Here is a 72,089-nt window from a genome sequence, read left to right as displayed (position 1 = left end):
GTCCGAGGCAAAGCTTTAAGAATAAAAGACATATTTTCAACAGTGCTCCCTTTGAATCCCCGTTTGCAGGTTCGAATTTTGTTAGCCGGACAAACGTTTCGTCTACAAAAGATACTTGGGTGTCGCTCGGATCATAACTGTTTGAATAACACATCAAATAAATTGTTAAATCTCCGGATAAATATTTGAAAGAAGAAGCGGATAACACCAAAAAGACAAAAAACATTCAAACTCATAATTAACAGACAAACGAGGTTAGGGGGAGGGTTGGAATCCCGCTAACATATTTAACCCCGCCACATTATTTATGTATGTGCCTGTTCCAAGTCAGGAGCCTGTAATTCAGTGGTTATCGTTTGTTTATGTGTTGCATATTTGTTTTTCGTTCATTTTTTTTATATAAATAAGGACGTTAGTTTTCTCGTTTGAATTATTCACATTATCATATCGGGGCCTTTTATAGCTGACTATGCGATATGGGCTTTGCTCATTGTTGAAAGCCATACGGTGACCTATAGTTATTAATTTATTGTCATGTTGGTCTCTTGTGGACAGTTGTCTCATTGGCAAGCATACCACATCTTCCTTTTTATATATACAAGAAACCACGAAAGGACAAGCAGTTTGTTTACAAAACACTTCTTATTTATTCAATTAATTAACAAAATCAATTGTAATATTTATATTTATATCTTATTACATCTTTATGACTTGATTGATCTTTCAATTATTACTTTATTTTCTAATAACGTGTATCCAATACTGTGTATATAATTTCACATGTTCATTATGAAAAATAAAACCATTACAAAAAAAAGTCTTTTGTGTAGAGGTGTCTCATTGGTAATCACACCATATATTCATATAATTTTCGTCGGTGATACGATTAATTCGGTGGTGCTACATTTGAAGACAAGAGGACGAGATTGTGTTTACGATAATCAGAATAAATAATAGATAGTTTTAAATGTATTAGGGTCTGTATAAACTCTTCAGCTACTTTGAATTTATAAACGAAGTATCATAATGTAGAAATAACATAGTCCACTGAACAGTTTTTTAGTAGTATACCTTTATAAAAAAGATCGTTTCTAAATTTGAAATTGAAGCTATTTAAATGAACAGCTCAGATTTCGTTCGACTCTGTGTTTAATATTACGCAGATTGTATTAATTTGGTCTCTTAAAGCTCAATTTCACGTTAATAATGGGTTTTAAACCATTTTTGAACAGAAGACTATGTATAAAGTGTCATTGTTTACACCTTTGTACTAACATATTCTCTTTCTGCGCCACTTCACATAAATAATTGGTATACAATGTCTGTGTTATTTGGTTTCTTGTGGAGAGGTATCTCATGATTGGCAATCATACCTCATCTTGGTATTTTTATAAACGTCCTTTTTTGAAAAGCTTATCTGTAAAATATCTATTCATATGTTTTTATTTTAGTCATTCTTTATCTTATGAATTTTAAACGAGCACGGATTTACAAATCAGTTACTCTGTTTTAAAAATTATATATGTATTAATGACATAAACTACGCATTACACATCTTTTATTACATTGACCTTAACATAAATTAATTATAAAATGTAAGGAAATACGTTATTTTTCTATTCTGTTTAGCAGACTTGACCCTTCTCGTCAAAGAAATAAATATAATGGATGAATTTGTAAAAGGAAAACCAAAATATTGAAAGCATCGTCTTCGTAGTATCATAAAAATACGTCAAATTGGGGTTTTAAATAATAGTTTTTTGGAAACTACTGAATTTCTATTTTTGTCAAAACTATTTTCCAATCGTTTCATTTTACAACACGTCTTTCGAGTAAATATAATAGAAAGTTTTAAATTTTAAAAGTTTGATAATTAGTTGAACTATTTTTTTCTGGATTGCAAGCGCAGTGGTATTAAGCTTTAAATTCAGCAGAAATATTGGTTACTTAATTAGACAGTTGTGTAAATGGCATGCCGCCAACTTTCAACTAAACATTAGGAGACAACATACGTTACAGACATACAAACCTGGGTGGATTTTAATCGTTCTGGTCTTTAGACGCTCTCTCATTTTGGTCAATTGAAAAATGAAAGTCGAATAATTAAAGTGCTGAATCCATCTAACATATACATATCAATAATGTACAAATAACACATATGAAGAATATGACGTAGATAATTGAACATTTAGGCACAAAAGCTTATTAGTAGAGAGATATATCTATGCGTGTACACTTTTATTTAATACCAAGGTTGTTTATAAATTAAGCGTTCAAGCCATTTAAATGATAAGCTATGATTTCAAAACGAGGTAAAATGTATTTGATTTTTTAAAAATGGTGTTTTTGTGTAGGCCGGTTTTTTAAATAACTTATTCTCGTTCAGCTCCATTTCACGTTTTTAATTAGTTTAAAACCAGTTTTGAAAAGCTTATTAGTACAATTACTATTTATATGCATTTAGTCATTCTACATCTAATGGTTATAAAACAAACACGGATTTCGAGTATAATACATTCACATACAGTATTTTCAATAGAAAATAATTAGTTGGATATGCAAATTTTTTAAACCTGGTTGACATTGCCATTATAATATCAACATTTATTTCGATATATCGAAATGAGAATAAAGTAAGTTATTTTTTATTTCTTATCAATATGCCAAACAATTATTTATAGAATGGTATGACAGTCGTGGTTTTTATTTTGACCATGGCTTAACAAATAAGTTATTCTATTTTAAACCTTAAATTTTATTTTCTTACATAGTCTACACATTGAATATTGTTTTAATTACATTGACTTGAGAACTGAAAACTGTATCTCTAATAGCTTTTTAAGGTATCCTTGTGTGGATTTGGCTATTATTGTTAGGTCACATAGCTCTTCAAACGTTTAAGTTTTTGTACATCCTTGTTTCTCAAATATTCGGCTTTTGACGTATCTGATGAAGATAACTCTAGAAAAGCTTCTCGAACTCATAAAGTGCATAACGTGTTGTTTTCATTCTTTTCATTTGAGTTTAAGATACATTTTCATAAGTGATATATGTAACAAAAATAGAGAGTCATGTTTTATATTCAAGCTCATGAGTAAATACAAAAAAACGACGATAGGACAAACCTTAAGATTTATGTACCCTTCTGTAGCCATTTTTGTACGAACTTTTCAAACTTCAATTGTATCAAAACTACAGATATAATGAATAATAGAGATAGGCCATTTTGTACATATTCCAAGGGGTAACTTGATGCAAGGTATTAGGTTTTGCTGTTCCGTTGTATTTAATAGAAAAAGAGGACTTTGGGACAAATAAATCAAGATTTTTATAGAAAATCCACAGCCTTTATCCTTGTACTCTCATATTTGGCAATTTGATGACTGATAGATGTAGGATTATTGCATGCAGTGCTAGCATTTATTTCCTTAAAACAAGTTTATACATGTAGTTTTTGGTTAAAACAAATATAAATATGACCAAAGTCAAGTACACCTTTTAGGGTGCGCTCGACTTTAGTGACTCAGCACGAGGTGTTTTGGAATTTACAGGTTGCTTAGAACTTTTTGTAAAAAGTAAACACTAGCACATCATAGAAAATCAAGTGAGTAATTTATGTTTCAAATTTTATAACAAAAATCTCTGTATTAAAGGCTGTGGATTTTCTATAAAAATCTTTGATTTATTTGCCACAAAGTCCTCTTTTTCTATCAAATGCAATGAAACAGTAAAAAATAATGCTTTGCATCAAGTTTCCCCTTGGAATATGTACTAAATGGCCTATCGCTATTATTCATTATATCTGTAGTTTTGATACAATTGAGGTTTGAAAAATTCGTACAAAGATGGCTACAGAAGGGTACATAAACCTTAAATGACAATCAATATTATGGAGTAAAGACTAAGTAATACAAACCATCCCAAATGAGAAGTTAGCTCAGATCCCGCGGAAGGGCACGAATATTCTGTTTCTTTCATTGCACGAGACATGTTGCTAATACAATAACACATTCGATGATGTTACATTTGAGGAAAACGGAACGGGCTTGTTGTCACGACAATCTAAACAATATACGCGGTCATATGTGACACAAATATTCCGTTACGGTCAATCAGTTGTCAATAAACGTGACAACATTTTTTCTTTACCGCTTGGAACCTTTGATTCAATATATTCCTTGTTGAATTTGCACTTGGCGATACCTGATTTCGGAAATCACAATTTTTCATTGTAATAAATGTAAAGATATTTTTGAAGAGGATCGGAAAAGGAAGCACGGCTACATTTATTGCCGTAGTATTATAATGTTTGATTCACATAGACAATTGAACATTGAGACATTAAAGCAATTTCAGTAATGACACATTTCTACGCGTGTACACTTAAATAAAAATAAAGGTCGCATTTAAACTTTATATCTGAGTCATTTAAACAAATACTGCTGATTTTAACATTAAATATAATCATTCCATTGTGTAAATAGTGACTTTGAATAAGTCTTTATATTGACTGGTTCTCGTTCAGCACCATTTTTAACGTCAATAATTGGTTTAAAACTCATTTTGAAAAGCTTTTCAGTACATAATCTATTGATATGATTTTTTTCATTCTACCTTTTATGGGTATGAAACGAAACAGATTTATATATCATACACATACAGTATTTTTAAAAAGAAAATTATCAGAAGGGTACGAACACGTTTGAAACCTTGCTGATATTGCCATTATAGGAGAACATTTGTGTTTTAGTATATTGAAATATTAACAAGGTAATATACTATATTGTGGTAATCTATATGTAAAACCATTATTTACAGAATCACTTTACTTATATATTCTCTCGAATGTCGTTCTAATCTTACCATGACTTTGAAAAAAAAGCTATTCTTTTTCACACACTTAGTATCCTTTGGTGACAGACTACACATTACAATTTGTTTCATCATTTAAGATATCAGATCAGACTAGACTACTCTCATGGGAAGGATACAAAACTTGTATCACATAAATTGTGGTTCACTTGTAAATACCAATACTGTTAATTCATATTGTAAATGTTTAGTTATTTTGGAGGTACCATAATTATTTATGAAAGTTCATTACACCCGTCATTTTGATCACAAAGTAACAAGTTCGATGATATCACATTTAAGGAAAAGAGAAAGGGCTCATGACAATTTAACATTATACGTAGTCATCTGTGTAAGAATATTTAATGTCACAATTAAGGGCACTTGGTGGGTAGTATCCACACATACGATGTACATACAAAACAATATACTATGATTTCGTAAAATATTTTCACATCGCAATGCTATACTGGGTTTAAATACTCAATTTTCAATTGTCTATGTAATTCAAATATTATACACAACGCCAATAAATGTAACCGTGCTTACCTTTCCGACCCAAGTACGTTTATTGACAACTTTGAATATAAAAATAAGAAAGTCAATGTTAAAACATTTGATATGCATTCCCAAATGTTTTGTATTTGGTATATTTACACATTGATATTCTTATGTATATGATCAAATGAACTAAGATGAGTTACAGGACGGGTGGGAAATCTTAAAATCTAAAACCAAATTTTTTTTTTTAAACCACTTTTTCATAGTTCAGATTTCTAAAATAAAATAGGGGGGACTCTGGTTTTGTACGGTAGAAAGCGTTTTTTTAAATGACATACATGTCTTACCTTTCTTTTAGATAGGGTAGATTTTTGTCAAGGGCAATAATAGTGTTCGAAATCACACACAGAATATAACGTTACTGTAACACGACATATTCTTATATTTTTACGTCTTATGCTTATGACGTTACATGTACCTTCAGTCTTCAGTCTTTAAAACAAATTTAGATAGTTTACATGTCTTTGTTTACATACATGCAGTTTAATCACAACCACTATACGATACATAGATTTCAGCTAGATCATATATGCACCTACTTCTTTGTAATATCAAGTACTTCAGATAGACATACAACCATGGTGCTCTTAGCGACAGTCTCTGTACACCCCCTGATTCCTTCTGCCTTGCACAGAGTAATGTATTGCTCACAGGTGGTATATTGAGAGCTGTGAGGAATGTGTTGACTTGTCTTCCTTCAATACCATAATGTACCATAGCTGAAATTAAAAAGAGAAAATTTAACATTGAAAGTATTAATTTGTAATAGCAGCATAGAAAATAAACAATTCTGAATATTGATAAATTACAAAGCATGTTTAATTTCACAAATTCTAATCAATATTATGTATTATGTATTACTATAACAGGGGAAGTTACATTTTGGGACAAAAATATAGTGTAAAATTGAATGTAAGTTCTTTATACATGTACTGCAATAATAACTCAATTGAATTATTCATTATAATTAAAATCTTGCATAATTTTTTGAATTAACAGTCAGTTACGGATCAAGAAATTGTCAGGGGGGGCACTGACTGCCATAAGATGGGCCCCCTCCAGTCATGCCCCAGTGATTCTCTATATAATCAACCAATTTTTTCAAAAAAAGGGGGGCCGGGCCATTTGCCCCTGTCTAAATCAGCATCTGACAGTTAAGTAGGCATAACAATATTCAATATAAACATTATGTACGTATCCCAAGTCACGATCACCCTGTAATTTAAGTGGTTGTCATCAGATACTGCATGTATATTTGTGTGCCTCTAGACATTTTTACAAAGGGGAATAATAATTTGCTCTAGTTATCATTTGCAAAATTGTGTTTAGACTCTAGACACAGTCATTGTTCACTAAAATTACCTGTAGCTAATTTGATGTTGACATCCCATATCTTGTTATGTATTTTCCCAGTTGCAACATTGTTTATGTGAAAACATCTGGTATTATAACATGGTATCTAAAATGTTAAGAAAAAATATTCTTATAAATTCATTACAATTTAATGTAATGTACTTACTACATGCAGTGTGTTTTCTACATTCAACAGTAATTTTAACGACAAGAAGCGACAAGAAGCTATTTAGCGACAAGAAAACATATTTTTCTTAAATTAAATATATAAAAAAAATGCATTTAGTCTTTTGTAATACACGGGCAGGAATGAATTGATAATTTTTATTATTATATTGATCGATGAAGAAATTAAACATTTGTGAGGAAGGGATTGTGTAGTTTTTATTATTATATTTATAGATGAAGAAATTAAACATTTGTTAGATAGGGATTATGTAGTTTTTATTATTATATTGATTGATGAAGAAATTAAACATTTGTAAGAGCAAAGGAAATGCACACGCTATAAAATGAAAATAAAAACAAAGAAAGGTTTTTCACCTTTCCTTTGAAGGATTTATTGAAACAAATACATGAAATATTATTTCCTTTCTAACAATATTTTCCTGATAGGACCAACGTAAGCTGTGGCTTCATCTTAAGGTAATACACAATGTAGACCAACAAATGAGATTAACGAGGCGCGTGTCCCTTGTTTTATTGCTACAATAACATCCAATTAACACATCCAACTTTGTATACGCGTCAGACTATACAATTACACGCGCTAGAACATACAATCATTGTAAATAGTGAACACCTGTTGAATCTCAAGATTGTCGTTAATTTTCTTTAATCTTCAATCAATATGCATAAACATGATAAATATCGTTGTATGCAGCAATACCCTAAATAAAATGATGAAAAATATTCACATTTAATTATGTTTTCCTATTGTTTGATTTCCGTTCTTTGTATTTCACAATTTGTGTATATATTTTCTGGACAATAATGCACAAATCATGCATTTTGCAAGTTTATCAATACAATACAATACACTATTTTTATTGTCAATCAAGGACGCCCTAAGAGGGTAGTATAATTACAAACAATGTATTACAATGAGTATTATTAATTCTTAATGATAAATAATGAAAAAATATAGAATAGAGAAATAAACAGAAAAGCAAAATGAAAACCGCTAATCTATTTATCTATGTTTCAATTATTTTTCTATCAATATTAACTTTCTTGTCGTTGAAATTGTTTTCTTTTGTATACTCTTTTAATATTTATTTGGAATAAGTAATTTTAATAAAAAGGAAATGTTTTCTTGTCGCTAAATAGTTTCTTGTCGCTAATATTATTCTTCTTGTCGCTTCTTGACGCTTCCTGTCGCTTAAATTCTTCTTGTCGCTAATTAGTGAGACCGTACTATTGGGAGTGAAATGATTGTTATTACATTTTACGTGTAAGCTTTAGAGAATTAAGCGATTGACTAAGAGTCATTTTATTTCTATTACCTGACCTCAGCCCCCATGAGCTGTGTTGTCCATTTTCAATTAAGCACTATCTTTAATAGTTTAAATGTATCTTTAACCCAAATGATTTTTTTGATGTTACAAGTCTTTTTTGTACATCAATATATAAGTATACTAAAAATTTAGTGACTGCAAAAAAAGATTAATAGTTTTCCAAATTATTACCACCAGCTTTATTTCACCCTGTCAATGTCCATTATTAGAACATACTCACCCCTTCTCGTCCAATGAAAAGTCAGCTTTTCCCCTTCTAATTTTCATAGTACATGGTTTTCCATGCACTATGAAATGCTATACATGAATGACTTTTCATTGTCAGTTAATTATGAAAGTGAACTCTTAATACCTGCACTAACAAAGTATACTCCATGAGGCATTTTCCTGGGAAAAAATGTCTACTGATTAAAGGTGATAGAGCAAAGATTAAAACAAAACATTTTTAATTTTGCAAATTTTCATACATTTTCTAATGTTACACATACATGTATATAGAATTATAAACAAAAATAATTGGGGTAACTTCAGGATAAAGGTAAAATAGTATTTATTTACTTTATATACCTGACATTTGAGGGATTTTGCTTTCTTTCAAGAAAACAATGTCAGACTGCTGATAAATACAGCAAAGGATTTTTTTCAAAGAAACACATGTACAATACATGTAAATTTATCAATAAAAAGTAAGCATTTAATGTTGAATGGTCCGAAATCAAATATTTATATGGAGAGTTTTATATTTATAAAAAAAAATCAAATTTCAAAAAGGGAATTTTTATAATATTATGTTGCTTTTTAAAAGAAGAAAAAATCTCAAGATAAATAAGTATATTAAACTTTGCCTTAAGCAGAAGAAAAACAATTTATCCATTTGGTCCTGACAAACTATGTCAGAGCTATTTCATTCCATCCATTGTAATGATGATTACCTATGTTTTACATTTAGTTCATTATAAAAAGTGAACTCTTATTCAGGTTTGACTATTACAATGGGAAAGGATCATTTTGTAAGGTCACTCGAAAGTATGAATATGTTCTAAATTGGTCAGACAATACTTGGTCATGTTTTATGAAGATTTAAGCCCTCGGCTTCGCCTTGGGCTTAAATCTTCATAAAACATGACCAAGTATAGTCTAACCTATAATTCAAGTTGGTTTATAATGCAGATTAGTTATGTATTAAGTAAAAAACAAAAAAAGTGTAATAATCCTCTGTTTGGTAGAGTTGTTGATATATAACAAATATTAAATCCTGATGCAGTCCATTTGATAAATTGAATAGATACGTTATTTAAGTCACAGACCCAACATTTATAGAAGGTCACTTAAAAAGATGAGATTCCACCATAACCAAGAATTAGGAGGCTACCATTTGATTTTTAGGCGGATGGGGACTAGGATAAAATTAAAAAAGGCAAGACAAGTGTCTTGATTAAAAAATTCAGAATGAACACGAATGAACAACTGGGAAAAAAAGGAAGGATGAAAATCTATAAAAAAAAGAGTAGGATATGAACAAATGAAAAAAAATCCAAGATCATGAGAATGGATTTGTAAAAAATAACAAGGCAAGTCAGAGATTACAATTAAAAATATGCAGGGCATTATAATTCATACTTCTCATAAAAATCAAATGGAAGCTTCCTTCTTGTCCAAAAAAGAGGGGGTTGCAATGCTGAAAAATTCCAAAGATAAGCGGTTCAACATTAAAAAAAAAAATTGGGCAGCATGACCACTAGAAAAACATATTTCTCATGTAATTTATTTTTGACTAAATGAAAATATGGAAACAATTAATGTACATTCAAACGATCATATTTATCTTCTGCGAAAAATGACTTTTTTAACCATTTTGCGACATCGATGTCAATTGCAATTTATCTCCCGTTGACCACTTCCAAATTACGTTAAAATCGTCAGAAGAGTACATCGAACCTTTAGCACATGTAACGTCGGAAATAGCATTTTAACGGATTTTTCGACGTTTTCAGACGTTTAGACAAATTGGCTACCGTTTTGTAATGTGTGGAAGCATTTTATTCCCTTAAGGTGGTACCTAACACTACAGGGAGATAACTCTGTAAAGTCAGCTAAACGTTTAACTACGTTGTGTTGTTAAGGGAATGTCAAGCTTCTCAATGATCAAAATTGGTGTTTTACAAAATGCTATATAACCAGTGTATTTTTTCTGACAAAACGCTTGGTTCAAAATTTTTGAAATTTATATATTTTTGTTAAAGGGTCAAAGTGAATACATTGTCCAAATTTTATGAAAATTGAACGAGCCAAATTAATTTTAGTGAAAGTGTTGGGTACCACCTTAAGACCTAAATATTTAGTAAATAAGAAAAGAATCTTGGCATTTTGTACTCTTCGTGTATCTAACTTTTGTTTTGATCAATTATAAATAGCTTATTGAAATATCAGTTAAAAAATACGCGCGTAAACTGCTTTGAAAAATGAAATATCAACTTAGACAAAATGGCTACCGCTTGAAAAACGACTGTGTAGAGAAGATTTTATAGAATCTGCAATATTTGAACTTACGAACAATGAGGCAAATATTTGTTCTTTTTGTAGATGTTATCATTGTCTTACTCTTTTTATACATTTTCTGCTATATCGACTTATAAAATTCACTTTCAGTCGTTGAGTTAACGAAAAGCGTCGTTGGACATTCTTCTTATTCCAGCTAAATATGCAGCCACCAAGTCAAATGATTTTTTTCAGAATAACTGCTTCAACGTCACAAAGAACCGACACATGTCGTCGTTGCTGGCAAGTTTCAGGAACATCAGAGAATAAGAAATAGGATCACTATACATAAAAAATAAAACAGTTTTTCATAAATGTAACGTTGGACATCCGTTTTTTTTCACATCGCTTTGTTGTTTTAATCCTCAAATATACTAGATATTACTTAGTATATGATCAAGAGCTATAAAAACATAATTAAAACATATATTTAATTTGTTTTAATAGTGGTTCGTGTTTGCTAACATTTTTTTTTTTTGTTTTGCAGAGAAAATTTTGAAGATTCTCTTTAAAATCCTAGGGGTTGTAGGAACAGCGTGCGTAACGTTATTCCGTTCAAATGAAGGAAGCTTTGTGTTTTATTTCGTTATAGGCTGTTTTAAAATTCAAAGAAAATTATTTGTATGATTACTATGATTTTTTTCCAACTTTGCCCGGCAAACAAGAACATCATCATATATACGGTGTGAAATCTTTACCTAAGGTTTGAATGAAAACACCACTTTATATTTTCAGTATGTTGATCTATATTGTTCATAGCTAGATAATAAGGAGTAGAAGTGTCATCCAGGCTGAGAAAAAACTTTGTAAGTTTTTGTGTTGCAATTATTTGTAGCACAGATATATAATTATATACATCATGCTAATCAGCATAATCGGTTTCCGAGGCATTTTACTGGTAGTTTCTGTACATATGAATTTCTTGTATGATATGTATCTGCTTGCAGATTATTAGTATAAAGTTGATTCAATAGCTTACCTTACGATATCATCGGACAAAAATTCACATGATTTACAACTAGATCTGGACAAACTTGGAATATGGGAATCAAAATAGAAAATGTAATTCCACCCTGACAAATACAATGTTCCCATCATCAGCAGGAAAAACAAGACAATTGCAACTTCATACAGTCTACATGGTAAAATTCTTGAGTCAGTCAGCAGTGCAAAATATCTAGGCTGCACATTTACACCCGAACTCAGATGGAATGACCACGCCAATAACATATGCAATAAGGCAAATAGAACAATTGGTTTCCTAAAAAGAAATTTAAATATAGGATCAACCACAGTGAAGGAGAATGCCTATAAAACATTGGTACGTCCAATTGTAGAATATGCCAGTCCAGTATGGGATCCATACCTTAAGACAGAGACTGACAGACTTGACATGGTACAAAGAAGAGGATCTCGCTACGTATCTAACAAACATCATAACCACTCCAGCGTTAACCTGGTGCTACAACATCTGAAATGGACATCCCTAGAACAAAGAAGGAAAGAAGCGAGACTCACAAAGCTATCCAAAATAGAAAAACAACAAAGTGGCCATGTCAAAGGAAGTTGTCTAATGCCACCGAAAAGAATGACACGAAACATGCATGATAAATCCTTCCAAGTACAATCAGCATCCTGTGATTACCGAAACACTCATTCTTCCCAAGAACCATCCGGGATTGGAACGCTCTTCCTCCTGGGGTCGTATCAGCAACGTCAGTCGAGGCCTTTACAGCCTCGATGACAAAGCTGAATTGAATTTCAAAATTTTTGGGGGGAGGGCGTGGTCGAATATGCGCACCAAACCATGGTAGAATAATCAGTCCGTTGATTGTGGCCATTACCTGGCAGAAACATTTACATACGGAAGTTATGTCAAACACCAGGACTCAAGGCATCAACATATAGAAATCAAACTGTGGAATCAAGTGGAAACCAACTGGTAGGAATTGACTAAATTGTAATAGTGACTCACACAGTCACAGATCTCAATGCACAGGAAATGAAAAATATGACAACACTCAAAAAAGTACTTCTACTTGTGTACAGACATACATATTCAATTGTAAAAGTTTTAAAGCATGACATTCCTTTGTTATGTTCCCATAGACATGTTAAAATGTACTAAATAAACAAACACATGAATTTTATCAAAAGAGTCCTCTAAGTTTGGGCATTGTATTGTCAAAAACTGCCCATATTTATATAGCAGAAGCATTCAACTTTCTAGTAAATAGCTAAAAGATTACATTTTCACAATTTTGTAAAACTGCTTTATTAAGGGACCAAAAAGGGGTCTTACTGAACCTACTCCTTTTTACACAATGTTCATAACCACAAAAGGAAGGCTGGGATTGATTTTTGGAGGTTATGGTCTAAAAGCTTAAGAAATTAGGCGCCCAAAGGGGCCCAAAACAAAGCATTTATCTAGTTTCAGGACAATAAGTTGTTTATAAGTATTTCAATTGTTCTGAAATTGTACCACAATGTTCAATACCATAAGAAGAAGGTTGGGATTTATTTAAGGGTTAGGGGGCAAACAGTCTAGGAGTAAAGAGCCACAGAGGGGCCAAAAACAAGCATTTTTTCTAGTATTTTCGGACAATAACTTGTGTGTAACTGTATGGATCTCTCTGAGATTGAACCACAAGGTTCCATTTAACAAAGGGAAAGTTGGGATTGAGTTTGGGTATAATATCCCGAAACATGTAGGAAAAAGGGGCCTAAAAGAAGTTTACAGACAATAACTTATGTTTAAGTGTATGGATCTATCTTAAACTATACTACAAGGTTTCTTACTTCAACGCAAAGGCTGGAATTGAGTTTTTGGGGTTCATGCTCCATGGGGGTTTCAATAAGTTGGGCCTAAAAAGGGGCCCAAATAAGCATTTTTTATGTTTCCAGTCAATAACTTGTGTTTAAGTGTATAAGTCTCTCTGAAATTATATCACAAGTTTCCATACTACAAAGGGATGGTTATGGGTGTTATGGCTAAAATCATTTAGCAAATAGGGCAAACAAGGGGAAAAACAAGGGTTTTTCTGGTTAATGGACAATTTAGACAATTTAAAAGCAGTGAAAGGGAGGTAATCGAATTCCATTTAAAGAATACTGTTATATACATGTTTGATTACCTCCCTTACACTGCTTGAAAATTATGAATTAAGAAATGATGATTGTTTTCAGATGATTAGCTGTAATTTTTCTTAGAAGTTACTCTTAATTAATATTTATTTTAACCATGACTATGTCATGTTATATTTTGATATTTTATGATGGATTTATGAGTAGTTATTGTTGCAAATTCTATTAGAAAATTTGAATTGAGATTATTTTTGGAACAAGGGAAAGGGGGAGGTGAACAAAAATTGGAAAAGGGAGGGGTACAATTTTTCTCATTTCAGATTTCAGAAATTAAAAAGAAAATGTCTTCAAATATATTTTTTTTGAAGGGATTAATATTCAACAGCGTAGTGAATTGCTCAAAAGCAAAACAATGTAAGCAATTATAGGCAACAAATATTCTGTTGAAGAAATTGCATTTGCCTCATATGGGGGGGGGAGAGCTAATTGAGCTTTGCTTATTACTTGACATCTGTCGTGGTCTATTACTTTTTACAAAAACTTCTCCTCTGAAACAAAGTTGTCAAATTTACTTAAACTTGGCCACAATCATCACTGAGTTATCAAATTTTAAACAGCTGCCAACTGACATTGCTAAAAATAGAACATAGCCCTGGATTAAATGCAAATTTTGTCAATTACATCATGTACCTTGGAAACCTTTAGAAATGGAGAATACCGGTATCTTACATTGGATCGTCTGAACACGCATGACATATTTACCACTGGACGTTAAGCAACCATCGATCATCATTATCATCAATCAATCATCTTCTTACATTGGCAAACATGTTTAGAATGTTGAGATCTGTACCAAATGCAAATTGACATCAAAATTGTCAAAGAAATATTAATAGGAGTTATTTCCCTTAAATGATGAATTTACCTTTAATTTGTTTGGCTTGCCTTGACGGAGTCAACGGAGTCAAAAAGTGAGACATAAGTTTGCTTAATTAATGATTTATTGGAACAACTCGTTAGTGGTATGTAAATGTTATTTGGTATCCAGTGATATGAGCATTGACACCCCCTTTAGTCAGCAAGTCTATTCACTTTTAAACTTTTGCTTAGTTTACATGTACCGGTATAATTTTGTGATTAAGTCATTTTATGGGGAACCACTGGACTAATGGTAGGTCAATGATATTTGGTATGCAGTTGTATTAGCATTTGAACATCTAATTTCTGTATAGATTATTTGTACCTGCCCCCGTTAAAGTTTAAGTATTGCTATTCTATTTTCAACATTTATATTTTGCTATCAACATAACAAAAAGGCAAGACTTACATTAGTATCTCTGTGTTTGTGAAATGTTTATTTTCATTTTTGCCTAAAACTCATGATGAATAGAGAGAAAATTTTGATAAGCAAAAATGATCTGACAGCAAGACAAGATCACCAAATAGGTTTACACATGGCTGAAATCATTTGACGACACATTATTACAGTAAACATGGTTAATGCTCTTCAATAATAATTTTACAAATTGTTTTTTGTGTTTTTATTGAAAAGCTTATAAGATTTATAAAATAGATACATGAGGTTAGCAAAATGATCAGCAATACAAGATCTAAAAATGAGTCAAAATGGGATAAACAGTCTGATGGCTCCAACATCTGCATCTTTCAAGTAATAAGTAGTTATTATACGCCGTCAAAATTCTGACGGAACGTATTATGGTATACAAATGCCCGGCATCCGTCTGTTTGTTTGTCTGTCTGTCTGTCTATATGTATGTCCGGCATAACATGTCGCACCATAACTTGAGATCGACTTATCCAAATTTCATGAAACTTAACATTGTTGTTACTTATGACATGTTTGATGGTCAAACGATCTGTATACTTTTTTTTTGTGAAAATAAGATTAAAACTTTCTGAGTTACAGGACTTTGTAACTAAAACAGGGGTGTGTTATTTTCACATGTCGCGCCGTATCTAAAAACAAATCATGATTATTGCTTTAAACTTAAAACACTTCTTAGTTATATTTATCCAAAGATCTGTATACCTTTTGGTGATGATTCAAAGTTTTACTTTAGAGTTATTGAGTTTTTTGTGAAAAAAGGAGGATATCACATGTCCCGCCGTATCTCAGAAAGTATTTATGATTATTGCACTTTACACACAAGACGACGGGCATATCATATGCTAATGGCGCAGCTGTTTATTTAGCTGTACATATAAGTTTGACAACTAATTTTAGTCTGCCCTCTCGTCTTGTTCCAGGGACTGAGTTAACCATGTTAACTAGCAATTTAAAATGTTAATTTTTCTGCTTAAATCAGTTTGATTTATATAAGAACTACTTGCATGATTTGTGATATGTGCATTAATTACTACCTGATATCATAAGCGGTAAAACAGAAATTCCCTTCATGCCCTTTATCACAGCACAGTACAACCTACCACTAACAATATTTCTAACTTTTTTTGGCAGGCACCTGAATATGTGACATGGATAAAGTTGTGAAGGCAAGACTTTAATATATATGCTGTTTCTTATGGCGACGATGGCTCCAACAATGTATTAGTGTGTGATTAGGAGTAAGTTTCAGAGTAACCATTATCGTCATTGGCACATCCCAATTTTATTTTAATATTTGGCCTGGACCCTAAGTCATGGTCTATTGACTTCGAGCAATTTACTTAGTTTGCATGTTAAAAGTGTTGATTTAATCATTAACTGTTAAAGGGAAACTCCCCATGGTCATAATGGTAAGTCAAAAATATTTATAATCATCTTCCCTTTGCCTATATCACTCTGCTCATTCCATCCAATTCTTGTTTCATAGCTTTGACACATGATCAGACATTATCAGTAATGTCACAATGTCAGAGAAGAAGTTAATGCAGGTGTCATATCATATTAAAAGAATTAAAAGGTGTGGTCTGATTGCCACTGAGACAACTTTCCACCAGAGACCAAATGACTTAGAAGCTAGAATCTATTTATGTAGGTCACCATTCAGTCTTCAACAATGAGAAAAACATTTGATGTTTGGTTTATAATCTTAAGATCTACCAAATATAATTATATGAGTTATTATCTATTAAAAGAAAATTTTCATGAACTTTAAAGTTCATCGACTGCAAAAATTGTCTTATATTGGTATCATGTCGTCGTCGTGGCCCGAAGAAATTTAGTTTTCGCACAATAATTTTGATATCAATAAATAGAAATCTATGAAATTTAAACACAAGGTCTATTACCATTGATTACAACAAATGAAAGGTTGGGATTGATTTTTATGTTATGGTCCAGACAGTTTAGGAACTAGGGGCCAAAAAGGGACCCAAATAAGCATTTTATTTAGTTTCCAGACAATAACTTGTGGAATGGTGTATGGATCTCTGAAATTATACTACAAGTTTCCATATCACAAAGGGATGGTAAAAATTGGCTTTGAGGGGTAATGGCTCAAACCGTTTAGGAATTAGGGGTAAAAAAGGGGTTAAACAAGGGTGTCCTCACTGTCCTGGTTAATGGACAATTACTAAAGTACAAGACATAATTTAAAAGCAGTGTAATTTTATATTAGCCATGATTATGAATGTCATTTTCTATTTTAAGACTTTTATGGTGTATTTAAATGGGTTATTATTGCAAACTCCATTGGAAATTTGAATTGAGATTATGACCATAACTTAAGGGAAATATTATTTTTTTGGAAAAAAGGTGGGGGACAATTTGTTCTCAAGATTTCAGAAATTAAAAAGAAAATTTCTTCTATTAATATTTTTTTTTTGCAGAAAAAAGAGAAAAGGGGGGGGGGGGCAATTTGCAACAGCAAAGTGTTTTGCACAAAAGCAAAAAAATGATTATAAATTCAAATCACATAACCAATTCAAGTTCTTTAAATGCAGTTATTCTGTGTCAGAAACCTATTGTGTGTCAAATACTTAATAACAATCCAAATGCAGACCTGTATCAAGTATGAATACTGTGTCCATTTTTGCCACAACTGTTCAGGGTTGGACCTCTGTCGTCATATCCAGCTGCACTTGGGGAAGCAATTTATTAGATATTACCATGTATCTACTTTTTAATAAACAAAATGCACATACACATGATAAAGGAGATTTAAAAAATCAGTACAAATATTATACTGGTCAACAAGCATCCAATTGACCTGTTCAGACTTTTTGTTTCATTTTACCGTATAAACCGGTAAATAAGTCGCAGGTAACATATACCAGATATCATAGTATTTTCTTCATAACACTCAAGATTTAAGCAAACTTGAATGTCATGTATTAGTGTCACATAGCAAATAACAATGATTTAGAAATTGTAGTAAAGATCTTTTGCTTAATAGAATTCTGTTTAAAATTAGCAAAGGAACAAAGGAGACTTAAATATTGGATCTCTTTCTGTAGAGGAAGAAAACTATGCATGCTTTATAATGTTAGAATGAGTAAAATATAGCTGAACAATCAATTGTTATTCATACTGCCCTGAAAATAATAATTTTCATGAACTTGAAGTCTTTTATTGGGTTTTGAAAAATTACTTACTTTGTTATACATGTTATATATGCAAAATACATTAAAATATCAGTATATACAGGAATTATACCAGAAAGCATCCAATTGACCAGTTTATGCAGACATTAAAATTAATGTATAACTTATTTTTCAGTAAATACATGGTAAATAAACCAGATTTCCAAGTGGTTTTCTTTATCAGAGGGGCAACAACCAAGATTAAATCCAACTTGAATGTCATCAATTATTGTCATATAGTGAATAACTATGATTTGACAATTAGAATAAATATATTTGCTTTAGAGAATTCTGTCTAAAATTAGTAAAGGAATAAAGAAGTCTCAACTATGGCATCTCTTTCTGTAGAAGAAGAAAACTATGTTCGAATGAGTTTGTTATTAACTGGAATTTCTCCTCGTGCAGCAAGAACTTTCTTTGATAGTGAATTTGCTCCAGCATGTTTAGAAGCGACATTAAAAAAGGAGTATAACAAATTGCTTGACTTAAAAAAGAAGCATAGAATCAACCAATCACAGTGGAACCTTCTGTGTCCTAGATTTCCCGGTGAGTACAGAAATTTTTATTTCATAATACAATGTTTCCCTTTCCTAGATTCCCAAAAGTATACACAAAACTGTGCTTTACATGATGTTTATATATATTGTTCATAGCCAAACCTTCTGTTCCAAAATATTTGTTATTGCAGATAATTTAAATATCCTTTTTCTAGTATCAGTTTTTATATACGCCCAATTTCAATACACATTTTGGTATACCGTTGTCTTTCCATGTAAGTCTGTACATGTATGTCCTTCCTTTCATCCGTCCATTCTTACATCCCGATATTGGTTTGAGTACTCTAACTTTAGTAAGCCTGAACCAAATGTTATGAAATTTCATACAAAATGCTTATTACCACAACAAAATAGCTCAAGTTTTATTTGAGCTGGCATCCCTTTTATAGTTCTAGATGTATGCCCCTTTACCCTCTCTAACCTTTATAGTTTGCCTCAACCAAATGCTATTAAAATTATGCACAAAGCTTAGAACAACAAAATACAAATCAGATTGAATTTTGGTGGCATCACTCTTACTATTTATTTAGAGTTATTGCTGAATTTTGGGTATCTGTTCTCTAACTTTAGTTTGTCTCAACAAAATGGCAGACAATTTAGACACAATGCTTATAAGTTATAAACACAAAGCATGTTTGAATTTTGGTGGTGTCACTTTTACATTTCTAGAGTTAACGTTATGTTTAAGTTGACGAAAAGATATATGAGTAAACAAAATAGAAGTTTTTTTGAAAAAGTTTTATTCTGGAGTGATGAATTTTACATCCCAAATAGGGCAAAATTTTACGAAATCGTACAGATTTCAACCAAATAAACACATCTATGGAAACAAAGTGTGCAGGCCTAGGGGTTGACAAACTAAATATTGTGCAAGATATGTAAAATGTTCTCTACATGTTTCCAATCCGATGCAAGAAAGTAATGGTAATTAATCAATTTTCATTGAATTTTCGTCTATAAAATTCAAAATGAGTGCTATTAATATGCACGTGACGTCATGAACAAAGTCAAGTATGTAAAATTTCAGCAACCAAAAATTTGAAATTGTCATCGTACAAGCTATGATTTATTTTTGCATTGGTCAATTAAGCCTGATTTTAAATTTTTGCCAGAAATTGGGGCCATTTTAGGACTTTATCCAACATACTCCTTTTGCTGTATCTCTAAGCTTTTCAAATGAAAGTATGATTAAAATGAAAATATAGTTTTTTATGCCCCGCCATACCCCCCCCCCCCCCTGCTGAATTTCATTTCTGTTTTCTAACTTACATGTAAGTAAGCCTCAACCAAATCTGATGAAACTTATACACAATGCTTATTACAACAAAATACATATCAAGTTTGAATTTTGGTGGTGTCACTTTTACCATTCTAGAGTTATGATTTGATGATTTTTTTCATTTCTGTTCTCTGACTTACCTTAATCTCAACCAAATGTTATGAAACTTATACACAATGCCTATTACCACAAAATACAGATCAAGTTCTAATTTTGGGAGTGTCACTTTTATTGTTCAAGAATTATGCTCTTTATAAATGGAAAAAATTGCTAGATTTTCGTTTCTATTCTCATGGTTCTCTAACTTAAGCTTTCCTCAACCAAATTTTTTGAAACTTAAACATAATTCTTATTTCCACAAAACTCAGATCAAGTTCAAATTTTGATAGAGTCACTTTTACCATTCTTCGGTTATGTCCCTTTATAACTTTATATGATATGCAAGCAAGGGAATCATCTTTTTTCTGTGGACACATTCCCCATTTGTTTCACAATTGTCTGTAATAACATTATTTATAGCTAGAACCTATAAATCTCCCTCCCCCTCCTCCTTAACTGAATATGATACGAAAAGTGAAACAAAAATTGTGTTAGCTCATCAATTGCAAGCATCATGAAACCATGTTGCCATATTCCATAATAAGCAATAACATTTCTATGATAAAAAAAAATGGCAAAGAATCTAAAAGAAATAGTAGCAGCTTTGTTCATATTTTTGTTCCTGGCTTTTACAGAGGGTAAACATGTTTGTGAGCATGGTGAGCCCCAGTTACCCGCCTCTGACTAGTGGTATTACATTGTACTTTTCAGCTCACCTGGCCCGAAAGGACCAAGTGAGCTTTTCACATCACTTGGCTTCCGTCGTAGTCGTCGTTAACTTTTACAGAAATCTTCTCCTCTGAAACTACTGGGCCAAATTTAAAGAATTTTGTCCCCAGTCATCATTGGGGTATGTAGTTTTAAAAATGTGTCTGGTGACCAAGATAGCCGTTAGGGCTAAAAATAGAACATAGGGGTAAAATGTAGAATTTTGCTTGTATCTCTGAAACCAAAGGCATTTAAAGCAAATCTGACACGAGATAAATAGTTTATCAGGTCAATATTTATCTATTAGCCCTGCAATTTTCAGACGAATAGGACAACCTGCTGTTGGGTTGCTGCCCCTGAATTGGTAATTTATAGGAAATTTTACCGTTTTTGGTTATTATCTTGAATACTATTATAGATCATTGTAGATAGAAGTAAACTGTAAACAGCAATAATGTTCAGCAAAGTAAGATTTACAAATAAGTCAGCATGACCAAAATGGTCAGTTGACCCCTTAAGGAGTTTGAGCCCTTTATAATCAATTTTTAACAATTTTTCGTAAATTTTGTAAATTTTTACACAACATTTTCCGCTGTAACTCCTGGGCTAAGTTCATTATAGATAGAGATAATTGTAAACAGCAAGAATTTCAGTAAAGTAAGATCTACAAACACATCACCATCATGGAAACAAAATTTTGTGATAAATCCATCTGTGTCCTTTGTTCAATATGCACATAGACCAAGGTGAGCGGCACAGGCTCTTTAGAGCCTCTAGTTTTTCAAAACTGCTAAATTTATGTTTCTTTTGAATCACTTATTTACAACTGTAATCAATGACCATGATGGACTCACCATACAATTTTTAGGTAAAAATATTTCCAAGTATTGATTTGGCTAAAAATGTATTAATAAACAAACTTGCTATTTGCTTTTACTTTTAATCTTTATTATATAATGTATTTTCTAGATGTTCCAGATTCTAAAACATTTGACGTAACTTTGATGATACTGTTACTGAGGAATTTGACTCCGATCACCCTTCCTCTTTGTGGATTTGACCATTTACCTTCTGCAATAGAAACCACACCAGCTGCAGACTTAGCAAGGATCAAACACTACAGGAATCACCTGGCTCATCTGGATGATGGCAAACTAGACAAAGGGTTCTTCGATACTGCATGGAATGATATTACGTGTGTACGTATCTATATCTATAACTAATTGTAGGTCATCTGTCGGTAGATATTTGAAACCAAATTACAAGAAACCAAATAGAACTAATTTGCCTTAAACACACTTATGCTATTTATTTTATAGAAAACATATGATTTTAATTTTTGTGGCGCCTGCGACTTTGGTCGCGGAAAATGAGACACAAGGACTGCTTTTGATAGATCATTAATATTTCATTTAAAGTTGCCTTACTACATTTACTATCAGTACATATCAGTTAAACCAAGGCAGGAATATGGCCATTGATATATTATAGTTTGCTTCTGTGTGAGTTACATTTTAACGTTGTGTTTTCGTTGTGTCGTTTGTTTTCTCTTATTTTTTAGCATGTTAAGTGTGAATTCGCCTTACTATAAGACGTGTCACGGTACTTATCTATCCCAAATTCATGTATTTGGTTTTGATGTTAAATTTGTTATTCTCATAGGATTTTGTCTAATGCTTTATGTGTTACATATTTGTTTTTCGTTCATTTTTTTTAATAATGAGGCCGTTAGTTTTCTCGTTTGAATTGTTTTACATTGTCTTATCGGGGTCTTTTATAGCTGACAATGTGGTATGTACTTGACATATAGTTGTTAATGTCTGTGTCATTTTGATCTTTTGTGGATAGTTGTCTCATTGGCAATCACACCACATCTTCTTTTTTATATTAGTCTGTTTCTGTGTGTGTTAAATTTTAATGTTGTGTCGTTATTCTCCTTTTATATTTAATGCGTTTACCTCAGTTTTAGTTTGTTACCCCGATTTTGTTTTGAACAGCGGTATACTACTGTTGCCTTTATTTATCTGTACGTCTCAGTTTGTTTACCATTTTCATACCCTGTCCGACAGGCGAGACATATCTCTGTGTCCATAATTTATTATATATTTTGTCTCACCTGCAACCGAATTTGCAGAATGCAAGACAAACGGATGCATATTTTGGTGCATTCGCATTTGCCACAACAGCAGCTGGCTTATTAACCAATTATAAAAAATGTAAAATTTTATGTCAATATCTTGCTTATTATGAGGAAAAAGATAGACATGCTGTCAAACCAAGATAAGTCAATGTGACAAAAAAAAACCATTTGACTCATCTGATATAAATAAGAAGATATGGTATGATTGCCAATGAGACAACTCTCCACAAGAGACCAAATGAAACAGAAATTAAAAACTATAGGTCACTGTACGGCATTCATCAATGAGTAAAACCCAAACCGCACATTAAGCTATTAAAGACCCAGAAATGACAATGAAAACAATTCAACATGTTAAAATGAGAAACCTAAAGGCCTTATTTATGTATGAAAAAATTAACAAAATACAATAGTTATCTACCTCATGCAAAGTGCTGATTCCTTGCCCGGATTTGGCTATACTTTTGGGACCTTTTGGATTGTAGCTCTTCATCTTTCATATAAGCTTTGGATTTCAAATATTTTGGCCACGAGCATCACTGAAGAGACATGTATTGTCGAAATTCGCATCTGGTGCAAGACAATTGGTATCGTTTCGTCTACATAAGACTCATCAGTTTACTGGGCTGGTGATACCCTCGGAGAAGAAACGTCCACCATCAGAGGCATCGACCAAGTGGTGTAAATAGTTATCAAAGGTACCAGGATTATAATTTAGTACGCCAGACTGGCTTTTCGTCTACATAAGACTCATCAGTGACGCTAATATCAAAATAGTTATAACCCAAACAAATACAAAGTTGATGCGCATTGAGGATCCATAATTCCAAAAAATTGTGCCAAATACGGCTAAGGAAATCTATGCCTGGGATAAGAAAATCCTTAGTTTTTCGAAAAATTCAAAGTTTTGTAAACAGGAAATTTATAAAAATGACCACATTATTGATATTCATGTCAACACCGAAGGGCTGACTACTGGGCTGGTGATACCCTCGGGGAAGAAACGTCCACCAGCAGAGGCATAGACCCAGTGGTGAAAATAGTTATCAAAGGTACCAGGATTATAATTTAGTACGCCAGACGCGCGTTTCGTCTACATAAGACTCATCAGTGACGCTCATATCAAAATGATTATAACCAAAACAAATACAAAGTTGATGAGCATTGAGGATCCAAAATTCCAAAAAGTTGTGCCAAATACGGTTATAAGGTAATCTATGCCTGGGATAAGAAAATCCTTAAGTTTTTCGAAAAATAAGATATAAGATATACCATATATAACTTGTTTGTTATTGTTTCGCAGTAATGCAAGATTTTTTTTTATGCAAACCTATTTTTGAACTCTGCAAGTTTTATTGTAGTCATTTACAGTAACAAGTATCATCCTTTATTTTGCAGGCTGTTGATAGATTGGGTGGGCAGCAAATGAAGCAGGAGTGTGATCATCTTAAAACCAAACCTTTAGATCAAACCAATCAAGAAATAATGATGGACATCAAACATTCCAATAATGAAATCCGGGAACTAAAAGAATCATTTAAAAGTTTGATAATATCGCATGAATTACTGCAAAAACACCATGCTGAAGTGAAGAAATCCCATGAGATATTACAGGATGACCATAGGAAAGTAACACAAGAAATGGAAACAATAAAAACTTCACAGAAGGATACTGTACCATGGAATATAAGAGGTAAACGTTTTGAAGGGACTGGGGGTACATCTCAATATATTAAGTGGGTTTTTTGGTTGGTAAGAGGTAGAAACCTTTGGTTTTTTAAATTAATCATAATGTAAAAAAACGCAATTTAGTTTATATTGCGTCAGCTTTTTGAGACTGTTTATACCTTTATGGTTGAGGCTATGGGTTGTTTTTTTTTTTAAAGTTTGTTTCCAGTTTTATGAGAAAAATTTAAATAGTTTTTTTTTTTCACCCTCAGCTGCCACTATATGTAGTGCTAAGATTAAAAGAAAAAAATGCTTTCGACTTTTTGCCTTTTTGCCTTTTTTTTTCGGCAGAGGCAGAAACAAAGAAAATCAAATGGTTGCCGCGTAATGTTAACATAATTTGTCACCCTCTGGTTGTTCAGTTAAATTTTCAGATATATATAAAAATAAGGAGATGTGATATGTTTAATAATGAGACATATATCCTTAGAGCCCAAATAGGTGACTGTCATGACTGTAAGTAACTATAGGTCACTATAGGGCCTCCAGCAATAAGCCAAACATACATACAGTAAGCTTTATATAAGGCCCTGACTCTTCAAAATTGTAAGATTCATACATACATGAAATCTAGATACCTGCTGTATGCAAAAACAATTAACAAAAAATAAATATGTCAGACAAGCTTTCAACATAGTAAAGATCCCTTAAACATGGAGATTATTTTTAAGTATGTTACTTTTGTTAACAAGTGTTATGTCACAACCTAACCTTCAACAATTTTGTAATATTACAAAGTAAGCACAAACTGTAAACAAATATTGAAAATGAATTGATTCATTGTATTGGTATTATTCACAAATACAAATTGGCAGAAGACACAGTATTTATTACTAATCTGAGAGCAGTCAAAATTTATGAAAGCCCTCTCAACGACCTAAAAATGATGCTTCCTAGACATATTACACAGACGAAAGCTTATTATAGTTATTGACTGGATATATGACCATACAGGATTTTAATTGGATAGTAATACAATTGAGAATGGAAATGGGGAACGTGTCAAAGAGACGACATTGACCATAGAACAGACAACAGCAGAAGGTTACCAATAGGTCTTTAATGCAGCGAGAAACTCCCACACCTAGATCGTCCTTCAGCTGCTCCCTTAACAAATATCTATACTAGTTCAGTGATAATGGACGTCATACTTAACTCCGAATTATACCGAAGAAACTAAAATTAAAAATGATACAAGACTAACAAAGCCCATATTGTCCTGACTTGGGACAGGTGGAAAAACGCATATTTTTACATGTTTTAATATATTGATAACAACACAAATGAAGTACTGAATAATACAATATTAAAATATCTTAATCGTGTCAGTTAATCAACAGCCTGTCAGAAAAAGTTGATTCAAATGGCTAAAAAACACAAAAGACACAATGTACAGATCTGAATGTACTTGCAGTTACTTAATGCTAGTTCGAAACCAATAACATCTTATACAAAAAAAATGTTTCTAAGACAAATGAAACAATCAGTATTCTACCAAAATCCTTACAAGGCATACATGTCCTTTAGACAGCCTTCTCATAACCTTGACCTCAGTTCATGGATCAGTAATCCAAATAAGCTTTGTTGATAAGCTCTGATACTTAGACACAAAAAATAATCAGCGAATTATGATTTTGTATGTAATAATAATATAGTAATACAACAACGATATTTGATTTTGAATAAAATAAGAAATATGTAAGTTGTTAATTATATTGATATCTTAGTTCTGATGAAGGAAAATTCAGAACAGCCATATATTTGTATGACCATGTTTCCGTCGTTGTCGTCAGAAGCCATGTAGCTTCCTGACAATATTTGAAGTCTTATTGTGTATGGATTTTTGAGGAATTGTACCACAAGCTTTCATACTACAAAAAAAGATTGGTATTGATTTTAGGGTTTATGACCAGCTGTGTTGAAAATTAAAATTAAGGACAAAAAGGGTGAAGGAAGCATTCATCTTGTTTCAGAGCAGTAACTTGAGTATAACTTATGTATTCAAATCTATAAAAATGTACCACAATGTTCTATTCCAAAATCGACGTGTGGGATTGATTTTTGTGGTTATTGTCCTAACCGTCTAGGAATTATGCTTACGGGTACCTATTTCTATGTGATTTTATTCAAAGTCTTGGATTTTTTGTGTTTTTCAATATGCCGAATCTAGCTGTATTTAGATTGTTGCTGTGGACCCATTTTGAATTAAAAATTGGTTAAACTTGAGATCGAATGGGTTCAAAATTAAACTTTGCTGGATTTGATAAAGAATGGAATTATTGGAGTTCTTTGGATGTGCTTATTCTTACCGTGTTTAGATTTTTTATCTTGTCTGTGAAGAAAATCAAGAATATCAACATAGGTATTGCTTTTTATTTAAACGACAACAGGGTAAAAAGTTGTTAAATTTTCTGCTAAAGTTGGTTTGATAGGAACCAGTTACAATAGGCAACCATTTTTTCTATGAAGTTAATATTAAGATCAGAAAGTCCAAAACTGATTTCACCAAAAATTAAAATCTTGTTTTTTTTTTCGTATGCTGAAAAATAAGCATCTTTTTTGATATTGGCCCAGTTTTCAAATTGTTACAAATCGGTGTCTAAAATTAAACTTTGTATGATTTCAACACAAAAATTAAATGTATGGGAATCTTTGATCTGTGTTGGAGTTTGGGCCCTGTTATCAAATTGTTGCACATTGAGGTCCAAAGGATCCAAGCTGAAACTTTGTTTGATTTCATAAAATATAGGGTTTTTTTTGTTTTTTTGTGATATGCTGAATCTAACCATATAGAATCATATTCAAAACAGTGTGGTCCTGGTCATTTATTGACGACCTAAATTATCCCATTGACTGGGACAGATTAGGTGAACGTTTGTCGGTAACAATCACTGTTCACTATGTACTTGTTAAAGACACTGAATCTGTGGGGTGACCAAAGGTTCTCAACACCTAAATAAAGCAATTCGAAAAACTAATCCGGAATAATACGATGTGTTGATTTATATCAATGATATAAATCAAAACATAAAGGTTATTCCTGAATAATTTTTCGAATTATTTTATTATTAAAGGCGTTAATGGTGACCCCACAGTTTAAATTCTATAATAAGTAAGAAGTGAGCAATGGTCGTTACCGACAAACGTTCACCTAATCTGTCCCAGTCAATGGGATAATTTAGGTCGTCAATCAATGGCCAGGACCACACTGTTTTGAATATGATTCTATTTAGATATTGCCATTATTGGACCATAATAGGTTGATATCCTATTTCAAATATTTTAGTTCTTAGACCATATTCATTCTGTGTCAGAAACATATATATTTATGCTGCATCAAATATACTCACTGTCCTAATTCAGAGCTGTATCTAGCTTGAATGTTGTGTCCATACTTGCCCCAACTGTTCAGGATTCCACATCTGTGGTCGTATCAAGCTGTGTCATGAGAAGCATTTATTTAAACCTATTACACATATATTGTCACTGTTCAGTCTATGGGAATGAGAATTGATGCATACTAAATGCATATTACAGAAATTCCAAGAAGAAATTTGGAAAGAAATAAAAACTAATTAACAACAATATATTCCAAGAATAAACATGAGATTTGTGAGTTTCAACAAAGTGCACCATTGATAATGACAGATATGTTAAACCCTTAAAAGTGTAAACAACAAATGACTTATATTGATCATTTATTGTACAGAGGTGATCGATTTATCTATTTTTGTTTCAGCACAAAATGAACAATTACTCAAAACCTGGAAGGACAGTGATGATAAGATGTTTGTTAACACAAGAGCTGCAGAGCATATTTTCAAATGTATAAAGGAAAACAGTTGTGTAACTATAACAGCTAGTTCTGGTGTAGGAAAGACAGCGACACTGAGACATGTTACTTTACAGATGGCAGAAGAATATGATGTTCTTATGGTCACAGAGCCAGGTGACATTCGGAGGTTTTACAATCCAAATAAGAACACTTTATTTGTAGTTGATGATCTATGCGGAAAATTTTCACTTGACCAGAATGACATTAAATGTTGGGAACCAGTCATGGAGGATATAAAAAAGAATCCTAATAAAAAACAAACAAAAATTCTTGCAGCATGTCGGTTACAAGTGTACCAAGATGCAAAGTTTGATTCTTTAACAGTTTTTAAATCATGTGTGTGTAACATGTTATCAGAGAACATTTGCTTATCAAAAACCGAAAAAAAAATCGATAGCTAAGTTGTATCTCAATGCAAAAGCCTCTGAGATAAGTGACTGTTATGATAATTATGACTGTTTTCCTCTTTTATGTAAATTGTACCATGATAATCCTGAACGTATTATAACAGATTTCTTTCAGAATCCATTTTCAATTTACGAAGCAGAGATTAATAATTTTTGGAAGAAAGGGTATCACACTAAGTACTGTGCTTTGGCTTTATGTGTCATGTTTAACAACAAACTAAAGGAAGAAATGTTGACAGAAGAGTTGAATGAAGAAACCAGGATTATCATTGAAAATACATGTGAGGCATGTAGATTAGATAGGGGAACATCAAGACTTGTATTACAGGATGAACTTGACTCACTCACACATACTTTCATAAAGAAAGTAAAAAATATATACAAAATTTTACATGATAAAATATTTGACTTTCTTGTTGAGATCTATGGACAAAAAATAATCTATTGTTTGATAAGGAATGCAGACAGTGGTTTAATCAAGGAACGATTTTTATTAGAAACAAAAAACAACATGGATCCGTTTATTACTATAATACCTATAAAATATCATTATATGTACATACAGAGAATGATAGATGACTGGTCAAAGGGCAAATTACAAGATGTATTTAGTAACATCAATATGAAGATACCTCAGTTCAGACAGAAATTGCTCTGTTATTTAAAAACACAAGATATATCCCACCAGACAAAACTGGCAAATATCTGTGATAAACGTAAACCATTATTTAAAAACCATTATAATACGTATAACTATGATAATGATGATGATGATAATTATACCTATGCATCATCTGTATATACCTTTGAAACTTCTTTATTACATTGTTGTTATTTAGGAGATATTTCTTTTGTCAAGTGGTGTTGTGATCATGGTGTAGATGTAAATGGATGTTCATCTCATGATCAGGCTTTTGAAAATAGATATACGTGTATAGAAATATTAAAGATGTTTTTACACAGAGGAGTAGACTATAATAAATGTGACAGGTATTGTGTGTCACCTGTAATGACTGCATGTGAAAATGGACATATAGAAATAGTTAAGATGTTGTTAGACAGAGGAGCAGACTATAATAAATGTGATAAAGCTGACAGTTCACCTTTAATTAAGGCTTGTGAACATGGTCATACAGAAATAGTTAAGATGTTGTTAGACAGAGGAGCAGACTATAATAAATATGGAAGGAATGGTGAGTCACCTGTAATGAAGGCTTGTGAAAATGGTCATACAGAAATAGTTAAGATGTTGTTAGACAGAGGAGCAGACTATAATAAATATGGAAGGAATGGTGAGTCACCTGTAATGAAGGCTTGTAAAAATGGTCATATAGAAATAGTGATGATGTTGTTAGACAGAGGAGCAGACTATAATACATGTGCTAGAGGAGGTGATTCACCTGTAATAATGGCTTGTTTACATGGTCATACAGAAATAGTTAAGATGTTGTTAGACAGAGGAGCAGACTATAATAAATATGGAAGGTATGGTGAGTCACCTGTAATGAAGGCTTGTGAAAATGGTCATATAGAAATAGTAAAGATGTTGTTAGACAGAGGAGCAGACTATAATAAATGTGATGTAGATGACAGTTCACCTTTAATTAAGGCTTGTGAACATGGTCATACAGAAATAGTTAAGATGTTGTTAGACAGAGGAGCAGACTATAATAAATATGGAAGGTATGGTGAGTCACCGTTAATGAAGGCTTGTGAAAATGGTCGTGTAGAAATAGTTAAGATGTTGTTAGACAGAGGAGCAGACTATAATAAATGTGATGAAGATGACAGTTCACCTTTAATGGAGGCTTGTGAAAATGGTCATATAGAAATAGTTAAGATTTTGTTAGACAAAGGAGCAGACTATAATAAATATGGAAGGTATGGTGAGTCACCGTTAATGAAGGCTTGTAAAAATGGTCGTGTAGAAATAGTTAAGATGTTGTTAGACAGAGGAGCAGACTATAATAAAGGGTATAATGTTGGTCAGTCACCTGTAATGATGGCTTGTGAATATGGCCATACCGAAATACTGAGAATGTTGTTAGACAAAGGAGCAGACTGTAGTAAATGTGATGGACAGGGTCAGTCAGCTTCAAAGATTGCCTATAAAAGAGGAAACAAAGCTATAATTGCTATGATTCATCAACATACCAGTCAGAAAATAGTTCGAAAATGAAGTTTAATAAAAAAAAAAATCAAATGCTTAAAAGGCAACAACAATGAAAACCAAGGAGTAAACAAAGACTCACAAAACCAAAGGACATTTACATCAACAGTTACAAATAATAATTAAGAAATAACATGAACTCCACTTAGAACCGTGATTGAAATCAGGTGCTCCGGAAGGGTAAACATTTCCTTTCCTTTCTTTGACTGCAGTGAGTATGGCAGTAAGAACTTTAGAAAGGGGTTTAGTGGAACACTTGGAAGAACCTGCAATATACCTTTCCTTATCAGGATTCTTGTGAAGCTTGGGAATCCAATATAAGGATGGAAGATCCTGGTCTTCATCCTTTGGATTAACACCAAAGAAGATTAGAACCGATTTGTGGTTTTCCAGGATCTCCTGCTTCGTAAGCGTACTTAGTGTATATGTAGGATTTCCAAGTGTGTTATTTGTCCCCAGTTCCTTAATCAGGCAGTCAATGTATTGTTTCTTGCAAACAAAAACAATATTGTTTGAGGCTTTGTCAGCTCGAACGACAACATATTTGTCATGGAGGCGAGACAACTCCTCTATAACATGAGGGTCTTTAAAGATGAAAGGAGCTTTGGTGTTGACCCTTTAAGCTTACTTATTCTTATCTGAATCAGTGACCTCACTGATTTTACCCACTCCGAAAGAGTGTCAACCTCAACTTTTTCTCTTTTTCCCCAGTCTTTTGCATAACCCTCAACAGAATCCATTAGTTGTTTGAAGTTCTGCTTCCAATTGATTGGCTCTGGCTCTGTGTATTTCGGACCCTTTGACAAAAATTGTCTCAACTTGTAATTATTGACTATGTTCAGAAATTACATGGCCAGCAGGAGTATACACGAAAAGGGAATGGGAACAGGCACAATCAGGTGGTTTACCTTTAAATTTGAGGTCATCAATATTTAGATTCTGCAACACTTTTTTGTGATTAAACATTTTAGATGCAACAGGGTTGGTGTAGTAATAGGATACTATAGGAGAAGATCTAAAGTAATAAGGAATGTTGCTTTTTACTCTTTTTTGGTGAAAATTATTACTTATATTGATAGCATCAAAATCCCCTTGTTTGTGAACTTCAAATTTTTGCAGTTCCTCCGAATGTTCAAAAACGGGTCTGAATAATCTATAGTTAGCAATATCCATCACCATGGCAACTATTTTAATGTTTTAAAGGCTGTCATTAATATTTAACCCCGTCGCATTTTTGCACCTGTCCCAAGTCAGGAGCCTCTGGCCTTTGTTAGTCTTGTATTATTTTAATTTTAGTTTCTTGTGCACAATTTGGAAATTAGTTTGGCGTTCATTATCACTGAACTAGTATATATTTGTTTGGGGGCCAGCTGAGGGACGCCTCCGGGTGCGGGAATTTCTCGCTACATTGGAGACCTGTTGGTGACCTTCTGCTGTTGTTTTTTTCTATGGTCGGGTTGTTGTCTCTTTGACACATTCCCCATTTCCATTCTCGATTTTATTTGTTGATATTTAAACTTGTGTGTGGTATATGTTTATACCTGTTATATTGAAAGTTCGATATTCTACCTTTTTTCTAGAGACTTTCTTGTTATTGCTTACATTACTTAAGGATGTACTTAGGTCAGGTGTAGGAACTTGTGTTAGATTTTTGTTTTGTCATACGATACAGGGTAAAATATATTGCACCATAACACCCATTTTTCTTTTCATATAAGACTTCAATAGCTCATAAAAGGTCATTTAACAAAATTTTAGCATATTTTAGATTTTTTTTTATTTAAGCCCAAATGATACCGATGCAAGTATAAGGTAAAAGTCTGAGTCAACTAATGCTCTTCTGACTTAGAGAATCAATTTTAAATTCCAAATTTGTTTTTTTTATTTCACCTTAGTACATCCTTAACCTATTGAAGATATATGTATTTAAATCCGTTGTAAATACTAATATTAGTCCGTTTTATTTACAAAATACAAATATTATGACAAGATATTTCAGTCATTGCCTCCATTGTTAAAGTAATATAAACTTCAAATTAAAAAAATATAATGCATATGTTTTTTTATAACTAAATGTCTAGTTTTTATAATAAAACTTATGTACACTAACTTTTTTTCTGAAGAATGTTCTATAATTTGTCCAAATTTAAAACACTTTTTTGAATTTCAAAATGTATGGCCGGAAATTTTTATAGCAAATGGTGCCCTCAATTTGGTGCCTTTAGTGTTATCAGTTGAACAAACATCAGTGCAAGTCATTATAAGGTATACAGAAGTGATAACATGACCGTCATTATAAGGTCAACGGTAGTGAGAACATGATAATCATAACACGACCTACAGTACTAAGATCATGAGAATCATTATAAGATCTTCAATAATGAGAACATAAATATAGTAATTATTAGGTCAACAATAGTGAAACATTAGAATCATCATAAGGTCTTAGATATTGAGAACATGACTGTCATTATTACGTCTACTAAAGTGAGATCAAAAGATTCATTATGAGTTTTTCAATAGTGAAAACATGAAAGTCATTATTAGGTCTTAAATAATGAAAATATGACAGTTTTATATGGTCTACAGTATTAAGAACATAAGTCATTATTAGGTAAACAGTTAGCAGAGCATGAGAGTTATTATTTGTGTTTCAGAAAGGAAAAACATTAGAGTCATTATAAGGTCTGCAGTGCTAAAAACATGACAGTCATGATAAGGTATAAAGTATTAAGAACATGCCAGTCATTATAATGTTAACAGTTAGCAGAGCATGAGAGTTATTATTTGTGTTACAGAAAGGATAACATATGGGATTCATGATAAGGTCTACATCAGTGATAACATAGTCAATAATGGTTCTACAGATCTGAGAACATGTGTTATTATAAGGTCTACAGTAGGCAGAACATGAGAGTTCGTTTTTTCTCTACAGAATGGATAAAAGAGGGGCGAAAGATACCAGAGGGACATTCAAACGCAAATGTGGAAAATAAACAGATAACCCCAATGCAAAAAAAAGACCAATAGAACACAAAACACAACATAACTAATTAAAGACTGAGCAATACGAACCCAACTAAAAACTGGGGATACTTTCAGGTGCTCCGGACCGGTAAGCAGATTCTGCTCCAAATATGGCACCCGTCGTGTTGCTCATGTTATTACAAACACGGTAATAAGTCTAATTCGGTAGGTCACATTCGGGAAAAGGGTACGGGATTATAGTTACAACATTAGGAACATATCCGTTATCATCTGTGAAACCGGTATTCCATAACAGACAATCAACTCGTGATGGCATCCGGTAAAACTTACGAAGGGATGACTAAAACTTCATCACTTGGAACTCTTGGTTTAATAGCTTCCTTGTGAGCAGCAATCCTCTATCAAGGAAATCATGATGGCAAATACACGCCATAGAATATCGTATCAACTGGGAGATAAATACTCCCAATGCAGGCACTGATGGAATGTTGCTACATAGAAATGGAAAGTTTACATCTTTGAAGCTGAAATCATCTCTTTTGTGGTAAAGTTTTGTTTTCAACTGACCCTCATTGCCAATTTCTAGATGTAAGCCAATATATGAGCCAGACTTAACAGTATCTGTTGAATCCTTTATCTCAAGTTCGATGGAAAGATTCGTTCAACATAGTCACCAAATTTCGGATTATTTAATGATAGAAAACCATCTATATAGCAGAAAGTAAAGTTAAAAAATACTGCTAACTTCTTTTCTTTCTTCTTAAGAAGCTCCTGTATGAAATCAGCCTCATATGAATAAATAAAAACAATTCGAGGGACAGTTTATTCCCATGGGAACGCCGATTGTTTGTTGAAAACACATCATTCAAACGTAACAAATATGTTGTAAATCAAGAAACAAGCATCTTGATACTCTCAGTTTCAAAAAATGTGTTGTTAGAATCAGAGTGATTTTTTTACAAAGTTGGATTTTCCCCTTCCTATGACAAGATACTTGTATCTACGTTGACTATTCTTTTTATGAAACAAAGCAGGACCAACTTTTTCAATTTGTCTATTAATTGGAATGGTGAAATATGAATGCTTGTGTAAAGTGTAGAAAAGATCTTTTGAATTTTCTAGTATCCACATCTGATTCACGCCACCTCTAGAATATGTAGTTTCACAATTACCTTGAAGCCCTGCTTTGATTGTTGATAACAATGATGTTAATAATTTAGAAAGAGGTTTAGTGTATCACATTGAAGACCAATTATAACATGTGCAAGTAATGTGTAGGCGAACAAGAGTATGAGGGTCATTATAAGATCTACAGTACTTAGAACATGACGATTATAACGAGGTCTGCAGTAGTGAGAAAATAATAATAATTTTGAGGTCAACAGTCCACAGTATTAAACACAAAAAAATCATTATTTGTTTTAAAGTATAGAAAAAATGAGAGTCATTAGGCTACAATGTTGAGAACATGAGAGTCCTTATAATGTCTACAGTATAAGAACATGGGAGTCATTATGAGGTCTATAGCAGGCAGAACATGAGAATCATCAAAAGGTCCACTGTTCTTACGACAAGAGTCAATATCAGGCCTACAAGAATGAGCATATGTAAGCCATTACAAGGTCTACAGTAGAGAGAACATGACAGTCCTTATTAGGTCTACAGTACTAATAGCATCAGTCACTATTAGGTCCACAGTAGGGGGAACATGATAGTCATTATAAGCCAAAGAAAAGTGCACAAATGAAAGTCTGCATGAGGTCTATATTAAGGAGAACATGAGGAACAATACCAGGTCTACAGTACTAAGATCATGAGTGTGATTATAAGATCTTCGATGATGAGAATATATAAATAATCTTTAGGTATACAGGAGTGAGAATGAGAATTATTATAAGGTCGACAGTTCTTAGAACATAAGTCATTATTTGGTCTACAGTATTAAGAACTTGACAGTCAGTATAAGGTTTACTGTACTGAGAACTGGGCAGTTATCATAAAGGTAACAGTACTTAGAACATGACAGTCATTATAAGTTCTACTGTACGAAGAACATGCCAGTCATTATAAAAAGTAAAATCACAAAACCTTCGAGGAAAATTCAAAACGGGAAGTCCCTAATCAAATGGCAAAATCAAATGATAAAACACATCAAACACGAATAGACAACAACTGTCATATTCCTGACTTCGTACAGGTATTTTCAAATGCAGAAAATGGTGGATTGAATCTGGTTGTATAGCACTAAACCTCTCACTTAAATGACAGTCGCATCAAATTCCGTTATTTTTACAACGATGCGTGAACAAAACAGACATCATTGGTAAAATAGTCAAAATATAGTTACAGCAGTCAATCTCAAAACAAACAAACATTTACAAAAAGTATCTATCAAATTACAAAAACCCATTTAATGTTTCGCGTGTTTGGCGTCAGAAAATGTAAACAAAGAAATTTTGTCGTTCAATGTTTATTCAAAACAATTATAATTTCACTTGTGAAATGGAGTTGTGCAGGGTTAAAAAATCAAAAGTTATGTAAGAACTAATTTCATAAACAGACCGAGATACAAAATTATCCAGAAGTTCATTCGAATTTTTAAGAATCCATTTTATGCTTAAACTAATTTTGTCGTTTGTCGTTCAAAGTATTATGAAATTTATAATAGAACAATAACATAATGACATATAATAAAACAATAACATAATGATGGGATCTTTAAAAGTACAGAGTCACGTTATACACCCTGTATAACCCCGATACAGATAAAACCGGACGTTGACGCGTTCGAGTCGAGCACACCGTTTAGCACTGAGTTCAGACAGTAAGGAATTCATACTTTTAAAGGCAATCCAATATCTATTCTTCGTATATTTTGCGCCAATATATTCTTTGCCATAATACTCATGAGTTACTAAAAGGTTTTTAAAAAATGTGACATTTTTTTATACGAACATAAAAAAACGCACGACGATATTAATGATAAAACGTGCTTGGTATTTTTAAACATTCAAAACTTAATGTTTCTCGTACCTCATAGATTTTAAAACATACATTTTTGAAAACTTCATAGTATAAATTAACAAACTTATAAAGATCGTTTGTTTATGTTGTATCTAGAAACAAAAAAATACACGTTTTAAAATGTCTCTTTTTTCATGTTGTGTACGCTTCGTTGTCATTACACCTTTTTATACTGTACGCTTCGTTGACAAAATATTGCGTTTGTGAATGAATTTTGCATGTATTAGATTATGCTTTGATATGATTATAACCAATATGCATGTTTGAAAATAATAATTTACCATCATAACATGCAGACAGCAACCCATAATGTCAGTTGTATTGTCGAAAAACACTTGGAGGAAATTTCTACATTTAAAAAAATCCTCATGTATACAAAAGTGTGAATTGGTAGGAAAATACAATAACTCAATAGATGCAACTATGACAAAGCATACAGATACACAAGTCCGATTTCTAATTTCATAGCATATTTGAAAGTGTTTACCATTCAACAGTCAACGTACGGTTAGGTGGTGGGTTGGGTGCCCGCTAACATGTTTAATCCCGCCATATTCTGTATGTGCCTGTTCAAAGCCAGGAGCCTGTAATTCAGTGGTTGTATATATTTTTTTGTTCACACTTTTGTGCAAAAATTGAGCCGTTAGTTTTCTCGTATGCACTGACTACATTTGTTATTTCGGTGTGCTTAATAGCGGTGTGGGCTTTTTCATTGTTAAAGGCCGTACGGTGACCTATAGTTGTTCATTTTTGTTTCGTTTGGTCTCTTGCGAAGAACTGTTTCAATACCGCATCTTCTATTTGATATAGAAAGTAATCAAATATAATCAATGGATTATAGGTTAAGCCTTTTGGCCTGAATCTCAGAGGCGGGTCCAAGGGGGTCATAGCTTACCATAGAGTTACATTAAGGCTCAAGAATATGTCTATGCAAGGAACATGTAACTTATAGCCATCAATAGTAATACAGTTACTTTAATGTGAAGATATAAAGATGAAGAGAAAACACTCAATATTAACTGGTTTGCTTTCTTTAATTATGTTTTTGTGTTTGTTTAATTTTTATGGTATAAAGATTATGCTTAAATTCCTCGAACATTACAGTCTTTCTACTGTGGTGCAAAAATCTAAATGATTGGTCAGGTCATTCTGGTTATTATAAACACCTTTAAAGTCTATACTCACCCATATGCATTTCATTCAAATTTTGATTTATTTCACAGAAGACCACAGGGACCATATTTATATTCCCCAGTTACCCTTGGCGTCATTGGTAAATTATGGGTTAGCAAAGCATCAATCACCAACCTAACCTTAGACATTTGCTGTGTTTCTTCTTTACTGTTTGTACTTAACAATATATGGACCCTTTTATTTGTTTATGACACGCGTACGTAATGGCTGATTGTTGGTTGCTTAACGATCACTTGCAAATATACCATGCATGTTCAGGATGAGCACAAAGTAGCAACACATACATGTAAGTCCTGTGAGGAGACCCTCCGGAATTACGTCAGGGACGTTTGGATTGCCACTGGATAAAATGATGTATATTTTATAAGGACACAAATGGTGCCTTTCAACAGGCTATTTATAGACATCTCTTGAAGTTTTTGCAGGGGTTCGTACTATGTAGTTAGCGTGGTTCTCTCTTTACACGAGACATTGGATTTTATATTCCCATTCGGACAGGACGTGACTGTGTACTGTTACATCCCACACAACTAAATGGGTGGCCAACTTCAGTCAGTTTTTACTGCCGATCGGAAAAAGACCAAAGTGATCATAACTTATAGTATATCTCCGAGTCACCCTTCACCAAATTCTTTCATAAATAAAAAAAAAACAATTGGCCACAATATAGAAAGTTTTGCTCTACCTGTTAAATCAAAACATCACTTAACATTATTACAATTTATGCACACTTATGAGAACTCATAATACCGTACATCTTCTCGATACTGTTCATATTTGGCATTGCACAAGTTCGTGCGTTTTATTACGTCTTTACCTAAAAGCGTAGGATATACTGATTAAAACACTTTGGCTACACGATTTACTTCTTAGTTGTAATTCGCTATGAAATAACTATCAGTTACTACAACTACTCCTTTGTCGATATTCTATGTATATGGTTTTTGTGCCTTGTACCGACATTTTGAGTTTAGCCAATTGCAACAGAACTTTTTTATCATGTTGTGCTGTTACACCAGTGTTCTATGTTAAAGAGAGGGTTGGGGCTCACATGTTTAAACCTGCCGCACTTTGTTTTGTCGGTCCAACGTCAGAATCCTGCAGTACATTGGTTATATAGATCTGTCATTTCATAAGTTATAAATTATTAACCGTTAGTGTAATCGTTTTTTTCATATTTTTTTTTCATATCGGGGCATTTTTTTTGGCGATTGTATGGTATAGGTTTTCCTCATTGTTAAATGTTGTACATTGGACTATAATAGTTTATACGCCAACTTCATTTAAACTTTGATGGACAGTTGTCTCACTGGCCATCACACCACATCTACAAAGCTCCGCATGTAAAAAAAATAATAAAAAAATTATAACAGTTGGAATGCCATCTATGGCATTCGGCAAATTAAGTTCAACGAGCTCCTTCATGTATGTCTGCTTTCGTCTAGGCGAATTTGGACCAACATCGGCATTTGGAAGAGTCTCAAATTGTGAAAAGGAAGTCATTAAAGTTTTAATGACTGTACTATACTTTTTGAAACTTTCTTTCCTCTGGAATATATTTATTAACTGTTCATTTCATCTGGAAAAACATTGAAAGTCTCAATTTTCAATAGAAACATTCCAAGCAGATGTACTCGAGTTACATATTTCAATTTTGGCTTTGTATGAAAGATATTTTAAGTTCAACTAGTTTGACTAAGTTAACAGATAAACATTTGCAATAAAATACAGAAAAAGGGTCGCCGAAACCATCTCGAAAACCTTGACAAGAAAGTGTTTGTCACGGTTTTTGTCAACGAACTGTACAGTGATTATTTCAAAACGCACAACGAACGCGACACATTTGGTGAAACGAACAATACAGTCAGAGAAAATTTATTTTTTATGATATTGCGTTTATTCTAAGTTCTAGGGCACATTTGAAGGCACGTAGTAATTCAATGTATAGTTATTTAGTATTGCTTAAGGTATTAATACTCAAAGGTGTATGCACGAAAAGATATTCAGCATAGTTTACATCGTAAACCGTATGAAATTGCACCATGTCTGTGCGTTTTGCATCTAGCAGTTTAATCAAACGTTTTATACAAAATCTAAAACTTACAACAACTGTATAATTGAATAAAGATACTAACATGCTCATTGACATATTCATATATACTCAAATAAGTTCTAGAGAGGCATTCAAAGTTATTGTCATCCCAAATGTTGTCCTGATTATCGCTTCGAACGCGTCAACGTCCGGATTCATTTGTATCGGGGTTATACGGGGTGTTATAAGAACCAAAAAAGTTGCATATACAAAACACAGTAAGGTTTTCAGAAAGCAGAACATAAGTTATTATTTGCGTTACAGAAAGGATAACATATGAGAGTCATTTCGAGGGTTACAATGGGATAAAACATGAGTCATTATAACGTCTACAGTAGTGATAACATGAGTCATTATTTGTTCTACAGTTCTGAGAACATGCCAGTTATTATAGGATATACAGTAGGCAAATCATGAGAGTTCGTATTACAGAATGGACAACTTATGAGTGTCATTTCTATGAGTACACTGGGAGAGTATGAGGGTCATCATAAAGTCAACAGTACTAAGAAGATGATAGTTATAATAAGGTCTGCCGTAGTGAGAACATGAGAGTCATTATGACGTCTACATTAAGCAGAACATGATAATCATCTTAAGGTCTACAGTGCGTCCGGCATAAGTCATTATTAGGTCTACAGTAGGGGAAAATAATAGTCATTATAAGTTCATCAAAAGTTAAACGTCTACAAAAGGGAGATCAAACGAGTCATACGGTCTACAGTGCTAAGAACATAACAGTCATTATAAGGTCTACAGTATTAAGAACATGGCAGTAATTATAAGGTATACAGTATTAAAACTTTAGACATTATAAGGTATACAGTAAGAAGAACATACGAGTTTTTATTTGTGTTACAGAAACAGTAACATATGAGAGCCATTTTTAGGTGTTCTGAGAACATGACAGTTATTATAAGGTCTACAGTAGGCGGAACATGATAGTTCGTATTTGTTCTACATAATGGATAGCATATGAGAGTTATGTCTAGGTGTATAATGGGAAGCGTATGATGGTCATTATATGGCATACAGTAGTGAGAAGATGAGAGTCATTATCAGGTCTACAGTAAGCAGAAAATTAGAATCACCATAAGGTTTACAGTGCTCACAACATGAGTCATTATTAGGTCTACAGAACTAAGAACATCAGTCATTATAAGTAAACAATAACTTATGTTTAAGTGTATTGATCTCTCTGCCATTGTACTACAAGGTTCCATACTACAAAGGAAAGACTGGGATTGAGTTTGATGGTTAATGCTACCAGGGGGATTCAAAAAGTTTGAAAGGGGGATTCCAATATTTCTTAAACGGTTCAAATTATTTTTTTCAACATTTTACAAATTTTTGAAAACTTTCAAAAATAAATCTTCAATTGCACAGTATTGTGCTTTGCTTTGTAAAATCTTTGACCATGTTTACTTTTTGTCAGAAACCTAAATTATGGCAAAAATTTTATCACAACCCGAATTCAGATAGTATCAAGCTTGAATATTGTGCCTACATTAGTCCCAACTGTTCAGGTTTCGAACACTGCGGGCGTATCAGGCTGCGCTCAGCGAAGCACTTCATTATGTCTACAATACTGAGAACATGACAGACTTCATTTGTATCCATCTGATGAGTTAAGCCTTTTTCAACTGATATGTATAGTTTGTTCTCATATCGTACTGTAACACCACTGTCCCAGGTTAGGTGGAGGGTTGGGATCCCGCTTACATGTTTAACCCTGCCACATTCTATATTTATGTGTCTGTCCCAAGTCAGGAGCCTGTAATTCAGTTATTGTCGTTAATTGATGTGTTACATATTTAAATTTGTTTAAGTTCCTTTTAGTCCAATCAATCTAACATAAATTTGACCCTAACCCGAAAGTAATTGCAACAGAAGATGTTTAAGTTTTAATCTTTAGCATTATACCCAAAATATACACAGAAAAAAGTCCCATAAAATCTAACTTGAGGAAGACTTAAAAAATCACCATTTAAAATTCCTATGGAGATTTGCATTGAAAAGGGAGATAACTCTTGCAAAAAAGGCAGAAATATCACTAAAAAATGATACAAAATTATAACCTTACCGCTTCTATTCATCAGAATGTATTAATTCTTGATTTTTTAGCGGTCTTTAGAGTATAACAAACAACTTTAAAGGTGTTTTCACATATTTTATCAAGCAATAATCTAGATTTTGTAATTTATTAGTTGACTATTTATTGAATTTTTCACCATGTCAAGGTAAAGAATCTCAAATTTAATAAAAATAATTAAGCATGTATTCATCCTTTTGTGGTTTAAAGTTTCTTTATATAAGTAAGTTGCTGAAAAAATATAATATACAGATATAAACAATACCAAATTTTCACATTATGTTTTCAAAACGGTTACAAAGCTTCAAATTTGCAATTTCTTGAATGAAAAATGTAAGAAAAAAATAAAACTACCCATAACACTTCGGTTTGGTACATTTCATGATCATAAGATTATATAATTTAGTCAAATACAAACTTACAACCCCATCAAAGAATCATACCTTACATAAATTTTAAGAAAAAAAAAACCAAAAACTAACTAAAAAAGACTCATTTTTGCAAGAGTTATCTCCCCTTCCAATGTTAATTTCCATGGGAAATTAAAAATGCTGATTTTGAGTGTTCCTCAAGTTAGATTTTATGGGACTTTTTACTCTGTATATAAAGGGCATAATGCTATAGATTAGATCTTAAACATTTTCTGTTGCAATTAGTTTGAGGTTAAATCTTAGTTTGACTGGACTATTTTTATTTACGTAAATTATGCCGTTAGTTTTCTGGTTTGAATTGTTTTACATAATTTTGTCATTTCGGGGCCTTTTATAGCTGACTATGCGGAATGGGCTTTGCTCATTGTTGAAGGCCGTAAGGTGACCTATAGTTTTTTCTTTTCTTTTTTTATATTATAAGAGCTTCAGTACTTAGAACATGACAGTCTTTATTAAGTCTATAGTAAGGACAACATGGGTGTTAATATTATGTCTATTTTAGTGAGATTATAGTCTCATAATTCGGTACACTTTTTTGTTACCATGAGAGTTATCTTATCATAAGGTCCAAAATAGTGAGAACAGAAGTCGTTATAAGGTCTTTATTGGTGAGAACATGGGAGTCTTTTCTTAGTATAGAATACGGTGAACACGGGTTTTTATAATGTCTACACAAGGGCGATCTTAAGTCTTAAGTAGTGATGGTCTATATTAGTGAGAAGATAGTCTAATAACTATGTATACAATAACGAGAACTAAGGGTGTCGTTTGAATGTCTACAGTTGAAAGAACATGAGTCATAAAATATTTAGTGATGGGTCATGATGATGTCTACAATAATGAGACCAAGGAGTTATTTTAGGTCTATATTAGTGCAAATATGAGAGTCATTATCAAGTTTAAAGTAGTAGGTAGATAAATCCGTTATTTGCTCTACACTGATGAGAACATAGTTTCATAATCATGTATATTGAGAACATGAGCCTCGTTCTACGGTTTACAGTAGTGAGAACAAGAGTCATTATCAATTGTGCGAACATGATAGTCACCTTTCGGTCTACAATTTGAGAAAATCACATGTCTGTGTCATTTGGTCTCATGTGGAGAGATGTGTCATTGGCAATCATACCATATCTTCTTTTTTTATATTTATTGTCAGTTCGACAGTACTAAGAACTTTACATTTGTATGTCTACAGTTTGGAGAACATGTGAGTCATTAGTATGTCTACATTAGAGAGAACATGACATTCATTATACGGTATACTATGAAGTGATCAAGAAAGTCTTTCAAAGTATACAACTGTGAGAACATGACAGTCACTACTAGGTCTACAGTAGCTATTATTAGGTTTTTAGTAGTGGTAATATGACAGTTATTATCAATTCTACAATAGTGAACACTCGTTCAGTCATTATAATGTCTGCAGTACAAATATAATGAGATTTATTCTTATTTCTGAAGTTCTGAAGACTTGTGGGTCATGACTAGGTCTACAATAGTTTGAACATGACAATCATTTTAAGGTCTACAGTACTAAGAATAGTTGGGTTATCATTTGGTCTACAGCATGTGTCAGTAGCGAGACCATCGTATCATTATAAGGTCTCAGTGTTGCGATTATAGTATAGGTATAAGGTCTCAGTGGTGAGAACATAGTATCATTTAAAGGTCTCAGTGGTGGGAACATAGTATCATTATAAGGTATCAGTGGTGAGAACATAGTATCATTATAAGGTCTCACTGATGGGAACATAGTATCATTATAAGGTCTCAGTGATGGGAACATAGCATCATTATAAGGTTGCAGTGATGAGAACATATTAACATTATAAGGTCTCACTGATGGGAACATAGTATCATTATAAGGTCTCAGTGATGGGAACATAGCATCATTATAAGGTTGCAGTGATGAGAACATATTAACATTATAAGGTCTCAGTGATGGGAACATAGTATCATTATAAGGTCTCAGTGATGGGAACATAGCATCATTATAAGGTTGCAGTGATGAGAACATATTAACATTTTAAAGTCTCAGTGGTTGGAACATTCCATCATTATAAGGTTGCAGTGGTGAGAACATATAAACATATTAAGGTCTTAGTGGTGAGAACATAGTAACATTTCAAGATCTCAGTTGTGAGAACGTGAGAATCTTGATCATGTCTTCGGTGATTATAACAAAAATCATCAAAGATACCAGGCATAAAATTTTGTACACCAGACGAGCGTTGTGATTACAAATGACTCATCATTCAACCTCGAATCCATAAAGTTCACAGGGCAAAACAATTAAGTAATTGAGGACTGAAAATGCCGAAAAGTTTTGCTTAATACAGTTAAGGTAAGCATAAGCATCATCGAGTAGTATTATTCATTATAAAAAATTAATACCACTATTGATTTCCTCCGATTTGTTTTTTTAAATTTGAAAACTTTGGAAAAAAACAGAACATTTTACTGCATATAGGATTATAACCAATTCTTATACCGGGAGTAAAACAATTAAATGTTCGCCCTTTTTTCCTGTTAACAAGCCTTAGTAACCATGTCACCTAAATTTTCCAAAATATTTTATAGAAACAGCAAATAAAAAGAATTGTGCTTTTAAAAACCCAAGATATATGTTTATGACTAAGAATGCAATGCAGAATTTCCTTAAACTGTCAAAATCAACGAAAAATGTGTGTTCGATCCTTTTTCGTATGAAACCAGATTTGACATACTTAGATTTGGTGGGAAGATTTTCACCGGTAATAACATTTTAATCTTAGATCATTAATAGGTTTTCAATGGTATTAACATAAAAGTCATTATACCGTTTTTAGTAGTAATAATTGGAAAAGTTATTATGTCTTCTTAAAATCAACTCTCCATCAGAGACAAACGACATGATAGAAGTTAACAACTGTAGGTCACTGTAGAGCCTTAAACGATGGGCAAAACACACAGAGTATACTTGTCAGAAATACAAGGCCCCGAAATGAATATTGTAAAACAATTCAAACAAATAAAACCCGGCATAATTTAGGTAAAAAACAATGAACGAAAAATATATATGAAATACAGCAACAAACGATAACCATTGAGTAACAGGTTCCTAACTTGGAACAGACACATACAGAATGTGGCGGGTTAAACACGTTTCCTGGTATCAAGCCCTCCCCTAACCTGTGACATTAGTGTGACAGTAAAACACAAGAACAAACAATAAAAATTAGTTCATTCAACAATTCATTATTAATATTTTAGTGATATTTTAGTGACATTTTGAGATGATTTCGAATATATATTCATCATAACATAAGCAATAAAATGTTTCATGTACTAACAATTTTCTTAAGACCTTTCATATTGTTTTAATTAAGCAGCACACGACAACTTATGTGTTTTAATATTGCTGTGTGTGTATGTTTATCTTTAATACATTTTTCAACTTTAAAATATGGGGTTGATTAACCAATAAAGGAATAATAAGTTTAGTTTGAACATTTATTTATAGTGGATTAGGATATTATATGCAACTGCTTTTATAATTCTAAACAGACGTAGTTTGACAGAACTAAAGTAAAATTCACTTAAAATAGAAGCCATGAGTTTCGAAGAATTAAAATTTATTTGAAAGGTCATTTTCTCGCTTTATGTCCAATGAAATCATGTTCTAACCTCTGTATAAAATATACAGATACATCAATATAAATATCATTCTGATTCCCTTTGAAAATTCACACAAACCTTCAATATAACGGTACGAAATGATTTTTAAAGGTTAGGGAATATAGATTACGAAACTACTATAAAATCATAACATGAAAGTCATTATTAGGTCTGCATTGGTAATTATATAAATCATTACAAGGTCTACAATATTGAGAAAGTGAGAAAAAGACTGTCATGATCAGGTCTACACTAATGAGAACATGACAGATATTATTACTTCTACTCTACTATACATTAGAGATAACATTACATTCATATAAGGTATACGATAGTGAGAACAGGAAGTCATGTGTATGTCTACAAAAGTGAAACAAAATACATTCATTTAAAGGTATAAAGTTTTATCTTATAAATAAAATATCATTTTGATCTCTGAAAATTCATACAAACCTTCAATGTAACGGTTCGAAATGTTTTTAAAGGTTAGGGAATATAGATTATAATCAAAATGATATTTAATTTATAAGGTAAAACTTTATTTTTTTCGAAAAACTGAGAATTTTCTTATTGCCAGGAGTAGATTACCTTAGCCGTATTTGGCACAACTTTTTGGAATTTTGGGTCCTCAATGCTTTTCAACTTTGTATTTGTTTGGCTTTTTAACTGTTTTGATCTGAGCGTCACTGATGAGTCTTATGTAGACGAAACGCGCGTCTGGCGTATTAAATCATAATCCTGGTACCTTTGATAACTATATACGATATTGAGAATATGACAGTCACTATAAGTAGCACCTAAGTTCGAGTGTAAACTGCTTGGTATTCCATTATGATCCGCAAAGCTTTTGAATAGTCCTTCTGTTATTGATGTGCCTGTTCGATTCCGTGAGAGCACTGCTGGTGTCAATCCAGTGTAAATGGTTCTTTATTTCTCCTCGATACCTGGTGCAATGATGTGTCCACTCGTTTGTGTCTTTTGAGTACATGATCAGTGAAAACCTATCATGCACTAAAGAGTTAATTTGTAAAGATCAACAATATAAAAAGCAAGTAGGGACGTCAAGATTCTAATCAGCCGAAATATCTATTAGGCTATTATTTTCTTTTCAGAATAAATATTTCAAACGGTTTCGACAATTCAAAAGTAAAAATCTAATACAGTCACAACTCCGAGCAAACAACTAGTTTTGATCTTTTATAAATACAAGTATTAGAAAACACCATTGCAGGATTATATCAACCATAAATATCCGTTGATTGTCCGGCTATAATTAACTCAAAAACGGATTACCAATTCTTTAAACTTTATCATCAAGGACCGGACCATAAAAGACCTAAGACATAAACTATGGCACGCCGTTTTTATATTTATTCAAATTTGAAGATATCTTATTTATTTAACAAGATATCTTATTAAGTATTAAGATATCTTTAATTTTTATAAGATATCTTATTTAATTTGAAAGTAAATAAGATATATCTATTAGTTTATAAGATATCTTTATAAGTTTATAAGATATCTCTATAAGTTAATAAGATATCTCTATTAATTAATAAGATATCTTAAAAAGTATATAAGATATCTTACTTCTTTATAAAGATATCTTTTAAATACATACTTTATAAGATATCTTATTAATTAATAGAGATATCTTATAAACTAAAAGATATATCTTATTAACTTATGGAGATATCTTATTAACTTATGGAGATATCTTATATCTTAAATAATATATCTTTATAACCAATTAAATAAGATATCTCTTTAGGTAAATAAGATATCTCTAAAAGTTTATAAGATATCTCTATTAGTTAATAAGATATCTCTATAAGTTTATAAGATATCTCTATAAGTTTATAAGATATCTCGATAAGTTTATAAGATATCTCTATAAGTAAATAAGATATCTCTATAGTTTATAAGATATCTCTATAAGTTAATAAGATATCTCTATTAATTAAAAAGATATCTTATTAAGTATTAAGATATCTTTAATTTTTATAAGATATCTTATTTAATTTTAAAGTAAATAATATATCTCTATTAGTTTATAAGATATCTCTATTATTTTTTAAGATATCTTATTATATAAGTAAATAAGATATCTCTATTATTAACTATATAAAAGATATCTTATGTAGTTAATAAGATATCTTATAAATTATTAGAGATATATTATATTTTAACTAAGATATCTTATATATTTTAACTAATATATCTTATATATTTTAAAATAAGATATCTTTATAAACATTTTAATATAATATATAAGATATCTTATTTAATAAATCAGATATCTCAATTATTATATAAGATATCTCATTTTGTTATGAAGATATCGTTATTAGTTTTTAAGATATCTTATTTAACTTAATAAGATATCTCGAAATTGAATAAATATAATAACGGCCTGCCATAATAAACTGTCTTAAAAAACAGACAAAAGTATATATACAAATAGTTTCTATATGAAAGGATTAGTGTCAAACGGATAAACATGGTATCGTTATGGTTGTTTCAATAAAGAGAAACATATATTTATCAATAGCGTTAATCATTTACAAAGAAATGTAAAATGTTAGATAGATTGATGAACAAAAAGTCACGTAAGCACTCAAAATGTATTGTCTTAATTTGATTTATTTCTAATTAACATTTGACCAAAATTTCTGGTTTATATATATTAAGTATAAAACGAATAACATATGACACAATGCTTGTACATTTGTTTCAGTCACATAGATACATCATTGAAAGTGGCGAATTTAATTTATGCAGTTTATCGGTATTCTAAACTCAATCATAACCTTTCTTCCCCATAAATAAACTTATCATAGAAACCAAGTGTAAAACTTTGCATTTGCGCCAGACGCGCGTTTCGTCTACAATAGACTCATTAATGACGCTCGATCATAACAAGTTAAAAGGGACAAATAAGGAACGAACTTGAATAGCATTGACGACCAAACGTTTCAAAATGATAAAGAAAAGACCTATTATTTCAAACATTCAATGTTTTTCAACAGTTAATTTATAATCATGACAACATCAATGATAATTCATGTCAACACAGAAGTGTTGACTACTTGGCTTGTGATACCATCGGAGAATAAAAACTCCGCAGGATTGGTATCGACCCAGTGGATGTAAATAAACTCAGCATTGAGAATACATCATAAGGACCAATTGTACGCCTCTTCGAGTCTTCTTGTGCCGTGTATAGGTTAGGACTGCACTCATCTGTATGTAAATCTTCATTGTTATACCGAAGGGTACTCATTACACTTTCACCTATGTAATTGTTTGTGATTTTTCAATAGAAAATTGGTATTTTCATGAAACAATCTGTACTTCTCTTCGTACCGACTTGTTCCATAATTCATAGCAGTCTTCCTACAGTAGCTTCTCATTCACATGAAAAGAAGCTAGCATTATTCTATAACCGTTAATGTCCGCTGAATAGATGATGTACTATCACTATACAATTGAACGTTTGTTGACTGTTGAACGCATCTATCTATCGGACTTGAAATAAAGGAAACAACACATACAATAAAGTCTCCCTCACATCTTGATGATCAACTACAAATTGAAAGTAATGAGGGCCGACTGAGAAAAACCTAGCGACAAGGGAATACATTATAGCTGTCCAAATAATTGTTTGTTTTCAAATTATATATTCTACATCGTCTGGAGATGTATCTGAATAAAAAAGGACCAAAAATAAATCGGTTAAGCGAAAATAAAATCTTACGACTCAAATTGATTTTGAATATACTGAATTGTTCATCACTTACGATCAATTTTAGTCGTAGGAATTTTATGAAAACCGAATCCGGACTATAATAACAAATTACATTAACCCTACAGTTAGTTAGATTCGATGATTTACTATTGTTTACGTGGCTGTAAACCTGTTTCAAAATAGCTAGCAGAAGTGTGGATACTAGTATTCTCGCATATAGCAGACTTTTTTTAATTTCACAATGTCATATTTTTAATTTATTGACTATATATTTTTCCATTCTGACATAGAAATGGAGAGTAAAACATAAATTAATCAAAATAGACAGGAAACATGAGTCAGATATTATTGTAATGAATATTGTATTTTGGTATTCTCCCCCTTTTCAATATTTTATATGTATTGGTACGTATTGACAGTTATAGCAATTGTGTTATCATTTACTTTGCTCTCTTTAAGGTGGGTTTAACAAGTTTCATCATTCATATATAAGGTTGTCAGTTATAATTAGTCAGCCCGCTGTTTTTAAAGGTTGTTCTTTGTTTCATAATTGTAATTTAAGTATCAATGACAGACATATCCTGTTTTGTTGACCTAGTTTGCAGATCCCTACCAGATGCCCTACCAGCCCTACCACTGGAGCTGTAGTGCCCTACCAGGTGCCCTACTAGCCCTACCACTTTATGTGTCATTTTTGCATTGGTTAAGGGAGTTAAGTGTTTTATGATTATTCAGGTTAATTGGAAGAGTATAAATAGGGGGGTTAGGCAGAATTTTAGTCAGTAAGAAGTTAAGAGTTTTGTAGTCTATAGGGTACATTTATTGTAATACCGTCCGTTTACTATGCATTGTTAAATTGCGTATATTCCACATGTCTTTTTAATACAAGATGAACTTATCATTGGCTTCGAGTATCTTTTAGTTATACACTACTCAAGGATCCATTTATAATTTATGTGACCAGGAACATTCTCAGTACAACGCTACCTGAAACTTAACAATACTTGGAGGATCAACCTGAGAGAAAGCGGAATACTACAGAAGTATTAGGAAATTGCCATCACTTTCATTCGTCGTCGTCAGGTTCAGGCATTTCTTGTTCCCCCAGTTACCCGACCGTCCTCTCGTTTTCGTCACATTATTCTTATTGTAAAACATTTTGTTGATTGATTTAATATTTGCAATTACATTTAGTACTGCGGGCTAACATCTTTTATGACAAGCTTTCCATGGATTTTAATTCCGTTTTCACGAATTGCTAATATATTGTAAAATACAACATCATTTATTATATATCTGTGCAAATGTCTTGTACATGTTATTATCTTACCTCCTATACATTTCTAGGAATATGATTGGTTAAAAGCGTCCTCGTGGAAACCGTATATATTCAATATTAGGTTAGTTGGGAGGCGGGGCTTATTCCATACACGGTTAGTAGTGGAGTTACGTCCCTTTATATTCCATATAAGGTAATAAGGAGGCGGGGCTTATTTCATACACGGTTAGGAGTGGTGTTATGTCCCTTTAGAAAAACAAAACAGTACTGAGAGAAAATCTTACAGGTTTCAACAGACGAAGAAAGTGATGATAATGTGAAATAAATTCAGAAAACACATTTAAATCTAACAAGTTGTCATTGTTGGCATCATGTTAATGCTAACTGTATTGAAGACTTGCTCACTTTGTTAGGTCACTAGTCTAAATTTTACACGTTAAGATAGTCGGTAAGATAAATTCGTTACATAGTGTGCTAGTGACCTAATACGGTATATATGGGGTCAGTAAATTCCATATGGGGATTCGATCTTCGATCTCACCCCATATGGAATTTACTGACCCCATATATACCGTATTAGGTCACTAGCACACTATGTAACTAATATTATTTTGTACAGGTTATTACTTGTACAAACATTTTATACAAGTAATTACTTGTATGATGCCATCATACAAGTTATTACCTGTACCAATACAATTGTACAAGTAATTAACAGTACAATTTTTACCGAGAAAAAGATAATAACTTGGCATATTTGATGTTCTCAATAAATCGTTTCTAATTAAACAAATAATTTATGACTAAAACCTAAATGTATAAACTTTCAGCATGTGTATACGTTTTGTTAAACACATGTATGAGCAAAACTTTAAAACGTCAAAATTAAGTGTAGAGATGGAAAGCCGTGTAGAAAAAAATCATGATGAAATAACTGACTTGTAGCATGACAATAACTCCCCTTATAATTCGATATTCACACGCGTAAGACACATGACAGAATATTAGTAATGTAAAAGAAGTCAAATTAAGTTCTAAAGAAGACAGCACTTCAAAGATATTTCTTACGGCAGTGTAGCCTTATTGGAGACAATGTTATAATATCAGTGCAAAGAGTAGACCGAGGTCCGATGAACTTTAGAACTATGGAAGAAGTTGTGTTGAATATTTCCGAAAAAAGGATACAAAATTGGAACAAAAGTTGGAATCAAGATTGGTTTAATGAGTCGAAATCAAATCGAAAAGTTTCAGAAACAATGTTGACATACCAGGGAACACTGAGGTTAACATCATGAAAGCAGTACAATTGCAAATATATTGAGCTGGCATATTTTGTTATTCAATTTGTCATGCTTCCTTGTCTTGTGCAAACAAATAAGTTATTGGATCTATTTGGCTTTTCTTTTGTTTCCAATATATGATATTACACATGCACCTTTTTATCCAGATAATTTTTGAAAATAAATGGTAGAAGTGTTTCGTTTTATTTTTGCTTTTAAAGACTTTGTCACTTTGCATCGATAGTCCGTATGTGGTAACAAGCTGTTTAGCTTAATTTGCCCAAGATGCCATGTTAGCTTATGTGGTTACTTTGGCCCGTCGTTTGTCAGTAATTCTTATATTATTTCATAAAAAAAAAATACACAAATGAAAAAAAAAAGAAAAGAAAAACAAACAAAATGTAGATTTGAATAAAGAGGAAAATTGTAAAAGAAAAAAAGGCCAACAACTGACAGAAAAAACCGAGCCTTACAAACCCAAAGAATAGAGTTTTTGAATGAAACATTTAAAACAAAAGAAAAAAACTAATATAATTCAAAGATATTGTTTTGTAATAACCTGTACAAAATAATAAAATGTACACAACATATACATCAACAAATTTGAGTTGTAAAATAGAATGTACAAATAATGTTATAATGTGAGCTCACCTTGTAAAATACCACATGAGCTTTTAATTGCTAGTTGTCAATCGTCACCGGTTACTTTCATATTTTTTTCTGTGTTGACCTTTATAAAAAATTGAAGAAATGTCCTGTAAAATTCCTGCCTCATTCCCCTTACTGGTAAAAAAAGATGTTATCCCTTAACGGTAACTATGTAGTTGTTTTACATGTCATTTCAGAGCCTCTTAACGCTTACTATGCGTTATATGAGTTTGCTAATTCATGAAGGCCTTTATCTTACGATGACCTATATATATATATATATATTTATACCGCACTCGTTCTATTTGAGCAGTCAAAATGCGTTGACTGTATATTTCTATGTCATATACAGTCACTTACCCGATATCACTTTTCCTCATGAATATTTAAATAGAAATTTCCGGAATAATATTGAATTATTCATACGACCTCTTCAACCTGTTCTTGTTTCAAATCCATACAACGATGCGTGGAACGACTCAACATTGTTTCTTTTGCAATTATAGAAAAAAACATATTTAATTTGTTAATATTGTTTGTTTGCAACCTGTAAATCATTATGTTTTATGCTTATGGTTGATATTTAAGTCCATACTCAAACGATTTCGTTCACCATCGAGTGTTGGTTTCAACAGGTAAATGTAGTATCATTGTGTTGTATATTTCTCCGCGAGCATGATGTGAGGTCCTTTTAAAGAGTATTTCCCCCAATATTTAAATCAAATATATAACTTTAACGCATTAAACAACATTTGAAAATGTTTTTTTTTAGATTGCAGTATAAAGACAATAATAGTGCATCGACTTGACATATCAACGATATAAGGATTCGGCCCGAAACGGGGAAATAGCTCGGCACAGCCTCGCTTTTCCCCGTTTCTAAGCCTCATCCTGATAACGTTGATATGTCAGGTCAATGCACTATTATTGTCTATATAAAAGCAATAGTAATCCCTAATGTATTTGTATGTTAAAACTGTTTTGTTTAAATTTGTAATTTTGAGAACATCTGCATAGGTTATTTGTCTTGTGCTGATATACAACGCGAACGTTGTTCAACGCAGGTACGACTCTACTAAGCTATTTAAAACTTTCAAATTTTCATATTTTAATCATTATTTGTAAGCCAGGTGAGCGATACAGACTCAGCTGAGCCTTTTGTTTTCAAATGTAATGCACATTTTCCACAATTTCATTATATATATTCTTAACAGTGGAAAATTAAACTGTTGACAGGTGTGTGCGTGGTTGTTAAGCATTTTAATTCTATTTTAAAAACATAACTTGCAAAATCTTGCATGTAATAAGTGGCACATCTGTTGAAAAATCAATGTTGCGTTTATATTTAAAGCAACGTATTCAACACAGATACCACATCCGTACTCTACAGCACCAAGATGATCGCAGCCCAGATACTCCTCGGAACTTTAGTAATCGCCGCTCTGTGCGGTACAGGTAAGTTATATCTCAAATAAAAAAAAACTGACTTTCCTCTATTTCTAGAGTGGTTGTTTTCAATAAAAAAAAAAAAGGGAAAATCAACCAATTACAACTCTCAATCATTTATAGGGTTCATACTATTTTGTGATTAGTAATACTTGTATGCAGAAGTGCATTAAAGTTTGTATTTAGGAAATGGGTATATGGGTCACACATTATAGTGTTAAACACAATAATTCAAATTTAGTACTGAATACAGGATTTGAAGTTTGTTACATTTTGCTAGGACGTGATGTATTAATACTGATTTTATTTAAGCTGGAATATAATTATAAAATGATCTATATTTACATTTAGAAAAAAGTCTAGCGCCTTATCTCTTCTTATCCATGGTACTATTAATTGTTTACATTGACTATATATATAGCTATCTGTATTGCTTATCACAACTTCAGTAATAATAAAAGTATAACAAAATAAGTAGGATATCAACAACAACAAAACAAAAATAAGAAAGAGCAAAATCATTTTGATTTATTTTTTTATTCTATCTTGATAGAAAAACAAACTGTCAAATGGTATGTGTTATCCCTCCATGACACAATAAGTTTGTTTTCTTTATATATATATATTATTTCTTAACTAACTTCATTTAAATTTCAATTACTAGGTTACTCGTCCAATAAGTGTGAAAGTGCAGGAAATGGCTATTGCACCCGTCACTATTGTAAATATGGTAACGATCTGGAAACAGATCCAAAACTCAGTGATTGTAATGACTATAAAAATTGTTGTCGACGTAACAGTAAGTCCTAGTACTTAGTTGATAATCCTTCATTTACAATCAGTATAAATACAACATTGAAACTTCCTTGTATGATTGACTGAACAATCGATTGATTGCTGGAGTCTAACGCCACTTTCAGCACTGCTGGCTATATCATGACCGCGAGTTTTTTTTGTGGAGGAGTGTCCAGAGAGAACCTAAGACCTTCGATAGGAAAACTAGATATCCTAGTTATTCAAGACGGATATGTTAATTGTTTTTTTCATATGATACTTTAGAATACTAGCTGTGTTTTTGTTTCCTTGATTAACATTCTCTTGTTGGTAGGTTTTATAGAATAGTCATTAATTCAAAACAAAAACACAACAACACAAATATTTGAAAAAAAAACACAAGAGAAAGAAACATCTGAGCTCTAGTCAAGTTTATGTCAATTATTAAGTTAATATGCAATACGATTTTCACTGTTATAGCGTTTCTATTCATTATTATACTTTATGAGAAAAAAAAATCAAGGCAATTGTCAATTATACGAATTATAACAAAACACTTAAGTTATATCCAGCATTTGTTATTTTATACACTCAATGTGTTTAGTTGTGCTTTGGACTTCTACAATGCGGTTATGATAAACTCGGCGGAGACAATGTATTTACTATTTCCGTTTTACAATGATCCACAGAATCGACGTCTTTGGTTTTGTTGGCTCTTTTCGTATTTTTATTTGAATGAGGATTAGTTTTTGGAGTCAGGAATTTGGTTGTCTATGTTCATATAATGGACAAACTAACTATAGACACTGAACAAGTACACATTTTTACTTAGGGGCAAGCTAGTTACCACCTCCGGTTACGGGATTTTCTCGCTGCGTCGAAGACCCATTGGTGACCTTCAGCTGTTATCGACTGTTTGGACGTATTGTTGTCTCTTTGACATACAACCCATTTACATTCTCAATTTTATTAACAATTCTGAGTATGTTTGCGCCCGTCCATCGCTGAAGTCTGAAATTCAAAGTTCGTTTACCTCTGTTGTAGGTTTCCTTCATGTTGATATATGCTGTATTATGAAATGAGTACATTTAATATTTTGAATATTTCTTTCATATGTTTCTTATAAACGTGTTGTAGAAATATGACCATCAACAATTAAAATGTGAAATTGCGAGTTTTAAATTTTGCGATATTCAAAATTATTGACAGTTATAAAGTGTCTGCTATTGTCGCCTACACCTCATCTTTTTCAGAACCTGGATATGGAGGATATGATGCAAAATATGCACCAGAATATGCACCACAATATGCACCAGAATATAAGTCAAAGTATGCACCAGAATATAAGTCAAAGTATGCACCCGAATACAAGCCAACATATGCACCAGCATATAAGCCAACATATGCACCACAATACAAGCCAAAATTTGCACCTTAATATAAGCCAACATATGCACCACAATATAAGCCAACATATGCACCACAATATAAGCCAACATATGCACCACAATATAAGCCAACATATGCACCACAATATAAGCCAACATATGCACCACAATATAAGCCAACATATACACCACAATATAAGCCAACATATGCACCACAATATAAGACAAAGTATGCACCACAATATAAGTCAAAGTATGCACCACAATATAAGACAAAGTATGCACGAGAATATAAGTCACAGTATGCACCACAGTATAAGCCAACATATGCACCACAATATAAACCAACATATGCACCACATTATAATCCAAATTATCAAAGAACGGAATGTCTGCCACAAGATAGGCTGAAAAAGAAATCTTCTATGATTTTATTTTTCAAATAAAATTCTAGAAATAGCAATTTGTCTCTGTTGTTCTTTGTCTCAAATGACTGATAACATGATTAGCAAAAGGATCAAATATTTTTATTCTAAAATGCTCTTTAACTGTTTCTTCTGCTGCTTTTGCTCTGTGTTTGTGTCGCCCTGCTGTGCGCAATTTCGGTATATAGTAATTCCTGCTACAATGAGAGATGACTTTTCAAAATAAAAGATTCATTGTCAGTACAGTGATTACGTATATGACCCATTATGTCAACAAAAAGTCTTGCTTAAATTTTAGGTACCACAAAATCACATACAACAGCTCAGAGTACTCTAGCGACTACTAGTATCAAAGTATTGAAACTCAAAAGCTGTGGTTTGTATTAAAACAGAAAAAAAAATAAACAATACGTTTCATAATTTAAAGCATCCGAAGCGCTCTTCTGGATTTACCATCATCAGGAACGCTCAAAGCCAAATATTTTAAAGCCGAGGATGTATAAGTACCGGATACAGTTGAATAGCTATATGACAAAAAATACCTAAAAAAGGGCCAAATCCACCTTAGATGTATAAGTACCGATACAGTTGTAGAGCTTTAAGACCAAAAATACCTTTTAAAAGGGCCAAATCCATCCAAGGTCAACTTTGCATTAGGGAGTTGAAACTTCAGTTTATTAGAAGTGGGACATTTAAAGACGCATCGTATCCGTTTCTGATACGTTGACGTATCTGAGCAATATCTATGTTTTATTGTTTAATATATTATTTTCAGGTTTAAATATGTGTTTTTCTGTGTTAGATATCTTTCTTTCATTGATACCCATTGATACATTTACACTATTTTTTTCATAATATGATAGTTTTTAATTTATGAATACTCGTTTACATCTTAACACTCGATATTTAAACCATCACCACTTCTCTGTCGTGAATTTAAGATTTGTGAGTCCTTCTATAGCCATGTGTATCACGAAATTGTGCTATAAAATTAAAACACAATGGTACCATAGAGATTTGTCATATTGTGCACATATACAAAGGAAACTTCGTTCAGAAAATCGGGACTTTGTGGCAAATGTTGTTCTACAGACTTGAATAAAGTGATTTTAATTATAAAAATACAGTTTACTCTCTTCTTAATGGGCTAGCGTTTATTGTTAACAGAAAGTCATTAACAACTATATTCAAGACCAAAACTCGTATTAAGTCACTTAAGTCGAGTGCACCCTAGTAAGGTGTACTTCGCTACATATTTAAATAAAGGATTGTCTGCTGATTTATAAATTTATTATTATTAGTATCAGTAATCAATTCGACTCATATGATGTGGATGATTCAATTCCCTTTTATAAGCAAATTTAAAATATGTGCATGAATATTGTAAACGTTAACTTTATTTGTTTTATAATTCAACTTCACGCTTGGGTAATTCTAATTATTTAAATATCAAGCTTCAAAACATAATACAAGTCTATAATAGATTTGCATGAAAATCATGTTAATGTTATGTGTGTAAATGTTAGCTTCTGTTGTCGTCCATGCAATGTTTTTATAATTGTAGTATAGGAACTGTAAATATAGTAGAACATCACGTTTAGGACAATACATATAATTAAGTCCAGATTTTGACATACAAGAAGCAAGTACATGTATGTAAATACAAATGATACATACATAACACAATAATTCAACATTATTAAACGAACAGTTTATTTATCAAAGATAAAAGAGATCAAAAATTTGCATCGCCCTTTCCTTTTCTCCATTTATTTTTTCCTTTCTCGATTACTTTTTAAGCACGTGAATAATAATTAATATATACGTTTAGATGCGTCAACGTATCAGATACGGATACGATACGTCTTTAAATGTCCCACTTCTATTTGTAATTTCACAATTTATAAACAGAAAATAAAAAAGAAGTTTGTTATAAATCATGTCAGTACTGATGTACTGACTACTGAGTTCATGATATCCTCGGGGACTGATAGTCCAACAGCAGCGTTATCCATGATGTGCTGTAAAAAAATAAAAACAACACGTTCAATAATTTTATGCGACCGAAGCGCTTTTCTTGATTTAGCTTCACCAGGAACGTTTAAAGTAAACTATTTGAAAGTACTTGGATGTAAAAGTACCGAAACAGTTGAAGAGCTATATGACAACAAATACATATAAAAAGTGCCAAATATGTATAAGGTCAACTTTTCACGAGTTTCTCTATAATTTCTAAATTTATAAACGGAAAATTTTAAAAACGGTTTGTTATAAATCATGTCAGTACCATAATTCTGACTACTTAGTTGATGATACCCTCGGGGGATGATAGTCCACCAGCAGCGTTATTGACCCTATGCTGTAAAAACAAAAGGAAAACAACACGTCTTATCCGAATCACTTTTCTGGATTGACCTTCATTAGGAACGCTCAAAGCCAAATATTTGAAAGCCGAGGATGTATGAGTTCCGATACAGTTGAAGAGCTATATGACAAAAAAATACCTAAAAAGGGCTAAATACAGCTAAGGTCAACTTTGCACTAGGGAGTTGAAACCTTAGTTTATTTATAATTTCATAATTTATAAACAGAATTTTTTTTAAAGTTTTGTTATAAATCATTTCAGTACCGATGTACTGACTACTAAGTTGATGATATCCTCGGGGACTGATAGTCCACCATCAGCGTTATCGACGATGTGCTGTAAAAATTAAAACAACACGTCTAATAATTTTATGCGACCGACGCGCTTTCCTGGATTTAGCTTCACCAGGAACGTTTAAATTCAACCTATTTGAAAGCCGTGGTTGTATAAGTACCGAAACAGTTGAAGAGCTATAAGACAAAAAAAATAAATATAAAAAGGATCAAATCCATCTAAGGTAAACTTTACACGAGGGAGTTGAAACCTTAGTTTATTTATAATTTAATAATAAACGGAAATTTTTAAAAGGTTTGTTATAAATCCTGTCAGTCCCGTTATTATGACTATTGAGTTGATGATACCCTCGGGGCTGATAGTCCATCAGCAGCGTTATTCACCCTATGCTGTAAAAAAAAAATGAAAACAACACGTCTAATAATTTTATGCGTCCGAAGTACTTTTCTGGATTGAACTTTATTAGAAACGCTCAAAGCCAAATATTTGAAAAAATTTGAAAGCCGAGGATGTATAAGTACCGAAACAGTTGTGGAGATATAAGACCAAAAATACCTTTTAAAAAAAAAAAAAAAAGGGCCATATCCAGCTAAGGTCAATTTTGCACTAGGGAGTTTAAACATTAGTTTATTTATGATTTCCTAATTTATAAACAGAAAATTAAAAAAAAATTGTTATAAAACATGTGACAAAAAATACATACTAGTATACAAAGGGTCAAATAGGTCTAAGGTCAACTTTGCACGAGGGAGTTTAAACCTTAGTTTCTATATAATTTCAAAATTTATAAACGGAAAATTTTAAAAAGGTTTGTTATAAATCAAAGTTCATTTGCTTTGTACACGATTTCTTGTTATGTGTCAATAGTCTGATGATTGTGATTAAGAAGTCGTGTCAAAGTGTCTAATATCGAGGTCCCTCTGGTTTCACAAAGTGTAATCAGACAAACACCGTTTATCTAGATAAAAAATATGCTTTTCCAAGTTTTTGTGGTCATACAAGATCATGGTTGTCATTCTGGTATCGTCTAAAATCTAACCCCTTATGTTATTGATATCATATTCACATAATAAAAGTATTACAAAATGGGTTATCAACAACAACAAAAGAAAAATGAGAGAGAGCAAAAACATTGTGTGCTGCTAAAAATATATTTATTCTATCTTAATAGAAAAACAAAGGATATGGGGTATCCATCCATGACACAATTAGTTTGTTTTCTATATGTATATTATTTCTTAACTATTTCATTTAAATTTCCATTGTTAGGTTACTCGTTCCATAAGTGTGAAAGTGCAGGAAATGGTTATTGCACCCGTCACTATTGTAAATATGGTTACTATCTGGAAACGGACCCAAAACTCAGTGATTGTAATGACTATAAAAATTGTTGTCGACGTAACAGTAAGTACCAATAATTAGTTGATTATCCTTCATTTACAATCAGTATAAATACAACATTGAAAGTTCCTTATATGATTGATTGATTGAGCAATTGATTGATTGTTGGTGTCTAACGCCACTTTCAAAAATCTTGGCTATATCGTGGCGGCCATGTTTAATTTGTGGAGGGAGCCATAATGCCAAGAGAGAACCTACGACCATCGATAGGAAAACTAGCAATCCTAGTTAATTAAGACATTCGTCGAACACACCTGCCACTTGCTGGGTTCAAATTCACATCATCAGTGTTGAAAGGCTCGTGATTGTTGTATAATGAACTACTTAGACCACGCGGCCTCTGATACCCTTTATTTATTTAAGGATAATCCTTCATTTACAAGCCGTATGAATGCAACATTAAAAGTGCCTTGTCTGATTGATTGATTGATTGAATGATTGATTGGTGGTTTGTGTCTAACGCCATTTTCAGCACTATTGGCGATATCGTGACTAACAGTTTAAATTGGTGGAGGAACAATGAAATAATCCTTTGGATTCTGAATCGGCGAATTGACTGACAGATATGCAAATTCTGGATTCATATGATTCCTTAGAATACTAGCCAATCTCAAAACATGAGGCCAAAGTTGTGTTTGGTTTTTTTTGTTTGTTTTACATTCTCTTGTTGGTAGGTTTTATAGAATAGGCCTTAAGTAAAAACAAACACAACAACACAAATATTTAAAAAAGCACCAGAAATCAAGAAAAAGAAAACATCTGAGCTCTAGTCAAGTGCATGTCCAAATTTTAGTTAATTTAAAAAAATTGAAACATTCTATTGAAAAAATGAAGTTTGCAAGATAAAATAAATGAACACGTCGAATTTAATGTGAAAAAAATTAGCGTCAATGAATGTCGACTGTATCAGAGTTTTAGTCATATCTGTGTGTTTTCGTCTTTTGTGTTTTGTCATCACAGATTATTGGTAGGTTTTGAAAATTTGACTTCACATATATGCATTCAAAAACAGATAGGGCCAGACACAGGCTTTAAAATTTCGTTCTTATTGTTATTACTTATACTAGTTGATGCTATGTACAATCTGAATTTTGAAGTGACTTATGTAAGACATGTGTTTTTGCAACACGTTTTCAAAGATTATACATACGAGTACTAGTAAAACCTTGAAATAAATAAGGAAAAATAGAAAATTACATACTTTACATAGTTTACTTTCTTTTTAAAAGAATAACTGCAAATCTAAATGATTTAAAAAAATCGCTGGCGATTTCAAAATAACGATGGTTCCACAAAAGGTTTTGAAAGACTTGTGTTAAAGAAGTAACTGTAAAATTATAAGCCAGATAAATGTCCCCGTGATTGCCTCTGAGATATAAACATTCAAAAATTTGGTACAAAACAGATTTCTTGATTTTTCATCAATCTGATTAAAATTAAATCCTTTAAAAAAAAACCGTTCTGATATGTCGCGCATCAAAGCACATGACACAGTGCAATCGGAGTTCCCATGATATCACAGAAGTCTGTGTTGAAATTCCGCTGATGGAAAAACAATGAAATTGAGACTGGAATGGGGAATGTGTCAAAGAGACAATTACCCGACCAAAGAGCAGAAAAAAAACAGACGAAGGCCACCAATGGGTCAACATTTCTAACCACAAAAATGAAGATCCAATATTTTTCTGATAAATTTCTTGTGTTAGCGTTGTACGAATTACGGAGACTTTATTTTTGACAAATAACTCTTCTAACTAGAATGATATATTCTTTCAACGCATGTTAATATCGATACAGTATGTTCCTGTTAGTTAAGAAGATTCTGAAAGCCTGTGAGAAGCTGCATTCTTCAGATTTGTTTATCATTAAGAGTTTTTATTTCTCCATTATTAAATGATTAAACAAACTATTTCTTATATATAAGCTAGAGCTTTTCCCAATAAATATGTGTGCAAAATATAATATGTAGTAGAGATTTATTGATAGATTTATTATTCACAAAAGATGCAGTTATACTATTTGGGTTATTAACAATTTTCGTAATTGACACTTTTAAATTACCTTTTTCTATTCAATTGTTTAAACTATTCTACTTTACTGTAGCGCAGGATCTATTACCCGTCCAGAGTACCTGAGATCAACACTGATTGTTTTGTTGGGTCTTTAGTTTTCTTTGTTCTGTTTTGTATACGGTTGTTTGCCTTTTGGTGGTTTTTCGTTTGTTGCCATGGCATTCTCAGTTTGTTATCGACTTATGAGTTTAAATATCCCTTTGGTATCTTTCTCCTCTCTTGTACAAATTTCCAATAAATGTTGTAGCGTTTCTGGTCATTATTCTACTTTATGAAATCTTTTTTTTTTTAAAGGCGATTGACAATAATAAGAGTTTAAATCAAAAAGACAGGGTTTCACCCTTAGTAATATCCGGCATTTGGTATTTCATACAATGAATCTGTTTAGTTGTGTTTTGGTCTCCTGCAACACCAATATGATAAAATTGGGTGAGTACTAAGTATTTGACCGTTTTCGTTTTACAATCATCCAAATAATCGACAATGGTCATCAATGGTTTTGTTGTCTCGTTTCGTATTTTTATTTAATTGAGGATTAATACCATTTGGTTTTGGAGTCAGGAATTTGGTTGTCTGTGTTTATTTCATGGACAAACTAACTTGACTCTATACGATTTAGAGTATGTTTGCGCTCGTCCATTGCTGAAGTCTTAATATCAAAGTTGGTTAACTTCTGTTGTTGGTTTTCTGTCATGTTGATATTAAAAGTCATATGAAAATTTTAAGAGTGCATTTATTATTTCGAATATTTCTTTAATAATGTTATGTATAAACATATTATAGAACTATATGACCACCAACAATCAAATGTGTAACAATTATTCACAGTTATAAAATGTCTGCAATTTTCACTCACATTTCATTCAATTCATGCTGATCTTTTATTTTCAGAACCTGGATATGGAGGATATGATGCAAAATATGAACCATTATATAATCCAAAATATGCACCAGAATATAAACCAAAATATGCACCAGAATATAAACCAAAATATGCACCAGATTATAAACCAAAATATGCACCAGAATATAAACCAAAATATGCACCAAAATATGCACCTGAATATAAACCAAAATATGCACCAGAATATAAACCAAAATATGCACCAGAATATAATCCAGAATATTAAAGAACGGAACGTCTCCCATAAGAAAGGCTTAAAACGAAATCTACAATGATTTTTTTTTCCAAATAAATTTTGAGAAATTGTTATTTGTCTCTGTTATTCTGGTGTGCAGATGACTGATCACATGATTAGCGAAAGGATTAAATATATTTGTTCTAAAATGCTCTTCAATTGTTTCTGCTGCCACGGTTGATATATTGCTGTGCGCGGTTTCGTTACGGTAATTTTTGCTAGAATGATAGCCCCTATTAAATAAACGGTGGTCCATACATTTTCGATCCCATTCTGTCAACTTATGAGCTACCACAAAATCAAATGCAACAGCTCAGGGTACTATAGACAAATGCCGTACGAATCAGAATACACATGGAGTAATCAAAGCGACTATTAAGATTTTGAAACTCATAAGCGTTGATTGGTATTGGATGGCATCAGAAAGTTCATTTGTTGTGTTCTCGATTTCTTGTAATATGTCAAGAATCTGTTCATAGTTGTTTAGAAGCCATGTCAAAGTGTCTACTATCGAGGTCCATCTGGTTTCACAGAGTGTAAACAGACAACAACCGTTTATGTAGATCACAAATATGCTCTTCCTAGTGAAACAATATATAAAAATCTAATGGATTTTCAACTTGCGAGCTTAGCTTTCATTTCATAATCTTCCTTCATCTAATAGAACCATTGATAAATAAAGTCATTTTCTTACGTAAAATCCTAACAGTTTGGCAAAAATTGACATCGCAAAAGTCAAACAATTCGAGCGACATGGTTCAAAGTAATTTGCATCAGACAATTCTTTAATACCGGACATCGATCCAAAATCCCCTGTACCCTTGTATCCTCTTAATTTGGTCAGATCGAACCCTCAATAACGAAGATTTGTCAAAACACTGTGTGATATTGTTTATGCATCAGTGATATCTTAACTTTTATCACTTGATACCCTTGCTGATCATTATCTTTGTAAATAGATCGAGCACTAATCGAATCTGAGCTTGATTAAAACTCTAATTTTTCTCATCAGCCATAACACTGAAAATGGAGATCGGATGTATCGATTTAAATTCATAACTTCTATCAGATGATATACTTGCTGATCATTATCTTTGTAAATACATCGAGCACTGATCGAAAGCTAAGCTTGATTAAAACTTTCATCATACTTATCGGCCGTAACACTGAAAATGGAGATCAGATGCATCGATGTAAAAAAGGCAACAGTAGTATATCGCTGATCAAAACTCATAAATCCATGGACAAAAAGCAAAATCGGGGTAACAAACTAAAACTGAGGGAAACGCATTAAATATAAGAGAACAACGACACAACATTAAAATGTAACACACAATTAGACAAAATTCTATGAGAATAACAAATATAACATCAAAACCAAATACATGAATTTGAGTTGATAAGTACCGTGACACGTTTTATAGTAATGTGAATTCACACTCAAAAATAAGAGAAAACAAACGACACAACGGAAACACAACGTTAAAATGTAACACACACAGAAACGAACTATAATATAACAATGGCCATATTCCTGACTTGGTACAGGACATTTTTAAAGGAAAAAATGGTGGGTTGAACCTGGTTTTGTGGCATGCCAAACCTCCGTCTTTTATGGCCATGTGAAATATAACATTAAAATGACAACACAACATTACAGGACTACAATATAAATAAATAGGAGAACCTAATTGACAAAGAAACACACGAATAATAGCTAACAAAAGGCAACAAGTTTAAAAATTTTAATACGCCAGAAGTGCATTTTGTCCACACAAGACTTACTAGTGACGCCCAGATACAAAAGTTTGAAAGCCGAAACAAGTACAAAGTTGAACAGCATCGAGGACCAAAAGTTCAAAAAAGTTGTGCCAAAAATTAAAACGGCCAGGGTTTTTTGTTAGGTACCAGAACATCCCTATTATTTAGAATAATTTATACTTTTGCAAACAGTAAATTTTATAAAATGACTATACAAAAGATGTACATGATAAAACTAAAGTATTAGCTAATTACAGAAAACAACCGAATACATAACATAACCCGACAAAATGCAACACATACGAATAAGTTTAAACCTCAACGCCAAGTGACGTCATATTAGAAATTGTAAAAAATGACAAAAAAATTACGTCACATTTAAATTTGTAAAACAGATCATCAAAAAATGAAAAATGACGTCACATTTGAATGAATAAGATAGAATTAGGATTGATTTAAGGTTATATTTGAACTAAATACTGATATTACATTTAATAACAATGCACATTTTCAATACTTATTAATAACAAACTTAGGTAGCAATTAACTGTATTATAAATGAAGGCGGTGATTAATTTTCTTTACCATAACACATGAATATAATAAAAAAGACGTCAACACATTTGACAAAATCCGATGAGAATAACAAATATAACATTAAACATTTAAAGTAAATATATGAATTTGGGATAGATAAGTACCGTAACACGTCTTATGGTAATGCGAATTCACACTCAGCAAAACAGTCACAACGTTTTCTCTGGCTAATAAAAATGTGCACATTCATTCTGTGTCCTCTAGGGAAAGATATTAGCCGTATGGGTTTTCTTTCGAAATATGCCATTTCAATGTTTTTGACAAACGTTGCTTTCCTTCTAAACAAAACTAGTACGACCACCATCTTCTTCTGAGAGTTCCTTGTTCCAGTTACAGTAGTTATTATAACTATTATTGATATTACTGCCGCCCATTTTCGCTCAATCTTTTCTCAATACGCTTTGCTCAGGTTTTGAGTGTTATAAGGTTGGTGTTTTTGGGGACAAAATTGGTAAGAAATTGTGTTTCATTTCTGTCGCCTTCAGATGTCTCTCACTTTGAACATGGATATTCCACCGCCCTCTTTTATCGTTCATGGCGTTCCTCCAGTCGCGGAATGGCACTTAAACAGATCCAGGAAATGTAATACATAACGCACAATAAGTTTCATCTTGGGACAAAAAATAACTAACCAATGAAACATATATCTTCCCATAATTTGTTATATGTACGATTATCATTTTGACATATAAAAGACATAGACAACTTTCTGTTTGGAGAAACAATATTTCGACGACATTCATCAAAAAGAGTCATACAACACAAGTTTGCAAGGTCAGCGTCTCTCAATAGTGTTATTTCTCCACGGCGGGTGCTCTTACCTGTAAACGTTCGACTCTGTCCTATAAAGACAATAACTGTCGCAGGTTTTTCCACACTATATTTGGAAACGGGGAAGTGTCAAGGAGACAACAATCCAACAAAAGAACAGAAAACAGTCCCAGGCCACCAACATGGATATTCAACACAATGAGAAAATCGCACAATTTTAGGCGGGCTTCAGCTGGCCCATAACAAAAAAGTGTACTTGTTCACAGAAAATAGACGTCACAATAAACGTGTACACCTAAAAACAAGTAATCGTGTGTATTTTTATTGTTTAAAGCTACGTCGGTAAATAAAAACTAAATACATATCGAGTGCATTATACTTCTGACGAAATGACTTCAAACTTATTATTTAGACTATTGTCTCGAACGTGTCCTTGGAAGCAGTCCTGATAACAGCGATGGGATATATAATCGAATACATACGCAGGAGTTTTTGGGATATAAGTACATAAAAAAACATATACATGTAGTTTGCAATGGTAAATTAAAGTCGTCACTTACCAACCCTCACCCTGTCGCCTCGCCTTGTCAATCTCTTCTTATCTTCATACGTGTTGGAGCTACTACAGACACTTGTCAAAACCAAGAAGATCAAAGAAGCAAGAACATTTAATTTTACAATGAGATATATTGATGAAAGATGTTCTTTCCATAAAAATCCAAAAGTATCTGATTGTGTTCCATTAATATACATTCTCCTGAACTAGAAATTAAAAAACCCAACAGACATAGCTACCTCTGCATCCTTTTTTTAGACTTAAACCTCGAAGTTGACATATGCGATTATCTCAATATAAAATATATGTCAAACGAGACTATATTTTAATTTTGAAAGTATAAATTTCCACCACTTTCGTAGCAATATACATACTTTACCTGCATATGGAATATACATCTTCCAACTCGGTATTCAAGAGCTTGCAGCTACTACTCAGACTTTATAAATCGTCACTAGTGTCTGAGCAGAACGTTGAGAAGCCAAAGAAAGTCTCGTCCTTTTTTTTTTTTTTTTTTTTTAAAACGTTCATTTGAAGATATCAAGACCTAGTTGATAACTGTTTGGTATCAACCTTACAAATAAAACATGATGGTCTCGAAGTAAAAATTATAGTTACTGACTTGTTTATCGTCTAAATTACGTGTTACTAGTATAGTGTTCTTTTTATTTGTCCTTTTTTTTTGGTAATATACTTTTGGAGCGGCTTGGAACCTATACATCCCACCACCTTCATTGGGTATACATGCCATTTTCTTGTTCTTTGTTAAAATAGATATTTATTTGTATGATGATTAAGATCATAATACAATGTTGACTGATGTACCCCAATTTTAACATTTTTACCTTTTATGTCTGTTTGTTTTGCTCAAACACAGTGTTGTCAATATAATGGAACTATATTCAGCTGTCACACAAGTTATAGGTTTAGCTTGCTATAAAACCAGGTCTATTCTACCATTTCCTACATTAGGAAAAAAACTAAACCAATTCAGGAAAATCACAGTTGTTTCCATTTATTTGATAAGTTTTAGTATTTGATTTTGTCATTTTATAAAGGACTTGCCGTTTTAAACATCCCTATTTTATTATTCAACTTTTCAGTAGTAATGTAGACGTCTAATATGTTCAAATAAGAACATGTGGTATGAGTGTCAATGAGACAACTCTCCATCAGAGACCAAATGGCGTAGAATATACAGGTATTGAAACGAAGCAGATCTAACAGTATACTAGGTGGCATTATTTATTTATTTAATATTTAATAGAAGTAATCTCATATTCGCACAAACATTGATTTGGTAAAAGGTGCATAATGTACGATTCAGAAACATAAATAAAAGCATTCTATTGAAATATTGTTTCGGTATAAACAGTCAATTTGATTAAATTTTCTCAAAATAACTTCAACAGCATCTTTGGGGTATTAACGACTTAGAAGTCAATTATACAACGACATGTCACGCCGTATATTCAATTCTAGTTGCAGATGAGTTATTCAAGTGATAGGTATATAGTGTCCATGGGTATTATATATTATCTTACCTTCTATACATTTTTAGGAATATGATTGGTTAAAAGCGTCCGCGTGGAGACCGTGTATATTCCATATTAGGTTAGTAGTGAGGCCGGGCTTATTTCAATACACAGTTAGTAATGGAGTTACGACTTTGGCACCATTTGATTATTTAAATGTATTGAAAGTTCTGTTAAATATTGTTATATCAAGGTTGTTGATACTAAATTGTTATTGTTGACATTAGTTTTTTTGTGCAGACCAATGGAAGTAGGTTCTTGAAATTGAACATTTGAACACTTTTATATAAAAATAAGAAGATGTGGTTTGATTGCAAATGAGACAACTCTAGTATAAATTCAACAAATATAGATAGTCGGTAAGATAAATTCGTTACATAGTGCGCTAGTGACATGAACCGATATATTACTTTATTAAATATTTAATAGAAGTAATCTCATATTCGCACAAACATTGATTTGGTAAAAGGTGCATAATGTACAATTCAGAAACATAAATAAAAGCATTCTATTTTCACGGATAGTCTGACACTGACATTATGAAGTGCTTGATTTCTTGATTTACAACATATTTGGTACGTTTGGAGGATGCATTTTTCTACAAACAATTGTCAATCCCATGGTTAGAAACTGAGCCCTCTTCTTGTCGACTCGTTCCTTTATTTATATGTGGCTACAGTCACTTCTTGGGAAAAAAAGAGAATAAATTAGCAACATCCTTTCACTTTACTTTCCGCTATATAGATGTTAAAGGATACACGAGATATAATTTTGTCTGACTCATATCTTGACTTACATCTAGAAATTGACAATAAGGGTCGGCTGAAAACAAAACTTTACGACAAAAGAGATGATTTCAGCTTTTCAATCGTCAACTTTCCATTTCTATATAGCAACATTTCAGCAGCGCTAGCATACGGATTATATATCTCCTAGTTGATACGATATTCCATGGCTTGTATTTCCTATCATGATTTCCTTGATAGAGTGTTGCTGCTCACAAGGAAGATGTTAAACCAAGAGTTCCTAGTGGTGAAGTTGAAATCATCGCCTCGAAAATTTCACGAAAGCTATCATGAGTTGGTTGACGTTTACGGAATATCTGTTTCACAGATGATGATGTATATGTTCCAATCATCGAAACAACAATCCCGCCTTCCTTTTCCTGGGATGTGACCTACCAAAATAGACTTTTCCACGTGTTGGTATTGACATGAGCAACAGGACGGTTGCCAAATGAGGACTATGATCTTCCGAAGCATCTAAGATCATCCCCGGTTTTAAGTGAGGTTCGTGTTGCTCAGTCTTTAGTTTTATATGTTGTGTTTTGTATTCTGTTGTTTGTATTTTTATGCCATGGCGTTGTCGATTTATTTTCCGCGTATGAGTTTGAATGTCCCTTTGTTATCTTTTGCCTCTCTTTTGAATGATATTTTGTTGCTCAGTTAGGTGAAATGATAAATGTACTTTTCACTGGTAACTTCAATGACCCGAAAAATCTGATTGATGGTGAATAAATCACCCAGAAATCCATCTCAATGTAGACTGCTAAAAATAACTTGCAGTTATTTTCTTACGCAAGTGTCAAATAGTTTAGCCATGTTTATAAGGACGAAAACATACTTAACAGTAATACAAGTTCACAGTAGCTTATGTAAGCTTTGTGTAATTTTCGTTTTCATAGTTTGCATTGAATATTAAATTTTCTATATATACTAGTCAACAAAAGAAACGATACACGACTTTGAAATAAAAAT

The 72,089-nt window shown here is 32.3% G+C and overlaps 4 protein-coding genes across 4 annotated transcripts; all 4 read left to right on the top strand.

Moving 5' to 3' along the window:
* The first annotated feature begins 18,612 nt into the window (after positions 1–18,612).
* Positions 18,613–29,855, top strand: LOC134710183 (uncharacterized). The gene is made up of 4 exons (XM_063570410.1): positions 18,613–18,995; positions 22,062–22,291; positions 24,631–24,925; positions 28,700–29,855. Exons 1-4 carry the CDS (start codon positions 18,779–18,781, stop codon positions 29,194–29,196), a joined length of 1,239 nt encoding a protein of 412 aa, XP_063426480.1. The 5' UTR covers positions 18,613–18,778; the 3' UTR covers positions 29,197–29,855.
* LOC134710391 (putative ankyrin repeat protein RBE_0220) lies at positions 29,432–30,608 on the top strand. Its single transcript, XM_063570745.1, has 3 exons — positions 29,432–29,569; positions 29,768–30,494; positions 30,562–30,608. The coding sequence occupies exons 1-3, from the start codon at positions 29,432–29,434 to the stop codon at positions 30,606–30,608; spliced, it is 912 nt and encodes a 303-aa protein (XP_063426815.1).
* On the top strand, positions 30,594–33,373 carry LOC134710185 (putative ankyrin repeat protein RBE_0220). Its single transcript, XM_063570412.1, has one exon. The coding sequence runs from the start codon at positions 30,611–30,613 to the stop codon at positions 31,379–31,381; it is 771 nt and encodes a 256-aa protein (XP_063426482.1). The 5' UTR covers positions 30,594–30,610; the 3' UTR covers positions 31,382–33,373.
* A 21,832-nt stretch (positions 33,374–55,205) lies between these two features.
* Positions 55,206–57,466, top strand: LOC134710389 (adhesive plaque matrix protein-like). Its single transcript, XM_063570743.1, has 3 exons — positions 55,206–55,263; positions 55,919–56,053; positions 57,282–57,466. The coding sequence occupies exons 1-3, from the start codon at positions 55,206–55,208 to the stop codon at positions 57,464–57,466; spliced, it is 378 nt and encodes a 125-aa protein (XP_063426813.1).
* The last annotated feature ends 14,623 nt before the right edge of the window (positions 57,467–72,089 follow it).

Source organism: Mytilus trossulus, chromosome 3 (genome assembly GCF_036588685.1).
Source record: "Mytilus trossulus isolate FHL-02 chromosome 3, PNRI_Mtr1.1.1.hap1, whole genome shotgun sequence".
NCBI lineage: Eukaryota > Metazoa > Mollusca > Bivalvia > Mytilida > Mytilidae > Mytilus > Mytilus trossulus.
The sequence above is the reverse complement of the archived record's forward strand: the minus strand, read 5'-3'. Positions and strand labels throughout refer to the sequence as shown.

What these genes read in the sequence shown, in the direction of transcription:
- LOC134710183 (XM_063570410.1), top strand. Translation starts at nt 18,779, where the DNA reads ATGGCATCTCTTTCTGTAGAAGAAGAAAACTATGTTCGAATGAGTTTG. An exon ending in TCTGTGTCCTAGATTTCCCG is followed by an intron (nt 18,996 to 22,061) that starts GTGAGTACAGAA and finishes TGTATTTTCTAG; the next exon opens with ATGTTCCAGATTCTAAAACA. An exon ending in CATGGAATGATATTACGTGT is followed by an intron (nt 22,292 to 24,630) that starts GTACGTATCTAT and finishes TTTATTTTGCAG; the next exon opens with GCTGTTGATAGATTGGGTGG.
- LOC134710391 (XM_063570745.1), top strand. Translation starts at nt 29,432, where the DNA reads ATGTTGACAGAAGAGTTGAATGAAGAAACCAGGATTATCATTGAAAAT. An exon ending in CACATACTTTCATAAAGAAA is followed by an intron (nt 29,570 to 29,767) that starts GTAAAAAATATA and finishes ATGTACATACAG; the next exon opens with AGAATGATAGATGACTGGTC. An exon ending in TAATAAATATGGAAGGAATG is followed by an intron (nt 30,495 to 30,561) that starts GTGAGTCACCTG and finishes GTTGTTAGACAG; the next exon opens with AGGAGCAGACTATAATACAT.
- LOC134710185 (XM_063570412.1), top strand. Translation starts at nt 30,611, where the DNA reads ATGGCTTGTTTACATGGTCATACAGAAATAGTTAAGATGTTGTTAGAC.
- LOC134710389 (XM_063570743.1), top strand. Translation starts at nt 55,206, where the DNA reads ATGATCGCAGCCCAGATACTCCTCGGAACTTTAGTAATCGCCGCTCTG. An exon ending in CGCCGCTCTGTGCGGTACAG is followed by an intron (nt 55,264 to 55,918) that starts GTAAGTTATATC and finishes TTCAATTACTAG; the next exon opens with GTTACTCGTCCAATAAGTGT. An exon ending in AAATTGTTGTCGACGTAACA is followed by an intron (nt 56,054 to 57,281) that starts GTAAGTCCTAGT and finishes CATCTTTTTCAG; the next exon opens with AACCTGGATATGGAGGATAT.